At 44.8% G+C, this 70,869-nt stretch overlaps 1 protein-coding gene and 2 long non-coding RNA genes across 12 annotated transcripts; 2 read left to right on the forward strand and 1 right to left on the reverse strand.

The window, feature by feature from the left end:
- Window positions 1-2,952: 2,952 nt before the first annotated feature.
- Window positions 2,953-11,704, reverse strand: LOC121064651. Of its 5 annotated transcripts, none has more exons than XR_005816600.1 (5): window positions 11,292-11,704; window positions 9,577-9,716; window positions 7,953-8,218; window positions 7,451-7,609; window positions 2,953-7,202 (listed from the first exon to the last, which is right to left on the reverse strand). It is a non-coding gene; the product is annotated as an uncharacterized LOC121064651 (long non-coding RNA). The 5 variants fall into 5 exon arrangements; XR_005816602.1 differs by having other exon boundaries at window positions 2,953-6,587; window positions 6,975-7,609; XR_005816603.1 differs by having other exon boundaries at window positions 2,953-6,587; window positions 6,965-7,609.
- Window positions 11,705-22,390: 10,686 nt separating this feature from the next.
- Window positions 22,391-29,834, forward strand: PDP1 (pyruvate dehydrogenase phosphatase catalytic subunit 1). Of its 4 annotated transcripts, none has more exons than XM_040546471.1 (3): window positions 22,437-22,519; window positions 22,862-22,896; window positions 25,830-29,834. In XM_040546471.1, exons 2-3 carry the CDS (start codon window positions 22,866-22,868, stop codon window positions 27,479-27,481), a joined length of 1,683 nt encoding a protein of 560 aa, XP_040402405.1. In that variant the 5' UTR covers window positions 22,437-22,519; window positions 22,862-22,865; the 3' UTR covers window positions 27,482-29,834. The 4 variants fall into 4 exon arrangements, with proteins under 4 accessions (XP_040402406.1, XP_040402407.1, XP_040402405.1 ...); XM_040546470.1 differs by lacking the exon at window positions 22,437-22,519 and adding an exon at window positions 25,421-25,652 and having other exon boundaries at window positions 22,874-22,896; XM_040546472.1 differs by lacking the exon at window positions 22,862-22,896 and having other exon boundaries at window positions 22,391-22,519.
- A 10,482-nt stretch (window positions 29,835-40,316) lies between these two features.
- Window positions 40,317-52,249, forward strand: LOC121064654. 3 transcript variants are annotated; one of them, XR_005816606.1, is made up of 4 exons: window positions 40,317-41,547; window positions 45,679-45,754; window positions 45,907-46,016; window positions 49,902-52,249. It is a non-coding gene; the product is annotated as an uncharacterized LOC121064654 (long non-coding RNA). The 3 variants fall into 3 exon arrangements; XR_005816605.1 differs by having other exon boundaries at window positions 40,317-40,619; window positions 41,461-41,547; window positions 45,679-46,016; XR_005816604.1 differs by having other exon boundaries at window positions 45,679-46,016.
- Window positions 52,250-70,869: the final 18,620 nt, after the last annotated feature.

Genomic DNA, 70,869 nt, shown 5'->3' on the forward strand with positions numbered 1-70,869 from the left:
CATCGTTGGTGGACATGTGGCTCCTGCCCTGCCTTCCTGCACGCCAAGTCAGGCAGCACCACGCTGTGCCTGGGGCAGCTACCGCATATCCGTGCCTCTCCGAACAAAGGAGGAAAATGCAGTCTGGCTGGCCAGAAAACTGTGGACAGACGGCCTTTGTCAGGGAATTTTATCAGGTTGTGTGGCCGTGAATTACGTGCCCAGGTACGTCATAGGGCAGCAGCACAGGTTCTATGGTGAGAAGAATGAAAATCCAAACATGCCATCAGAAATCAGTTTAAAAGCAAGAAGTCCTGAATTCCACATGTCTAAAGGGAAGAAAGAAAGAAACCCAGACACCTCCAAGCTAGTTGTTTGAGCACTAGAAAAAAGCAGCCTGGCTTCCTGCAGCTTTGCCTACATGCCACCTCCACCCCAGCACCCCCAGCTTCCTCATGTGACCCTTGCACCACCACAGCAGACAAGAGATGATGCACGTCGTAGCTGGCTCGGGAAAACCACCGGACTCACTGGCCAGCTGCTGGTTGCTGAAGGAATGTAGGGCAGGAGCTCTGCTTGCCTTTTTCTCAGCAAAGGCATTACTAATTTAAATGAATACAGGCTCTCTCCTGTACCAGCTGCTGCTGCTTGCGCAGGAACTTCATAGCTTGGGGACTTGGCACTTTGTTCAAAGTTGGCAGCTTCCTTGGGGAATCAACTGATAAGCCCTGTTTCTGCAGGGAACCACATGGAAAATGATGCTTTCAGCAAGGAGAGTGGGGCTGTGGCTGTGGCCCTGCAGGCTGGCATCTGCACTCCGGTGCCTGTGGGGACACCTGCTTGAGGCAGCAGGTCACAGATGAAATGATGTTCCCCAGAAACCTCACAGAAGATGCATTTCCCTCTGTGAGAAGAACACTTCTGTGTTACCCCAGCAGAGCTTTGTAAAGCCCAGGTAGTACAGAGCCCTGCTAACCTGTGTTCCTCTCTGATCCAGACAGTTTGACCAACATACTGCCGCTACTCGAGACTTGTTGCCCCCTCAGTTTTCCCCAGGGACCTCCATCACTGCAAGGACAGCCGCAGGCCTGACAGCTGGGGAGAAGTGAGGGAGCCCGTGGGATTAATTAGGAAATGTGCAGTGTATTCACCTGTAAGCACCTGCAGGATCGCTCCAACACGGGTGACTCTGCAGACATCAGGAGGCAGCACTGCATCTGATGACATTGAGAATTTCCCTTTAGAGGATCAGAATTTCTTTTTGTTGTTGTTGTCCATGACAGGAGAGACCGTACCAGCCAATCTCATCACAACCTGTCGTGTTTATGCTAAGCAGAGAGAGAAAAACATACTTGTCATAGCCCAAAAGTGGTTACGCCTCGATACCGTGCAGTAATTAGGAGACAGATCTAGGTGTTTTCTCACCCTTTTAATAGGTTCCTGCTATTGTAATGGATATTGAAATTCCTCTTTACAGCTCTCTTCATCAGGGTGGCAGAAAGCCATAGAACAAGGTTGGTTGGTTGGTTTTTAATCACAGAAAATAGTGAAGGAAAAAGTGGCCAGCTCATGTGGTATGGAAGGAACTGAAATGAAAAACAAACAACCTGTAAAACCATCTTCTTTGTGACCTTCTCACCCTGCTTTACAACCATGGGGAAATAGTTCCCTTCTAATCATTCACAAAATCAGTCACCGGTTGCAGGAATGCAAGTGCTGAACTAAGATATTTGCTTTGGGCTTAGCCCGATCCCTGGGCCGAGCAGCACTGCGCCAGCTCTGTCCCCAGCAAACAGCTCCCTGTGGCCCCGGGCCTGGCCCAGCCCCGCTCCTGTCAGTACCCCTCGCTGGACGCCCCGTTCCCCAGCCTGGCTTTACCCCAGCCCCTGCTCCCCTCAGTGGTCCCTGTGGTCACTGTGTCCTGGGGACAGCCGGAGACCATTGGGATGGGTTTTGCTCTTTTCATAGAATCACAGAATCATTCAGGTTGGAAAAGACCTCTGAGATCATCTGGTCCAACCATGCCCCTACTGACAATGTCACCCACTGATCCACGTCCCCAAGCACCACGTCCAACCTTTCCTTGAACACCCCCAGGGACGGTGACTCCACCACCTCCCTGGGCAACCCGTCCGAGTGCCTGACTGCTCTTTCTGAGAAGAAATGTCTCCTCATTTGCAGCCTGAACCTCCCCTGGCACAACGTGAGGCCATTCCCTCTAGTCCTATCACCAGTTATCTGTGAGAAGAGGCCGACCCCAGCTCCCCACACCTCCTTTCAGGTAGCTGTAGAGAGCAATAAGGTCTCCCCTGAGCCTCCTCTTCTCCAGACTGAACAACCCCAGATCCCTCAGCCGCTCCTCACAGGACTTGTGCTACAGGCCCCTCACCAGGGTTTCCCCTGCAGGTGGTTTTGTGCCTTTAAATCTGATGCCTTGCATTAATTGTGAGGTTTTCTTAGCTGATCACAGTCACATCCCAATCTCCATTTACTGCAGAACAAACAACAGAGCAGTGGTGCTGTGTTACACCAGGCATTACACTGTGTAATGCCCTGCACAGCCTGGGGCAAAATGGGGGACGGGGCCAGGATCTGGCTTTGGGGTGCAGGGCCCAGGCTGGCCCCTGCCTGCACCAGCCCCGTCCCCTCCCCTCTTCATTTGTAGACTCTACGTAAGAACATCTTTGCTGAAAGTTTGGGGTTTATTGCATTATACTGTAAGCTTCCGACAGGTGATGCAGGGAGAGGGAGTTTTCAGGTGTTCGTTAATCCTAAGAGCATACAGTCAGAAATCAGTTTGTTTCACAGTGTGAGAAAAAGACTGTATTTTCTTTGGAAAGGCAAAGTCTGCGTGCATTTTCATTTTTATTTAAATTTTTTTCGGTGTGTGGATATAAATTTTTTTTGGCGTGTGGATATAAAGATCTGGGCTTCACCATTGGAAGGCCCAAAGCTGCTCACCCGTGCCTTGTATGCAGTAATTTTAACAAACACTGGAAAATGCTACGGCATGGTCAGACACACGATACGATGCGCAGAAAGTATTTCTGTGAAGAGATTGCTCTGCACAGGTGAGGTGTGGCATGAAATACCCGCGCCCAGTGCAGAACCTGCTGAAGCTCCAGGTTCCCCCAGCTGCATCCCAAACACGTAGGGCCAGGGAAGCTTCCCTCTCCTTCCCTCTCCACATTCCTCCATGTAGACGTGATTACAGAGATTACGGTTCAACTTCCTGGACACAGCTGAAACTCATTCCTGACTAACGCTGGTCCTACTGCATGTTACTTCTCCTTCGTGGCATCTTGCATGTGGATATGAGAGCACCTAGCGATACACTCTTTGGAAGGCAAAGCCCTGAATTCATTTGAAGGCTGAAGATGCTGGAGATGTGCTGCTGCTGCATCCCCGTTACCCACGTCGGTGTAGCGAGTTGACGGCTGCCATCAAGGCAGTTTTGCTTCCTCACCCCCGGTACCGTGAGGAAACCGCGATTTCCTGAGCCGCTTTTGCTGTTTCGAGCGTGCCCTGCTCCCCAGTGGCTTGTTTCTGACACCATGAGGAAATGCAGAGCGGTGCTTCGATGACATTTCTTGGAAACAGTAATATTCACTGCCCACACTTGGCAGACGCTGAGCCAGAAGAGGCCATTAGACAGTCGAGGCTCTCTTGCCGTGTGCCACGCGGTGCTCTCAGCTCTCCTGACGCCCCGCTCCTGCTGCCCTGGTTTGTCATTAAGGGCCATGCTGCGGCCTCAGAAATCATTACTGGGGGAGGGCTGGGACTCTTAAAGATGCAATTAAGAAGCAGATGAGTTTAGATGTAGCTCGACATAGGAACGGAGAGGAGTTGATCCCTTCTGGGGAATGGCTTTTATTTCCCGAGGCTTTTAGCTCTCTCAGCTTCTGCTTTCCCTGCTGGCCCACCTCGCCTGCAAGAGGCCGCTGAGGTGGAGCTGGGCAGGGAAGCGGCTTTGCAGGCCCCAAGAGCCACCAGATGGATTCCCCAATCCAGCACTACCGTGTTTCCTCAGAAAGGTGCACGCAGACCTGGGTGTTGCCGTTCCCGAGCCTTCCTGTCATGGGGGAAAGAGCGAGAGGACGCGCGGCCATGGGCCCTCCTGGTGAGCCACGAAACCAGCCGGAGGGACACGAGGAGGCCAGGTCTTCGTGACAAGCACACAGCAGCAGGGCTTAAGGAAACAGGTATTTATTGGGAGATTTATTAATCTTTGCCCCATCGAAGAACACACGCAGACCCTACTGGCCTACCCTGGCCTGTTTCTGACCATCGGCCCAAGAGCCAGCAGGGCCCCGTAATCCCCGTGGCCCCAAGGCATTGCTTAAGAGTTTGCAGGCAGGTTGTAAGCAACCATAAGAATGTCCCAAAGCTCACATCTCGGTCCAAAGTCTTGCGATGCTGCAGCTTTCTGTCTCCAAGGACTGCTTTTAGCTCAGGGAGAGGGGAGAAAGAAAAATCCTCTTGTTTGCTTTGGCCAGGGCTGCTGGTGCCTGTCAGCACTTCTGTCAAAAAACACCACAACACCAAGCCCATGCTGAAACCCCACTGGTGGCCAACTCCCATCGCTGCCTGGTAGCACAGGCTCCTACATGGTTTGCTCCCAAAATATTTACTTTATGATTAACTTGTGAGTGTGGACATCACGCATGGTCCCGATGAACTCTGCAGTGAATAAAACGTAATTTTCCTTCGGGTTTACACAGGCATGATGAAAGCTGCACTCAAAGCAAGCCTTGAACAGGAATGTTTCAAATCACTTCTCTTCAGTTTCTTCAGTCCTGGAGTGGAACTGACTTCAGAATATTGTCTGGCCACTGACCTGTAAGAAAAGTTTAAACTTCTTTCATAACTCGGAGAGAAAACAGGGCCTCTCACTTAGCCCTTTCCATCCCTTCCTGCCCCGGGCACCAGGAAAACCAGGCAGCAGCCGGTCCGTGGCACAGCACAAAGGCAGGATGGAGCCCATCTTGTGCCAACACTCAGACCCGAGCTGTCCCGTCGGAGGTGAAACCGGAGGGCTCTGGAGCAGCAGGGCGAAACGCAGCTGACAATTCCTCTTCTGTCTGCTCCTGGGCATGCAACTTTAAATGAGACGCAGCTTCACAGAGTGATTTTGGAAGTCGCTTCCCCCTGGCTGAGCCAGTGCTGGAGCCCAGCTGGGGCTGGCCCAGCTCCTGGATGAGGGGCTGTGCTTCCAAAATGTGGCAGGGAGCTGGCAGGGGTGGTTTTGTGGCAGCCAGCATCTTTAGAAGCGTGTAAAAAAGCGGCACAAAGGACCCATTTCTACAAACCATGGGCGCTGGCTGAGGAAGGGTGTTTCTGGCAGCCCTCCCCCCCCTCCAGCTGCTGCTCCAAGCACAATCCCAGCAGCACCGCCGCACCCCCTGACCCGCCTCCGAAAAGGCATTTTTGGCACTGACACGGCGCATTTGGATCAAAGATGTTGTGCAGCGGCTCTGCCGATCCAGCAGAAAACTCCCCCTGTACAGCTGCTGCTGCTGCTGCTGCTGCTGGGCGGAGGAGGGCGAAAACGCCCAGGAACACAGGAGGAGTGCCCCTGGATGAAGTTTGCTGCTGTTTTCTGAAAATACCTGGCCTGAGGGCCGAAGGCATCCGTGTGGCAGCTTAACTCACATGGTGCGACCACAGCACGGGGAGTTGGGGGTGACTGGTGAGAAAGGTGGCTATGTTATACTCCTTTTTGGCAGAAAGCCTCTGCCAAGTGCTTGCAGACCGCTGGTCGGAGCCAGTCTGTGCAGCGTGCTCTTGCTCAAAGAGCAGCAGCACCAGGACCAGCCCTGGCTCAAATTCTGCCTCCCCAGAGGCGACTCCAGCGCTGCCAGCTGGGCTCAGTGCTGAGGCTGAGCACAAGTCCCCTGCTGCCGTTTGAAGCTGATGGTGTGGAGGGCTGTGCTATCTCGTGTCAGGAGCTTTATCGCAAGAGATCAGTGCTTTGTGCTCTGCACGGCCACGTCAGCTGCAGGCTGCCTTGTTTCATGAGCCGCATCCAGCATTTTCTCAGAGGCTGAGCACAAGCTGCAACATCTTGGTCAATGTGAGCTAACAAAAACACGAGCTTCTTCAAAAAGAACAGAGCTGTGGCATCCTCTGACCGTCCCATCCAACCCCTGCACACCAGATGCTGTCACTGCTGGCTGCTGAAGGATGATTGTGAGGCAGAAGCCAAAGAGCATGGCTCCCATTTCTGCCTGTGACAATCTCTGCATTAATTCCTTAAAAGGGTTTCAAAACAAGAAGCCTGTAACAGGACCTGATACTAGAGAGAAAGGTAAAAGTGAACAATAACACAGACGTCTGTGTGGCCAGAAAACAGACAATGAAAAAGTATATTAAAAGCTGCAAAAGATCGGGTTAAAAAAAATGTGTTGCTTAAACCTCCCCCTGCCAGTAAGTGACCTTAAATATTCTCTGTTTTACTTGTTACAAATTTGCTTATGTTTATTTGGTTCAGCCCACTCCATGCTGTGTCTTTGGCGTGTCTTATTCTTGTGTCACTCTCATGTCCTTTTGTGAAGCCGGCAATGTCACCCCACTGCTTTCCTTCCCTCCCTCGGTGCCAAGGGAGGAGGCTAAAGGAACAAAGCAGCAGAGCTGATGTTTCCAGTGCAGAAAGCATGGTGATGAAGCTAATCAAAAACAATCTTTCTGGAACAATCTCAAGCTAATGTTATTCTTACAATGCTAGGCTTACAATAATCTGCGTTAAATGTGCTATATTGTATTCTTATACATATATTTTATATACATTTACTGTTAGATGGAGAAACACACAAATAACCCCCCTGCCCTCAGCTCCTTATTACTGATATCTACATCTTACCAGATTTAGTCAGAAAGTCTGAATTATGTCAAAACAGTTAGATATTACCAACCCCCCAGTTATTTTATATCAATCCTGATCAGAAATATACATCCATGAAGTGGTATGTTGGGGCCGCACGCTCACCTGCACGCACCTGCATCCCCTCTTTCTGCAGTATAATCACTTCAGTGGTTAAAGTCATTTTTTTTTCTAACCACCAGCACAGCAAAATGGAAATAGGCAACTTGTTTTGCTGCTCTGCTCCATACATCATTGCTGAGAATCAGCCAGAAAAGGGCTCAGGAATTAGTGCTTAGCTGGCAGTTCTGCTGATAACGCATGAGGCGAAGCAGCCTGCTCGTTTACAGCCGCATTGTCCCTGCTGACAGAAGTAAAAATGCGCTTTTGTCATTGTCAATAAACAAGTTGGAAGCTGCTCAGGGAGACAGGAGCCCTGCCTAGCCCCGTTGTGTCAACAGGCAGAGAAGAGCAGCCAGCTGAGGGAGATGGGAAGGAGGGAGGAGGATGATCTGCCGGCACCTCATCCTGCTTCTCACTGGTCCTGACCTGTTTCAGGGGGAATTTTTGGACCTGACGGCCGGTGAGGGCTGAGCGGGCCTCCTTGCTCACCTGTCCTCCTGACGCCGGTGATTGCAGCCCTGCCGGGCAGCGAGGTGTGTCCTGCAGCTGGAGGGAAATTTTCCATCAAAACAACAGGTTTTCATCAGGAAATGCCACTTCATCAAAAGCAGAGTGCTTCGAACCAGCTGAGCGGTTCCTAATGGACTTCTGAGAAAAGCAAAAAACAGATTTTTTTTTCAGAAACCATCTCGTTGAACTGCAGGGGAGCCACATCTATGTGTCTGGGGGATTCCTAATATTCCAGACTCCATTTTCCAGAGCTGGGGATGCTGGAAATGCCTACCAGGAAATAGGGCTTGGCTCCCTGCAGTGCCAGATGGAGTCGGGCATCCCACAGGACACCATCTCACTCCGAGGACATGTGGGTTTCCATGCCCACCCCCAAGGGAAAAAGGAGCCTGGGCATATTGAAGAGGGCATGGATAACAAAAAAGGAAGTTAATGGGGAAAAAAAGAGGTTTACAGGAACACCAAACCTGAAATAACTGACCTCAAGCCCAGGTTTTCCATTCAGGTCTCATACACGTCTAGGTGTTTATCCAAACTCCCATTTTGAAGTTGGACCAAACCCACCCACCCTTCCACCGCTGGGCAAGGAAAGCACTGGGGCTTGGTAGCTCTCCTTTTCATTCAGAGGCATTTTGCAGGATTGCAGTTACCTAGCTCCGACAGAAACACTTCCCAGCGCCCAAGGGGCAAGACGCACGCTTATAACCTCCCTGTGAAGAGCTTCCGCTGCTGTTTCTGGTTGATTACCTGCCGTTAAGAGTGCACTTAGTTATGAGCACGGAGCTGAATTCCTCATTAACATCCACATCAGATGCCCACACATTCCTCCAGAGCACTGGTTTAGCATCAGACAAGCAAAGGGTGGCAGACCCCGCGCTGAGAGCAGAGGAGGTGCCCCACAGCTCTGGCTGCGTTTGAGGAAAGGCATTAAATATATTAAATACATCTCATTTCTTTTGCCTGCAGAAAGTAAAAGGAGGGAGCAACACAGGCAATGACAAGGGAACATGAGGAAACATGAGGGATTTGGAGGGAAAAATGTTTTCCTATTGCCACCAATGAGGCTTGGTGCCTACCAAGGGGTTATGGTCTGTGGAATGTCTCATCTTTTTCCCACCCTGATGGACATGGGTTTACTGAACTTAGAGACACAACTGAGCAGTCTTTCACCTCTTTCTCTTTGACCTCTTTTTGCTTTTGCCATATTTCATAGAATCACAGAATGGTTTGGGTTGGAAGGGACCTTAAAGCCCACCCAGTCCCACCCCCCTGCCATGGGCAGGGACACCTCCCACCAGACCAGGTTGCCCAAAGCCCCATCCAGCCTGGCCTTGAGCACCTCCAGGGATGGGGCACCCACAGCTTCTCTGGGCAGCCTGTGCCAGGGCCTCACCACCCTCTGAGCAAATAATTTCTTCCTACCTGATCTAAATCTCCCCTCTTTTAGTTTAAAGCCATTCCCCCTTGCCCTATCCCTACACCCCCTGACAGAGTCCCTCCCCAGCTTTCCTGTAGCCCCCTTTAGGTATTGGACCTCTAGTTCCAGTGTTACCTCACTCTTAGCCTCATTAGATTTTCACTACAGGAAAATTATTTCCACTACTTGGGTTTTAATTAAAAAATGGTTTAAATTCCACTCATTATTTAGTGGAACTTGAAGAGCTTTGAATGAGCTAAACATGCATTTATTCTTTTATTTTATTTTTTTTATCGTACGGCTTTTCATCTTCTAATTACTCCATCAAGGCTTGAAAAATCACAGATTTCCTACGGTCCGTGTTTCAGATGAGGGCTCAGTCCAGTTCGCCATGTGGTATTAAATACAAAGCAGAGATCAAAGAGGAAATGCAGCGCTCTGTGCTCGGCACAGAATCTGCCAGTGCTGTTCCGAGGCGTGTTTCAGACGGAGCCATGAAAACTGATTTGCAAAGGAAAACTCGGCTGCAGGCTTTCTGAAAGAATTCAGTGCTAACTGAACCAATGATCTCTCTCACTCTTTTTTTTAAAAAAGGAACTTTATCAGAAAAAAAAAAAAAAAAAAAAAAAAAAAAAAACATCCTTAATATTCCTAACACAAACCAGGCTCGATTCCAGAAATATTTTACCTCTGAGTAAGCAGGGAAATGAGCTTTTGTGCCGTCCTACTCCAGTGACTCACCGCACGGCGCAGCCCAGAGCATCCTTGCACAGACCCCCGTCAGCAGCAGTGCTCAGCCAAGCATGTGCCTCCTCCACAGCTCACGGGCTGCGAGCAAACGAAAGATTTATGGCACGGTGGGTACAAAATACGTATTCCTGACGTCCACTCTGTGACATGCGTTTAAGCTCTGAGAGCTCTCATGTAAAATTAAAGCACGGTAAATGCTGGTCTTAGTGTTGTGCCAGTTTTGTATTGCATATCTTGTTCAGCCGCTTCGAGACAAAATCCTGTTCCCGTTGGGTTATGGTGGTTTGTCCCAAATGGCCAGTGGATCCCTTTTGTAAGGTAAGCTCATGCCTTATTGCCATCTGGGGAAAAGAAAATCAATAAAAATCTTCACAGGAAGGTCCTGCTTCCCCCTCACATGGTGGTCCCTGGCTGCAGTGAATGGAAAACAAGGCATATTTATTCTCGCTACTGTTTTAAGTAAGAGATGCTGATTCTTTAACAAATCCCAAAGCAGCACACATCTTTAAGCTCAAAAGGCACGGCTGGGGGACAGAGCAGAGCCAGGAGGAGAGGCAGACCCATGGCCCCAGCCCAGCAGCCCTCACACTCCTCTCCAGGCAGAAGCAAGTCGCCAAGCAAGCAACATCCAACGCAACGAGAAAAAATGGTTTCCAGCTCTCCACCACTGAGGCTTGGTGCCTACAGCAGGGGTTACGAGATGCCTTCTGATGTCACATATATCTTGTCCTGATGTGCCATCCTATTTTCCCTAGCATTCCTTGATTACCTTGATTACCAGGGCACAGACCCAGGCGCGTCAAGCCCTCGCCTGCGGGGCGGTGTGACCCGGCTCGCAAAATCTGCTTTGCAGTGACCCAGGAGCCTGAAAAAGCTCCCGAATCGGTACCGATTATTCGTGTGTCACTCCTGATGCAAACAGCAAGCAGCTCCTGGAGGTGAACGGTTCTGACAGTCGGAAGATACCGTACCATGTCTCGTCTAGAGGAGCCGTTTCCTTCTCAGTAGGTACGACGTGAAGTCCTTGACAATTCCTTCTTAGCAGCCGCCATCTTCAGTCACCCTAACCTCTTTTTTTTTTTTTTTCCAGTCAAAATAAATGCTAATACAATGCGGGTCTTCACACGCAGTATATCCTTTATAAAAGGAAGTCGTGGGTGTTCTTGTTTGCTTTATGGTTTATATTTTTGCAACAAATGAAAATACCAAACTAACTTTCGGGAAATAAGAAGAATTTATGCACCAAATTTATGCAGGCTGGGTGCAGCAAACATCACGCAGTTCACTGGTCCTGGTGAAAATGAGAATGAAAAACGTCCCCCCTCACACGTTTGCTCAAGCATTGCTAAATGAGCAAAAGCTTTCATATCGTGGTTAATTACAGAAATGGCAATGTGTCTTTCATTGTATCTGAGCGAGAGGAGCGAGATAAGAAACGAGAATTACAATATAATAAAGCCAATTTCTGAACCCAGCTGTAACCACGGCAACCTTCATTCACAGTGTTTAACTGGGAGTATAGAAAGATGGTGCACTTGGCAAGCCGGAATAAATCATCTACAACATTGGCTTGCAAATGTTGCAAAGACGTGAACTTTTACAAAAATTAAACTTTGCAAGAAGTTTACGTCTGCATAAATCACTTGACATTACCTCTGCATTCCCCTGCTCATGTTGGCTGCAGGTAAATGTCCTCACCGAACAGGCAGACGTTAGGGGAGATACATTTCAGGATGATGCACAAAGGGAAAAAAAAAAATAGATGAATTCCAAAATTAAATATTAACATAGTTGAATACGCCGTGCTGGTGCAGCTAGCGTTAAAAGCTGGCACTGTCACCAGCAGTGAGGATTTTAGATTTCCTCGATCGTACAAAGTGGAGGGGTGGCCCTGAGCCAAGTTCCCCTCTCGCTCACGTTTTTGCCTCCCACCTTCGCTGGCGTCAGCAGCCTCAGCCGCTGCGGTGTCACGGTCTCCGGCTGCTCCCCATGCGTGAGCTCGGGTACGGGAGCAGTGTGCTATTAACAGAAAACAAAACAAGAGAGAAGTCATGGATCGATACCCTGACGTTTCCTCCCCGCATCCAACCTCTCTGATGCTCTGGGCTGCCAGGAGGGCACTTCTCTCGCCGGCTGCTCCCTGGCACTTCATGCAGCCCGATCGCTTTGTTCTGCTTCATACCGTGGCTTTTTTCCTTCCCATTTATGCCAAAACTGTGTTTTTAAAGCGGAGTGCCCACGGCAGAAGTGAGGGACCCAGCTGCAGCCCAGCCTGCCCTGCTCCTCGGCTGCGGGGGCAGCTCCCAGCAAGAACCGTTTTGGAAAGGATCCCGAATCCAGCAGGTGATGGGAGCCCCCTCTCCGAGGAGAGAGGAGGGGGAAAACTGGGATCAGAAACTATTTATGCGAACCTCTGTTCAGGAAGTGTTTGCATTAGGGTGGGCTCTCCGAGGAGAGAGGTTTTGTACAGCTGCAGGCAGCTGGTGCAGAAAGTGGCTGTAGCTGACAGGATAAAGCAAAAGAAAGAAAACCAGCAAGTTTCCAAAACCAAAACCAAACCCTTCCTCTTTATATATTTGATGTAGCTGTCTGGTTTGAGGCAGCTAGTGAATGTGCTTTCACTTGCCATTTAATGGTGGTCAAAAGAAGAGGAAGAATGCCCCAGATGCTTTGACATCCACTACAGCAATGCACAGTGACAGTCTCTTAACCAGAGGTAGCCCCACAAAATTGGTTAGTGGTGCTTGGAAGTGAGAAAGAAGGAATTTCTAGGTCACAGGGACGGGCAGATTTCTGGCAGGACTCTTATCACCGAACCTCCTCCTCCACAGCATGAGAGAGCAGAGCAACAGCAGGGACGCAAAAGATGAGGTAGCAAGGCGCCTGGCACCGCTGTGATTGTTGCAGGCACGCCAAGACCCTGAAAACCTGAGGGTCTGGCACTGTGAGTGCTGTAAACGTGGCTTTAAGGAACGACCCTGCAGCGTGGATTCAGTCGTGCTGTAGTCCTTTTCCCCTTAATTGAGTTTTCCTTGTTTTATGTGCAAAATCCCTGCTCAAAACGGGCTGGCACTGCTGGCTACCAGCACGCAGGGATTTGAGACCAGGAGGTAGGTCTGTGCCCGTAGCTCATCCTTAAGTACTTAAACCCAGACTTATTTTTTATTTATTTATTTATTTTTTTTGGAGGAAGACCTGGCAGCGTTTGTAAACTTCTCTTTCCTGCCACGGCCGGAATGTCTGGGCGTGAGCCCTGCCGCAGCGAGTGCTGGAGCCCAGCGCTGGGCAGCAGGTCCCGTGCCTCTGAGCACAGGCTGGGCACGGGGAGCGCACCGTGCGTGCGCATGGGGCCCGAATATATCACAAGCTGGAAGCGCTTCAGAGCTGCCGGCGGCGCGGATTTGCTACTCAAGGCCCCACATAGGTGAAGGACACAAGGCGCTGACCTTTCCTACAGCCCTGGGAATGTGGCTGCGGCCCCAAATGACTCTCTAGAGCTGCTGCCGCTGCTCGAGGCGGAGAAGCCTCTTTGCCAGCGCTGTGTCTCTGAACAAAGCACCTTTTTCATGTGTACTTTCCAGGGAGAGGGAAGGAATTCTCTCTGATTCAACAGGGCATTCAGATCCCCCTTCCAGGCTGCTGCAGCGCCTTCATTCTGCTACGTGGGCTTCAAATTAAAAGTTAACGAAAACCAACACACTCCTCATTTCTCCCGAGGGGCGTTTGCTCTCTCATTTCACGGCTGAGCAAAGTAAGTCGGGAGAAAACACCTCCTGCTTTGACAAAGGCTGCGGGGTCTCCGAGGGCTGTCTGGCATCAGTATCGTTGCATCCATGTCATTGCTGTCACGTTGAACGAGCTGCGCTCCTTTTCCTAAGGGTGCCCTGCACCAACCTCCCACACGGCAAGCATCATTAGGTCTGCCGGGCACCCTTTGTCCTCCCCGGGGAAATGACTGAACGGCGTCCTCAGAAAGCTGACAACCGGAGAGCAGCAGAAATTACAGACTCATGTTTGGCACCGCGCGTCCCGCTCGCAGCTGCGCCGAGTGCCTGCCAGGAGCCAGCTGCCCGCAGAACATGCCGTCTTCGGGCTGCTCGACCCGAGGTAGTTCAAGAGGGTAACAGCGACGTTAGGGAAGCGAACAGGCGTTCTTTTTGCAGAGCTCTTGCTTGGTTTTATAGCTCTGCTCTGGAGGAAGGCGAGTTGGCTGCCAATTTCCAGGTGATGGCAGCTTCACGCAGTGCTTGCCAGGCTAACCCAAGGCTTTTCTTTATGGCTCTGGGAAAGACATGCCTCCATTATTAATATATAAGAAAGACAGAAACCTTTCAGTCATATATTCTACCCGCTGATACAAGCAAATACAGAACAGTAACGCTTGAATCTAGGAAAATCTGAGATTTTTTTTTTCCTGTTTGATCCCAGCAGTCACACCGAGTCACGACCCTGGTACTGGTTACGCCACAGCAGACTCGAGCACTACTCTTTATACAATTCCTTGATTTAACAAGACACGTACAAAGTTCCTGTTTTTTCTGAACACAGCAAAAAACACGCGGGCAAACAGCAAGAGCCTACCTGTGAAGCCTTTTCCAGGAAGCCCTTTGCCCTAGTGTTCTCTTTTTCTGTCATTTTCAGTGTCATGCCCCTGAACTCACTTTACTGCGCCCTTTGCATTTCTACCCTTCATTTATTATGTATTATTTATTTATTATTTATTTATTTTTACTATTTTTTTTCCTTACATGCATATTTGTGACTCTACAGATTCATGGGGTGTCCTGTTGCCTTACATTGTGATACAGGTGCAATATTTTGGGTGCTGGGTTGTACTGTTCTGTTGTTTTGTGTTTTTTTCTTTGTTTTTTTTTTTTTTTTTTTAATAATCAAGGAGCCATTTAGCTGCTTCCTCAAGCTGAACCAACACAATGTATCTTACCTCACCCCATAAATTTCTCTTGCTATTTTCAGTAAGAGTTGATGTGATCACATGTTGATTGCATTTTGCTACATGAAAATGGAATTACAGCTGCACATGTGGGATTTTGCAAATGGCCAAAATGATGTTGGGATAGTTGCATAGCCTAATGGAAAGAAAAAAGAAAAACCCAAACCAACCAGCACTCCCAGGGCATGACTCTGTGTTAGCTGCTGCTCCCTGGCCCTGCTGCATGCTCTTCCCTTCTGCCGGAGGCTGCCACCCGCCCCATTCTGCCCGCCGAGCAGGCTGTGGAGCTGCCCCCTGGACTGCTCTGTGTGAAATGATCGGAGTTGGAAAATGCTCTTTGGGCGCTTCAGAGCACTTCCACTTTAAAGCATGGCCAGCCACGGGATTAGCACTCTTGCAGGGGTGGCGATTTGGAGAGCCAGGGGAGGGGACGTGAAGGAGGAAGCAAGAAAGAGCCTTCCTTTGCATGTGGGCGCAGCCGGATGGCTTCAGGCTGCCAGACCACAGCGGGAACAGAAACACAAGGACCTGCCCTAAAGACCTCCACTGCTAATGTTCTCCTCCTTCTACCTGACCAGCAGCGCTGTGACTAAAGCAGATCACACAGGAGCACAGCGACCATTTGTCGCCGTCAGCGGGGCGTCCACTGGGCAGAACAAAGCACTCAAGTGGGCACTTCGACTGTTTTCCAGCAGTAAGGGAGATTAATTCTTGTGAGCGCTGAAAATGAATGAGCCTTAAGGCGGTGCCTATGATGGCAATGTCTGTGAATGAGTTTGTTTTCTGAAGATTGAGAGTAAATACTTAATTCGTTGTCTCACGTGTGGATGCATAATCACATCAGCAATGCATTTAAAAGAAACGGGAGCACTGTGATACTGCAGCTTGATAAGGAAATAGAAATACTGACTTGAAGGCAATCAGTGCCTGATAACCAATGCTGTAATTTAAAACGTAAATGCCTTTCTGAGCTCATCTATTCTAAGCTGGATAGAGCCCAGCATGTTTCAGTTTTTAAATAACTCATTCCCATGACCTTTGCAACTCACTAACTTACACAACCGTGCAAAAAAGAGCCTCGTACACATGACTCAGGCCGCCTTAGGGGTGCTGAAATTTAAGAAGGCAGCCTACATAGCATGAGCACAAGCAAAAGGAAAATAAAAGGCTGATTATATAACATCCAGCCAAATCGAACAAACCTCTGCGGTCATACAAAGCTGTGGGCTTCAGAGATGCAGCCACAGCTCAAAGAAGTTTTAAAGAAATCCCCTGATGTCGCTGGTGTTTAGCCCCACCGTTTCGTATCGGAGCTAGTAGGAGAGAGAAATAATCCCTCCTCTCAAAATCCTGCTTTAAAACACATAGCTTGCAATCTGGACGTGCTCCAGGACATCTGAAACACATTGAGTAAAATGACCCCGGGGAAAGAGTAAGGTGCCTGGATTGCTAACTTGCAGGCCCAAAATCATCTGCAAGAAACACATGCTGTGAGTTCTTGAAAACATGCCGGGTAGCAGTCACCTTACGCTTACTGAATGTCCTTCTGTCGCTCCTGGATCTTTCTGAAGGGTCCTCGCAGGCAGAGTCCACCTGTGGGGAAATCTGTGATTTTGCACCACCTCCCTGACCCCCGCCATCGGGGCATCATTGATCCGTGCAGCTGAATATGCAGATTATTTGGACTTGCAAGCTAAATCCAGCACCGGGCTGGAATCCAGAGCCGAGGAAGGCACCCAGGTGCCAACCTATGGCAAAACCAGAGCCGGGATTCCTAAATGACGTAAAAACTCCCGAGGACAAGAAAGGCACTCCTAAAGCAGGCCTGGTGGAAATGGTCACAGTCAAGATTTATCTTGCAGCGAAAAGCCTGGCTCAGGAGCGTAGCTTTGTACTGTTGAGATCCACAGGATCTCTCAGAGGGAGGTGTCAGTTCCTCAGTGTCAGTTCCTCCAGTTCCTCAACACCGTAACAGAGCTTGACTTGTCTCCTAAGACATGCTGTTGTTCCTTCCTCTGGTTCCTATCTCACTGTGCGAGGAGCCCAGTGGCAAAAGCTTATTCCCTGTAACTGGAAAACACTGGTCTAATTTTCACCTTGTGTCCACAGCACCTGCTTTTCCAGGAGAGCACCCTAAGTGTCCGGTCAGCTGAGGTGAGGGTAATCCCTACCCCTGCACCGACGACTGGTGCCCGACACACAGGAATCCACCACGTCTTGGCTCAGAGACAGCAGCCGGGGCCCCGTGACCTTCTGCTTAGGGCACTCAACCTGGAAGAACAAAATAATTCACTGGATCTGGCCTTAAGATTTCAGATATTTTAAAATGTTTATATTAGTTAGACCACATTCTTGGTCATTTGTCTGTGTCTAGACCGAAGCTAATCCTTTCAAAGGCCAACAGGAGAGTATTTTCCTTGTTTTGCGAAGCCCACTGTCTGAGGACAGGCAGACAAGCCAGGCTGAAGGTAGGAGGACAAAACAAATACATTTTTGGTTTGTTGTTTAAAAATATAACCTAAACATACAGTATAAAGCAAAGAGTAAATATTTATGTAGGTGGGTTCACTTGAGATATTAATTCTGTTTATTAACCAAGGAAAACAGTACCCTAACTCATCTTTCTTCTAACGAAAAAATAACAAACACTTACATTTTTGCATCACATACAAATTTTGAACCCCAAAGGATAGAGCTGGGTCTTATTTTTCCAGTGTTTAGGCAAGAATAAACTGCAGGAAAGTAAATAGGAGTGAACAGGAAGTCACTTTTGGCTGTTAGTCCTCCTTGGACTGATCTCCCTCTGGGCCCTAAGACATCTAAGAGGTTAGGTCAGAGTCCATTCCTGGTTCTAAACCTAAATTTCCAGTTTTCTTTCATTTCCATCACTACTTCCCTCTCCAAAGTACGCCCTCGTGCCAAGAAGATAGCACCCACTGGAACTGATTGCTTTTCCTCATTGCTGGGGAAATTGCTGCTCTTTAGCATTCATATTTGCCTGGCGAGATCTCAGTCAGACAGCTGTTTGCACAGACTGTCTGCCGGCTTTCCGTCTCCTTACTACGGCGATCTCAAATACAGAAGCAAGACCACGTTCAGTTACCAATCTCTGAAAAATCTTTAATTTCAGGAGTATCATGTATGGTAAAATGAAACCGGGATATCATTGTCCCAGCAGTATTAGGTAAAGGATATTTCAACTGTTTCCGTCTGGAAAAATTCAGGCAGATTCCTCTCCCCTCCCAACTTGCATCTCCACTACTTCCCCTGGAGCCTTCTGAATCTTTTACACATCAGCCACCACAACTGCAAATGCAGTTACCTTTTGAAATGCCTGTAACAAATTTAAGAAATGCACACCAAGAGCAACAGCTGGAGAAGGGATCAGCCCCTTCAGAGCCAAGATTGTTGAAGCCAACCTCCTGATAGCCCGAAATTGTTTCCACATAGAACAGGCACTGATAATGTCATAAGTGTCATTTCTGAAGCTTGCCAAAGAGTCTTTTCCACTGACATTTCGGTACAGTATCTCCTTTACTTCAGCAAGTTAGCAGAATGCTTTATTCCTGTACTGGGTCTGGCTGGGATGGAGTTAACTTTCCCTGCAGCAGAGAGTGGTTGTGGTGGAGTTCGGCTGCCTAGCAAGGTAAAACCACCACAATTCCTCAAATTGGATACCAAATCCTGAAAGATCTACCCAGATGAAGTGCGTAAGCTAGAGCACAGCTCCTATAAAGTGCAAGAAAATGTATTTAATTATCTGCTAATGAGATCTGTGGAATATGATAGGATGGTGCAAGGAAGTCCTGAAGGGCAACAGGCACAGACACAAGCTGAGCAAGAAAAAGCCTGTTTAAGGAAAAAATTCTTCACAAAGCAAGTAGTGAAGCATGGGAACTGGGGCTCAGGCAGGCTGGAGAGTCTCAGTCCTCAGAGGTGTTCAGAACCGGCCTGGCCGAGGCCCTGGACAGCCTCACTGAGCTGTGAAGGTGGCCGTGCTCTGAGCAGGGAGCTGGGCTGTGGGACCTCCAGAGGTCCTGTCCTAGATTATCCTGGTTCTGGGATGCTGGATCTCAACTGCTTCATTTTGGAAAGGAACAGGGCGTTAAGATACAAAGAGCCTCCAGGGAGACAAAATAAGTGGAACCATCCTTGGGTCCCACAGCGATGGCAAAATTCGCCCTGACAAAAGTTGCCTCTGGGATTCCCCACTGGCCTCCCCTTGCCTATTTCGGAACAGGCAGCGGGCAGAAAGGAATCATCCGAGACGAACCTCCTGTACTAGGTGGCTCAGTGCTGCTGGTTCACTTAAGAGACGTTTTTAAAAAGTCACCTTTTGTAGGGTGTACCGTAAAACTTCAGAAACATTTGCCGCATCCAGCTGCGTGGAAGGAGGACAGATGCACCGTACGCAGCAAACGCTCCCTGAGAGGGCAGCAGAATACATAAACGCGCAGCCAAAACCTTTCTTTGAAGCAGTCTGAATGAAGATCACAGGCCATCACTGTCTGCAGGTATGCTGTCTGCTTCGAGCTCTAATGACACATTTATTTTTGCCACGTAATGCTTCTGATTTCTGCTAAAAATAAATGATTGGAACAGACTTACATTGCTGTCATTGCTTCTGTGGTGCTTTCAGGAAAGGTGACAAGATTAGTTTAGTCTTGTCCTTTCCTTCTTATTTATTCAGTACATGCCATGTTTCTCCGCCTTGTTTTCCCCTTTTCTTTTGGCTTTCCAAACTTGTATGACTCTTCTATTTTTATTTATTTTTTAATGCTCCTGGCCAGCATGCCAGGTGGAAGTGTTTGATCTGTGCATACAATTTTGAGACAGGTTTTACAGGCGACTGCTCTTTTCACTAGGCACAGCAGCACAATGGCATTTCTGAAACACTGTGTGCAAAGACATTGTTAAAACGTTAAGCAGTCAAGGGCTATAAAATCAATCGAGGTATTACCCTGTAGTCCTGAACCGGCTTTCAGTACAACTGAACCGATACAATATTTATACATGAGGCACAAAAACTTGTTTAAACTAGAAGGCTATTACAAACACTCGATTTAAAACAAAACCCTATTGCAATGATCTGTAATGCAGTCTCTCTGGAAAGCTTACGGAGAAAGCCTGAGGGTAACTACTGCAGCACTTCAGCTGCAGTGATAATGCATGGCTGTCTATCGGCTGCAGCGCAGAATTACCACTGCTGGCAGCAGATACAGCAGACAGGAACGGATGTGTGCCGTCGCACTCCGCCGATAAACCCTGCATCCAGAGAAACAGGGAGACTTCACGTATTCTGAAGTATCTGCGAGCAGTTGCTTTTCCACGAGTACCCGATGCGAATGTCAAAACGCGCAGCCGCGTGTTTTTATTCACACGTTTTCTTTAAAATCAGCAAAGCGATCGGTCGACTCAAAGTGCACAGAAAGGTCTTGGCAGCACCAAGGTGAGGAAAAAGCAAACCTAACTTTCCAGTCAGACTGCAACACGCAGCTTCTGGCACGCCAGCTCGCTCGTATCAGTTGAGGACCAAAATGTCAGCCAAGTTTTAGCATTTCAGCTTTCATTTGCAGGATTTACATGCGAAGGCCGAATTTTCTCCTCTTCTCACCATGTTAAGATACAAATTCTATCTTTTGGTCAAGGAGATATGTGGGATCAACAGGATACGATCAGATGAGGAGCCACGGCCTCCAAAACCAGCTCTAAAAGTAGCTCTTCTGGCCTTAAATCAGGAAGAAAAGGGGATGAATAAGATAAGCAGGGTGACATAACTCTTAACCTTGCAGTTTCACAGCATATTATGGGGAATGGAATTAATGGTCACAAGATGTTCTGAAGACCAAAATTGCTAAATGCTAATTATTTTGTGGATTTTTTTTCTCCGTAGATAACTATAGGCAGTGACATTTTCTCCAGAAGTCAAACACAAATTCACTCTACAAAACCCGTACTTCCAGTTGGGAATAGGAGGTGATCAGTGGTGACTTCATCCCAACCCATTTCTGTGCATCTACTCATACAACGATCACTTAAATAGACCCGGGCACAGGTCTGTCTTCCCACAGGCTTTTATCTTCTGATGGAGAAAGAGGATGCCTCAATTGTGCCTTCTTACGTAGTCTTTAGGAACTTTCTAATCTCGGGCGCTTTACAGTCACTCTTGCTGCAAGTAGAAAATTATGTAAATGGTTGTTGTTACAGCACACCCTGACAATCTATTTCTATCCATGTGCTACCGTTAAAAAAGAATGTAAATTATTCATCTCCCATGCCATTTAATGAAGTATTTTATGTGCAATGGTGTCTGTCAGATACCATTAACTTGCTTTTTATTCTAAAATGGGCTTCAAAGAGAGGATGATGGTGTACTTTTTTAGATAAATAAATGTCACAAAAGTTACCCAGAACACCAATAAACAGTCATTTTAATATTTTGTGCTTTCAGCTACTGCTGTGGAAGACCTGTATATTCAAGGATGGCATCATACCTTCCCAGCTGGTTTTCATATACAGGGTCACCAGGCAGAACTCTTTTATATCCTAATTAGATATCTTGAGTCTTTTGGGCAATACACACAGAGATTTTCCTGTTTCCTCTCCTCATTTCTGTATACATCTGTAAACAACCTACCAAAGTTGGATAAAAATGAAAATATAGTCAAAATTAAGGTTTCATTACAGCTGTTAAAGGAATGCTTATTGCAACACTTCACAGGTAGCTGCACATCTGCTGCCAACACCGCACAGCACAGCAGAGCAGGCATCCTGGCCACCCTAGAATTAGAGGCATGAGGGCACACGCACCTATAAACAGAGATGCTCAGGGAAATCTAAACATTGCTGAATTTATGCTGTTCTTGCTTTTGAAAAATGTATGCAGAGAATCCAGGCTGGCTCAAAGCATCTCAAAAAAACCTCACTGTTGCTCTGGAGATGTGGAACGGGGACAGGATTGTATCTAACAGAGTGGGGGGAGGAAGGATGGGAAGGCTGCCACTCTTGCTGCCTGTTTCCTTGGTCAGCACGATGGGCGCTGCTCCTTTGGGCAAGGGCTGCTCCTGCCCCACAGCTGCTGCCTTCAGGCCGTTCCTCGCTGGCAGCAGCTGCCAAAAAACTGATATTCCCAGAGATGGGGCTGGTGTCACTGAAACACCGAGGCACAAATGTGAAGCAGAAACCCCCAATGTTGCACCATGGGCTTTGGCAGCCTCCTGCAGCATTAACAGGCTTTGTGTCTGCGAAGGCACCTCAGGAGCATTTCAAGGTAGGGACAAAAGAGCACATTTCCCTCTTTTAAAGTCACTTTGGACTCAAAAATCAGCACGCCACGCGGAAGCTTTTAACAACGCCCCAGCTTTCAGCTTTATTAACGGTTAGCAATGACAGAGCTCTGCCTCCTGACCCAGGAGGAAGCCACCACGCCTTTCCCTGCAGCTCCTCGGCTGGGCACCACAGGCCAGCAGGAGGCCGGGCACAGAGCCTCCACCACAGATGGTGAGAAGAAAAAGCTCCGGAAAGAACCGAGGTCAGGAGCAGGGGCAGCCCCCACGGGCACCGCCTCAGCAATCGCCTCAGCCATAGTCCCCCCCCCCCAGCAGCCTCCCCCTCCCTCACGGGGGGGGGGCAGTGGGCGTGGCTTCGCCGCCACCGCCTTCGCGCCCCTGCGCTCGGCGCGCGCGCGCAACGTCCCCTCCCCCCCTCCCTCCACCCGCGCGCCCAGCGGCCGCCGAGCCTCCGCGTCACGTGCTCCCCCTTGCCCTCCGCGGCAGCCAATGGGTGGGCGCGCCGCGGGCCGCGCAGCCTATATAAAGCGGCGCAAGGCGCGGCAGCCCCGGCAGTGAGGCGGTGGCGGCGGCGTGTGTGGGTGTGCGAGGGGCGGTTCCTGCGGCGGCTTCCCGGCTCCAGCCGTCCGGGAAGGAGCCAGGTGAGCCAGGTCTGCGGCGGCGCGGAGCGGGGGGAAGGAAGGGCTGGGGGGAGGCGAGGGGGGCGGCCGTGTTAACCTGGGGGGGTAGCGGTGGCCGGCGGGCCCTGCCCTGCCCCGCCCCGGGGGAGCGGGCGGCGGCGGCGGCGGCTCGGTGCGTCCGCGGAGCGGCTGCGTGTGTGCTGTGCCTCCCTCCCGGCGTCCCCCCGGGGCGCTCCGTCTTCTCTAACAACCTCTCCGCCTTTGCTTCTTCGCCCTCTTTTCTCCACCTTCCTTCCCTCCCTCTCCCCCCCCCCCGCCCCGGGCTTCTGCTTTGTGGATGTTGGCGGCTTCTTGTTGTGACAGGAGAATGTGTGTGTGCCCCGGGCCCAGGCGGATCGGTATGTATCTCGCACCGGTGGGGGGGGGTTGGGGGTCCCCAGGGCTCAGCCCGGCCGGCAGCAGGCTCCTGGCCGCGCCGAGCCTGCCTCGTTCCTTCTCCCCTCCTCTCCAGCAGCCTTCAGGTCAAGTCTCTGACAGCGTGGTTAAGGAGGTGTTTTGGAGGAGCCTGGCAGAGCAGCATGAAGTGGCCTTTGTAGGACAGTTGTAGTAAGCCCTTGTTAAAGGAAGGGAGTAATATACTTCTGTTCTATCAGTATAGTATTACAAAACCCATAAACTGACCATCTGGCTCATTATTTACTGTGTCTGTGGCCTGGGAAGTAGTATTTGTACCCAGCTCTGGGCCTGAAGAGGCTTTAAACACTGTCTTGATACCAATCACTTGACAAATCTTGGTTGGATAGTAAAATTTCTACTTCATATCTTTTCCTTTTGTCCAATCATCGTCATCAACTTGAGGTCTTTAAGTACTTCAGGGCCAGCTGCAGTGTGCTTTTGTTTTGGGCATCCATGTTGCAGGGTTAAATGGGAGAGACTTGGAATAGTTTCAGTTGATGTTGGTAGACTTGGAATTTCTCTGACTTGATCAGCTGGGTCTGAAATCAGGCACACAAAGCAGATTTGTAAAAACTGGCATGGATTCATTGTGAGAGATACAAGCAGTGGAAAATTAGAGGCTATTTTCTTCATGCATCCTCATAGGTTTCACTAAACATTTGATAAAAAACCAAGGATAGAAAAGAAGCAAAATAACTTCTAGTGGCACTGCAGGGCCAGCAGTACGTTTATAATTTTGCTTCATCATGGGTCAACAGCAGAGCTATCGGAACAGCTGTAGACCGTGTATGGGTCAGCACTGAGCTCAAATACATAGCAGCCGGGGGAGCTCGCCTCAGTAGGAGTCTAGCAGGAGACCAGCGTGAGATCCAAGGTGCTGCTGTAGACCTGACACGTATGTAGAATGCTGAGGATCCCATTCTGTAATCAAAGTTGTTGCTTTTAAATGTCATGTGAAGAAATATACATAACTGTTACCCAAAATAGCTCCTGTATAATTAGAAGGCAGTAATAGACTTTAAAATCTATATTTGGAGTTGCAGTTCACTTCTGTCATACCGTGTGCATATGAAGTCTGGGCTGGAGAAAGACATTTTCTGGGAAGCCAAAGGCTAGCATAAATTTAGCTTAAGCCTGGAAGTTTAAGCCAGTGCACTGCTACCGAGTATATGGGCAGCTGGCCGGGGTCCACAGGACTATGACCGAAGCTCTCCCTGGTAGCTGAACCACAGAAAATTGGCCTGTTCAGGCGTCGTAGCTGTCAGTAGGAGACCTGGGAGAGGTCAGTGGACAAAAAATTTTTGTTAATGCAAGTTCAGATTGACAAGCGCTTCCTCAGGGAATGAAGATACAATGTGAGAAAGCCAGTGGAATGGTAAAACACGAATTTTACTTTTCTCAGTCACAAAATATGTAAAATGCTGAAAGCAACAGGGTCTGCTCCTAAGGAGAAGAGGCAGGCTTGCAGAGAAGAGCACTGCTTGCTTCCTTCTCTTCCAACACAGAGAATGGGGTGTGTTCATGTGTTTATTCTAGATACTTCTCAGCTGATAGACTACCACAGAATTCTGATCAATGGGAAGCAGAGAGTAGGTGAGAGACTAGTGCCTAACAACAACACTTAGGGCTGCAGAAGCCTTGTATAAGAACTCTAATTCTTTTTTTAGAAGAAGCAGTTATGCTGAAACTTAATCATAAAGAAACTGGATCATAAAAGATGGAAGGAGAAAAGTGAATTGCCATTAACTGTGTCCACTTTGCATAAAAGAATGCAATTCTGCTCTTTTCCCACTGGATTTTTTTCAAGTTTCACACTGTAAAACACTACCTGAGAATGAAGCATAATGAATAAGAGGTTTAAAAAGTGCTTGTGCTAATGTTGTGATTGGGTATGGAAATGGGGACAAGGAATGTGATGTTACAATCAGTTTTTTCCAGAGGAATGAAAAATTATTAGGGAAACTTACGTATGGCAAAAGTATTAGTGTTTTTCTTGGGCACTAAATTTAGTTACTTTACTGTAGCACTGATCTAGCTTTGGGTTAGTGTGCGTGGCTCTGTTCTAGTGATGGAAGAAAACACAGGTTGTTTGTAGTCTTTCAACTGACTAGCTTTTTTTTTAAGCAATTTATAATCCTAAAACTGAGGTAGATCAGCAGTTAGTAGCAGATGTACGTTTTCTACCACTTATATTTTTATCTGACAAACTAGAAATTTATTGCCTAGACTCCTGTGGCTGCTTTGTATATATACACACACCATGATGTTATGCAAGTGTGACAGTTTTGCATGTGAAAGGGGGGAGAAGGAACAAAACTTGCTATTGGCTTCTCTTTGCCTAAAATAGGTCTGCTGTCTGCTGCTTGCTTTTTATCATCCAAAGCATCTTCATCTTAGTGCTGGTTGTCATCTGGATGCTGTTTCTTGAAACTTAGTGTTACGTGTTATCTCTTCAGTCTCACAAAGACTGCATCTTCCTGTGCCACATCCGGCTCTGTCAAGCTGGGATTTCAGGATCAGCAGGAAACCAAACCTCCATAGAAGCCTCGTGGAGCATGGCGCTGCTCTGTTGCGTTGCTGTGTGCTAATTGTTGCCTGAAGTTTTATATGGAGCTGCGTTGTCTGTCTGGATCGCTGTCACTTTCTTACTGCTATTTGAGTGGCTGTAAGAGCTACCGCATCTATGCTGAGCTTCTAGGTATGATGCAGCTTATTTTGTTATAGCCCAGCGCTGTGTGAACAAGCACTTCTTCCTCTTCTGTTTATTTCATATTATAAGCAACTTTGTTTAGGGGCTGTAAAAGTCTTAACACAGACTTCTGGGGAAAAATCTGTTAGCTGTCCCCCTAAGCACAGTTGTTTTCTTGTATTTCAGCAATTCCAGTCCGAAGCTCCAGGCTGCCATTGCTGTCTGATGCCATGCCAGCGCCAACTCATCTGTTCCCATTGATTCGTAACTGTGAGATTAGCAGAATATGCAGTACTGTTTGTTACTGCCACCATAAACATCTGTGTTGCTTTTCCTCTCATTTCGCTCACGGTCACTTCAGATATGCGCCTCAGAAGAGATTTGCAGCACTTTATAGGCCAAAGGAGAACTTTAATCATTTTATTCATGCGAGGGATTATGCTTCTACACCACAGAGATTTTACCTCACTCCTCCACAGGTCAACAGCATCCTGAAGGCAAACGAATACAGTTTTAAAGTCCCAGAGTTTGACGGCAAGAATGTGAGTTCTGTCCTTGGCTTTGATAGCAACCAGTTGCCTGCTAATGCTCCAATCGAAGACCGGAGAAGTGCTGCCACTTGCTTACAGACACGAGGGATGCTTCTGGGTGTGTTTGATGGCCACGCAGGCTGTGCTTGTGCTCAAGCTGTCAGTGAGAGACTGTTCTACTACATTGCTGTCTCTTTGTTACCTCATGAGACTTTACTTGAAATAGAAAACGCTGTGGAAAGCGGTAGAGCTCTGTTGCCTATTTTGCAGTGGCACAAGCATCCCAACGATTACTTCAGCAAAGAAGCTTCCAAGCTTTACTTCAATAGTCTGAGGACTTACTGGCAGGAGCTGATTGATCTCAATAGCGGAGAGACTACTGATGTGAAAGAAGCTTTAATTAATGCTTTTAAGAGGCTCGATAATGATATTTCTCTGGAAGCTCAAGTAGGAGATCCAAATTCTTTTCTCAACTACCTAGTCCTGCGAGTAGCGTTTTCTGGTGCAACTGCCTGTGTGGCCCACGTAGATGGTGTTGACTTGCATGTGGCAAACACAGGTGACAGCAGGGCAATGCTCGGGGTTCAGGAAGAAGATGGCTCTTGGTCTGCAGTTAATCTCTCCTACGACCACAACGCACAAAACGAACGCGAAGTGGAACGGGTGAAAACAGAGCATCCGAAGTCTGAAGAGAAGAGTCTTGTGAAACAAGACCGTCTCCTGGGCCTGCTGATGCCTTTCAGAGCTTTTGGCGATGTGAAGTTTAAGTGGAGTATTGAACTACAGAAGAGAGTGGTTGAGTCGGGCCCGGATCAGCTGAATGACAATGAATACACCAAGTTTATTCCTCCAAATTATCACACTCCCCCTTACCTCACAGCTGAGCCAGAAATCATCCATCACAAATTAAGGCCGCAGGATAAGTTCCTGGTTTTGGCTACAGATGGGCTGTGGGAGACTATGCACAGGCAAGATGTGGCTAGAATCGTAGGGGAGTACCTCACTGGGGTTCACCATCAGCAGCCCATAGCTGTCGGTGGTTATAAGGTAACTCTGGGACAGATGCATGGTCTCTTAACAGAAAGAAGAGCGAGGATCTCTTCAGTATTTGAAGATCAGAACGCAGCGACTCACCTGATCCGTCACGCAGTGGGCAATAACGAGTTTGGCACTGTGGATCACGAGCGGCTGTCCAAGATGCTTAGTCTTCCAGAAGAGCTGGCTCGAATGTATAGGGATGACATTACGATTATCGTGGTGCAGTTCAACTCGCATGTTATAGGTGCATGTCAAAATGAGGAACTGTGAATTTTCATCTAGTGAACTGGTTACCAAAGCTGTAACAATGGCCAGTACGAGCAGCAGATGGAAAAACAGACAAACTCAATAAGTGAGCAAACTCGTTGCTTGCTAGATTCAACATAATCTATTGTTCCTGCCTTCCCATGGAGCTCTAGATAGAGGGGGAGTGCTATTGACCTAACATAACTTAAGAGGAAGTCACAGTTTGGGAAAAGAGGTTTTTGTAATAACTTTGCACTATTGATTTCATGAATGCTGCTAGAACAATGTCTTGAATTTGGCAGAGTTGCATGAGGGAGGGAAGGGAGGATTAAGAATTAACTACCAAACATCTGGCTGTTCAAGAAGCAAAGCCTGTTAACATCTGTAAATATCACTGTCTTAAAAGATGAGTAACAAGGAACATTGTTGAATTCTTACAGGGCTAATTCTTGCTGAGTAGGTGTGGTTATTTGTGAATATATCGACAACCTTTTCCTCTAAGTAGGAGGATGACTTTAACCGAGTAGGTCTTCAATGTAACAAAGTTATCTCACTCTCATATAGACGACGTCATTTGCTTAAGGATATTTTGTCTGTGTTGATTTTCAATGCAGGTCTAAGCCATAATCAATACTTGAGATTCTGTTCTAGTTTAATCATATCTTTATACGCAGTGACTTCTAAATGTCTGTGCATCAATAGCTTCTTGGCTTGTGGGTTTCTGCACAACTTGTAGGGCAATAATACATTACAACATGCAGTTAAGATATCAAGTAACTTTGTGGAGGACCTCAGGATGAAGAAACTTTCAGACTCCTCAAAAAGTCTGTTGCTAGTCAAGACTGTGTTGGCTTTCCTAAAGGTCATGTCCTTCATGTACTCCACCCTGTCTGGTGTTACTTATCTAGTAAGATAAACCTTCACCTGAAAAGATCAGGCAATCATTACTAACCTCATTGTGGCTTTGTAATTTGCACTCATTTTTACTTTGGCTGTTTCAAGTGGTCACATAATCGATGTCTTGCACTTGAACACATATTTGTAAGAATGTCAGATTTAAAAACTACAAATTACAAAAAGTGAAGTGTGGCTTGTACATAGGGTTTTAGTTGGGAAACTAACTGGCATGCATGTGTATGTTTAGTGGCTTTTTTCTCACAGCTTTATTAGCAGCTCTGGTTCTCTGGACAGCTGGTGTATGCATGTTCTTACAGTCCAGAATGTTACCACATGGCAGTCTCTTAAACGGGTCTGTTTGGCTTGTAGTGGTTGAATTTGAACCTAAAAAGCATTGTCCTGGACTAAACTCGTGTGCCTCAAGTTGTTGGGCTCGTAACTGTACAAAGTAGGGACTGACAACTAAAAGGTCGTCATTGCGTCTGTTTTAGCTATGTTACATGGTACAGATTCCTCTTAAGCTGCCCTTAATTTAAAAATTGAGATGCTGGCTAAAACACCACTCCTTGGTGATGGAGAGAACACTTGTAACTTGATTCATGTGTTCTGGAGAAACTCTAGATCAATCATAGGTCAGCATATTTGATTTCACAGAGGTGTTCCAGTTAAATTAACTTCCTTAAGCCTTCATTGCCAATTGAAAAAGAAACACAAACAAAAAAAAAGCCCAGCTTAGTTTGGTTAGTTGAGTAATGTGGCACTTTCCACTGAATGCAAATATTTCCAGCTAAGCCTACAGTTACATAGGGTACACTTAGCTTGAACAACGAACCTGTGCTATAGTAAACACTGACTCCTCAAACTCGTGAGTGCTGTGTGTACTTAGTGGCCTGCAGCTTTAATATGCCTTTCTTTACCCAGCCTGAAAATACCAGGATCAACTTTGCTGTAAGGTTAATGATATCTTCAGTCTGCATCCAAGATGTGAACAGCCCTTCTTTATTTGAAGGGAAAAGGGGAACTCTAAAATGCCTAGACAAGTACTGGCTGTTGACATTGCTTCTGTATGTTGTGTTTTGGTGCCTGTCTTTAGCTAGGTCAGTAGACTTCATGTTCTTCTAGTGTTCAAATGCAGTATGTATCTAAGCTGTTACAGTATTTAACTTTCTTACTTTTTTTTACTGTTAAAGCTCTATTACTTGTGTTGATGTATTTAACCTATGATTCTTGATATGGATTTGGTACAAGTCATGGCCAGAAGAAATGAATATTGGTCCCATGTACACAACTTTTGAGGAAAAGCTGCTTTTTGTAGTAAAGATGCATATGTATGGGGTCAGACAGAATAGTATTTATGTATTGCTTGGAGACTTGCTCAGTATGTATGCAGTGAACAGAAACAGCGTAGCTGCCTGCTGAACAGGTGATCTGAACAAATGTCTTTTAATAGATTACAATAAAATGATCAATTATGCAGAAATCCCTGTGTATTGGCTTGATATAGAATGCAGTAGTGGCTCTGCCAGGGGTGGAGCTCACGGAGCTCTCTTCGTTTCAAGAGTGTGTTCTGTTGTGCAGTCACAGTTCTGGAATAGACCAGATGGCTCAACAACGCAAAGCATAAATGGAAGCAGGCTGGGAACTGGACTTCAAAGCTTCCAAATGCCACAGAGGCTTGTACCCTACATCAGGTGTGCTGGTGCTGCCGCCTGCTGGCAGTCGAGCTTAAGTTAGAGCTTAAATCCTCTGTTGGTACCTCCTGAGCATTCTCTTTCCCTCACTATTCCCTCGGGAAGGGACGTGGGGTTGCTGCAGACAAAGCAGGCTTCAGCAGTGCACAGAAACTCGAGGCAACAACATAAGTTGTGGACTGTACCCTATACAGAGCAGCGTTTCATCAGCAAATGATCTGTAATACATGCAGGTCAAAATCACAATGACTTGATGGTGAGCTAAAAAGGAGCAGCTCTTACACCACAGGCGGAGGACATGCAACGTTTGGTCATTCACCAAGCCTGTTGCACTGCAGGGAGTATTGGTATGTTACATGGAAGGAGGATGCAGCAAATGCTTTTTATACAAATACAAGTTTCACAGCTGCAAGTATATGGCTTAACCCAGAAGGATGGCTGAATTTTGACAGTCAACACAAGCCTTCAAGTTCACCTTTAAGCCAATATCTTTAAATGGTTCTAGATGAATATGTGACCAGAACCATTTTACAGTAAAAATCCAAGGTAAGGGGGAGTGGGAAATTTTCCCATGGTCTGCTTTCATTTTAAGGATCTAACTCTCTTCCCTCATGTCTAAAAAATGGTATGTGTTATAAAATTCTGCCAGAAGCAAATATGTTTCAGCTGTTACTGTGAGAGCTTCCCCATTCTCAGTTTGCCTTCTGTATGCAAAACTTGATGAGTTCAGAACTTATTTTCATTTCCTTACCGTCGGGCAGAGTTCTGCATGTAGTGCTCCTAAAATGTGACGCATGCTGTAAGAGCATAGTCTCATCATGATGTGCTGTTTATAGCTGGACTCTTAGACTTTGGTTCCTGTACTTTGAACCGTTCTGGAGCAAAAGGATGCCTGGTAACTGCTTCCAGCGAGTGTGTTACTAAAGGGTTAGGCTGCTCTGGGGGGAAGGCATATCTGTAATGAGATTACCTGGCATAGATTGGTAATACAGGTTTTCAGTCCTGTCCATCTGCAATGTCCCAGGCTCCCTGATGCAGACAGTGTCTGGTTTCACGACTTCCAGTAACTTCATGCCACCTGATTTGTACCAGTGATCTTTATCAGTGTGACTGCTGAACGGTCAGCAGTGCTGCTGCACGGCAGTCCAAGAACAGTACCTGCACAAGGCATTTGGGCGTGCCAGGGGGATAGCTCTTGTAGTTAATGTTTTTCTTCCTATGTAGGAAGCTCCTCGTTGCTGTTCAGTAACATGTAAATAGAAACAATCTGCAGAGATGGAATGTCAAATGTCAAAATGTCCTGTCTTTAATTTGGGGAAAGCTGAGAATGAAGCGGATCCTGTGGGTAGGATGAGAAGGAGCTTTCTTGCAGCCTGCCAGCTGGCACGTTGCAGGTTGATGTAGTTATCTTGCTGTATGGAACAAAGAAGTTAAACTTATTGAAATGAGTCCAAAGTGACTGTTTCCAGAGATCTGCATCTTCCTGAGAGGTGCTTCAAGTGTGACAGTAGTGCTTTGGTAGATGCCTTTTTCTGGTATGCTCAGAGGCTTAAGTATAGAAGCTGAGATACTTCATTGCTGTGTATCAGTTCCTGTGTTAATACAAAGAAGCTTTAAACGAAGCAGGCTTCAGAATGAATGCATTCATGCCTTAAAATGGTGGTTTAGCTGTTTTGTCCTTTCTTCTCTATTTTAATTTGAAAGCCTGCCTTTGCCAAGTGTTTTCACTTTCAGCATTTTGCCTTTTACTCAGCAGTGAATGCAGAAAGTCGTTCACATCTTCCAATGATATAACTCTTTACCCTTAGGTGTTCTTTGTGTAGGAAAAAGGCTTGCTGATGCCTTCTGGATTAAATTATTTGTTCAACAGCTACAGCATATTTAATTTTTCTGCAAACAAAAAAGGAGTGTTATTGACTAAATGCAAACTCATTATCAGAGTATTTCTCAGCTGTATTAACTCAATTTACCAGATCTTGATTAGGGGGTTATTTCTTTTAGATGAATCTCATAACATACCCTGTTAGTTGTTCAGAGATTAAACACAAATGTTATCAAATACCCGTGCAGTGAAGGAAACATACAAGTTCACTTTTTTCTCCTATCCCAGTGAGCTGGTATTAAACACTGATGACTGATTTTAATTGCTGTCTTATGAAAGCCAAGTTTCAAGCTAGTTCCCAAGTCGTCTGTATCACGTAAAGTATGTTCCTGGTGGAGGGGAGAAGAAATAGACAATTTTGGAAGTACAGTGTCCTCTAAACAGACAATCTAATTTGGATTCTGATCCTTTGATTTGCCTTGCCATCCCTGTGAATGCTGGAACAGCCCACATTGATTGTGCTCAGTGTGCTGCTTGAACGAAGGAAGAATCAGAAGAACTGAACTCGGTCACTTGGCAGATTTCAGTAGTAATAAATTGCCCCCCATGTTAATGTGACGATAAATCCAGGGTCATGTTTGTGATACAATAGATAAACCTGTCCTCATGGCTTATTCTGCTGGTTATGTCTTCTGTCTTGCTTCTGCCCCTGTGTATATTTTGTTTTAACAATAGATGGCAGGGTAATGGGCAGGGATAACTTTCTGACCTTCATAATTGGATCACAAATGGAACTTGAGTTGGCAGCAGCACTGCATTGTGAATACAAAAGCAATCTGAGATGAATAAATGCTCATCTGTTCTCTGTGCTGCAAGGCCTTGGTGTTAAAACCCTGTCTCGTGTGCTAATGTCAGTGTGCAAGTCTTCTGGAAAAACTGCATTTATTGCAAGTGACTCACCTAATCGCTTGTGAAACTTTCCAGAATTACATAAAATGCACCATAAGGAAGTTCAGGCACTGAACTGATAATGGCAAACTACTTCCCTGTGGCAATTAACAGGAAATTAGGGTTTGGGGATGGGAATTAATAAAAGGAGTAGACTAAAAAGTGACTCCAAAAAACTAAATCAGGCCCATTCAGCAACAACGTGGAGGATGGCTCTAGACTTCTGATTATTTTGAGATGGTTCTGCCTTTATCCTTTCATCTCACTCTGGGCAGGGGAAAAAAAGATTGAAAACCATTTGGGTGTGTATCTGTTCCTGTCTGAATCAGAGCTAACTGGCTGTACAGATTGCAGATGGTGTTGTGAACGGCTGTTTGATGTCATGGTGGGTCTTTCTTTTTGACCAGGAAAATTGTCCTTGACTACTTATTATAAATTTCTTAACCAGTAAGTTCTGTTTAATACAACTTGCCAAACTATTTATGTGGCATCATGATCAAACAGTCCATTTTTAATATCCTGTATCTGTGCTTAAGGGTAGCATTTGTTAGTGCCTCAGGTAATTGCAAAGTTAATCCAGTTAGGTCTGTCCGTGTGCGGTGTCACGTGTCTTTCAGCTAGCTTTCAGAACAGGAAAAACCCAATGAAAAACAGGGAAATGGTGACGTTAACAGGAAAACACCCCAGGAGCTGACACGACCACATGTTAAGCCCAGCTCTCTCCGAAAGCTCCGAGTTCGTGAAATGAGTCAGCTCCTGATGACTTTTGTCTGACAGAACTGCTGCAAGCCTATAACCCTTAATTCTGCGGGTGCTCCCTGTTGCCCATCCCTGGTGTTGCCTTGCCACACTGGTGGCTAACACCTGGGCCACTGTTTTCCAGGATCTTATGGATTGTGCAAGTTTTGTGGACATACCCATACCAGCTTTAGTTTAAGACCCCTAAATCTGGGTACCCACGTGTATGTACAAATATGCTGAGTGTCTTAAGCTCCTACTGCAGATGATGGAGCTGTATTGAATACAGGCCATGGAGGTTTAATGTGGAAGCTGTTCAGCCCACTCCAAAACACCCCCATTCAACTCCTCCGACTGCGCCAGCAGCCGGGTCATCCTGTTCACATGCAGGCAGCTCCGTTGGGTGCTCGCTGGAGGCGAGTCTCAGCCTTCCTTTCCAGAGTCTTCAAGGATACAGTCAGTCTGCGGATCCTGCATCTGCCCATCCTGCACAACAACTAACACATCTTGGTTTTTGAATTCAGCATTGTACCTAACGTACCTGTAAGTAGCCCTATTCTATTTTTGCCCTTTGGTCCGTTAGGTAAATGGAAGTGCCTGTCATGCCCACTGTCTTAATACTCTTACATTGACCTACACGGGTAGGGTGTAGAACATGGCTGTCTTGAGCTGTAGGTTTTTCCTTCCATGCTATTACCCTGAACTCCCTTTATTTTCCCCTGTAAACAGTTTTAAGTGAGCAACATACGGTTTCATTGTCGTAATCCCTAACAACTGTCCTTCCATTGTAGTTAATGGTACAGAAGGGAGTCTTCTAGCAGGGAGTTACACAGAAGTGTAATGTAGCAGGGGAGGGCAGACTTGCTGGTGAAACGGCAGCAAACACTAACATGAAAGTGTCTGAGGAGCTGTCTAGCTCAGTGTCAGAAAGGCAGCTAAGTATAAAATACACTGTTTCTGATGAGCTAGCTGGCAGTATTTCTTTCATGGTGTTTGGACCACGTTTATGTAACTTCGTGCCATTTCATCCGAATCTTTTCCAGGCAGGTGAAAAGAAGCCATAGGTGCTCATTTCTGACATCTGAGGAAGGCTACTGACTGCTCCTGGTACTTTGACAAGAGTAGATAAGAAGCTATTGTGAAAATCCAACAGACCATAAAGTACAAGGAGAAGAGAAAACAGTACAAGGCTAGGTCCCCAAAATAGCAAACGCCTCCCTCCATCCCCTCCAGGTAGGTAGCTGGCAAGCATTAAAGCTGATATTACTTGCATTTTTAAAGCCACCTTAGCAAACAATATTTTACGAAGGAAAATTGCCTGAGCTACGACAAGGGTTCAAACAGGTGGAATATGTCATTACTGAATTAATCAATGATGATTCAGACAGCTTTGTCTTCTGAATTTGCTAACCTGTGGTGGAATAGAAATCTGAGTGCTGTGCGCCCTATTTCCTGATGCAGCTTCTTGCAGGAGCCTTTGAAGCACGTCACAGCTGCGAGATTAAAAGCTCAGTTCCGAAGCCAGGGAATCGTGAAACTTTGATATGAGATCAAGCCTCCCAGTGTACTAACACAAAGGGTGCTTGAAAGCTCCGACTCGGTGCCTAAGTTACCTTTAAAAAATCAAATTAAAAAAGATCTGTCTAGCTAATGAAGAGACAGAAAAAGCACATCATAATCTCTAAGGCAATGAATGAAATGGCAGTAAGTAGATTGCTTCAGAAAAGCAGCAGAATGTGTGGTTTTTCAATAGTACACAAACATAGTGAGAGTGAATCCTTAAAAAAAAAAAAGTAAATCAGGCAAACCTAAGGAGGAAAATAACACTGTAATATGTCTTTGAAGCTGAAATTCTACACACAAAAGAAAATGTGTTATAGAACATATCCAGAAAGGTAGCACAAACTATAACAATGTCAGACGAGATTTTATCAGTTACAGCGGTGACATGGTCCTGCTCAAAAAAAAAGCAGCAGAATGAATGTATGATCAGAAATGGCTGAATGGCTAAGGCAAAGACTAAAAAGCTGCTGCTTCCAACCAAAAGAAAACTGAACAAAACACAGGTGCTGCTGTTTTAATTTCTAATGAGGCTTGCTTTACCTCTTTTGTATCCAGAGCTGAAAACAGACAAGTCAGCAAGATGAATTTATGAGTGCAGGAAACTTTAAAACCAAGGCCTGTGCAAATTAAGGAATAGTACCTTTTTGATTTTTATATTGCTATGACCCTTCGGTGCAGAAGAGAGAAAAAAAGCTCTGGGGAAGGAAGAAAAAAAGCAGAGACTACACAGAGAAAAGAAATCACAGCTGAGGAGCACCTGTAGAAAAGATGGAAGAAAAGTAGAAAAGCACATACAGAAAGGAGCTGGCACATGAGTTCATTTAGCTTCTTTATTGCATTGTCAAGGATAGTGCGCAGTCAATAATCCGTCATATTTTTCTTCGTGTCACTGCCTGGTGAAGGTTATTTTTCTCTGTTCCCTGTTGTTTATCATCTTGTCTCTTCATTTTGTTTTTCCATCAGCCTCCAAAGTCTTCTAATCTGAATGATTGCAGTGTATTTCAGATTTTTGTGCCTTCAGGCTGTGCTTGTAGACTGTTAAAAGCTATGCTTGGCTTGCAGTGTAGTTAAAAGCAGCTATACGCTGACATTTTTACAGTCATTAAAATGCAAAAACTGAGGTTTTTCTCTCATACATTCTCATACCAGTTGTTGCCCAAATGAATACTAATTGTTGTGGCATTCCCTTGTTCACCAAGTTTTTCTAGGTCTCTATACCTTGGGTGATGCTATGGTCCTGAAGACAAAGTACAGAAAGTTAATTTTGGCTGTCTTTAATTGTTCTAATACAATGGAAGTGCCAGCTCATGCTCACAGAATGTTGTCTGTGGGCATACTTCAAACAAAATCTTCTCAGGGCACCGAGAGACCCTGCCAGTCCCACAGAGAACATCAAACAACTGTGGCATCTACTGCCAAGAGGGTAGTAAACCATCAGGTGATGGAGTTGTTTGCAAAACTGGGATCATCACATGATTCCTGGCAGCTGCAATTTCATAGAGGAAGACCTGCGATTTATATCATAAGGTGGCTTTCCGTGACATGTTGTTTCCACACACACCCTCTGAAATATATTTAGTTCATAAAATACTCCACTGGTGAGTGTTTGGCAGAGCGATGTGTAAGTCTGCATCGAGGATGTGATAATTTGGGTAAAACCTGCAAGGAACATAACTCCAACATATTTCTGGACTTTGCAGTAGTGAATTGTTGAATTATTAAACTGACATTTCTTACTATGCAGTAAGGAAACAATGACATTTTAGAAAATCAGATTAACAGGGACAATATGCCAAGACCTGGCAGCAAGGCAGAACAGGAATGCAAAACCCAGTCAATAACAAAATTGACTCAGATCTTAGACACAATAACTTAATGGGCAATGCTATATATATATATGTCAATAAACCACACTGTTTTCTGGATGAAAGTTTGTAAAATGTGAAGAGAAATACCCAGTTCAGCTGGAAAAAGAGAAAAAACTCTCTAAACTCAGTTTTCTTACAGAAGAGGAGTGAGAAGAGAAAATGAGGACACAGAAAATGTTTGATCAAATTGACATTAGTTTTGATCTACTCCTGGTTTTAAGATACCAAATCTACCCAAGACATTGATGTTTCCAGCTGTTTTTATAGGAGGAAACTAAGAAGCAGCCAAATTGAGGATGCTTGCAACAGGCACCTTGGATTCAAAATGTGTATTCGTTTTCATATGCTTAAATCCATGTGCAAGCATTCACGTACATGAATTTTCTGAGTCATTGTGTGGAGAAGCAGTGCAGAAGAACAATAGTACTTTCAAATTCTTTTGTTGCCACTTAAAAAAAATTTCAGTCAAATTAAAATAGTATTTTGTCACTAAAGAATTTGAATAAATGACCCTAAATCTGTAAACTCCTCCCAAACACTTTATAGCAGCTCTTTACTATTAATTCCTTTATGATTTGTAATTAGTCACTTGAAAGAAGGCCAGAAGAAGGAGGAAATTCTAGTTTGAAATGTTCTTAAGTTCAAACAATAAAAAAAACTGTCTTTGCTGTTCTTTAACATGAAGAAAGGTCTGGGTGTGTTTCATCAGGCTTCATTTTCACAGAATCGCAGAACAGTTGGGGTTTGTAGGGACTGCTGGAGATCATCTAGCCCAAATCTGTTCAACCCCCCCATGTCAATTAGACAAATTGCTGTCACAGTCAAACCAAATACAGCAAAGCTTCAGGCAAGTCAGGAATAGTTTAGAGAGAGCAAGCCTCAGCCTGGGGCCTTGCGAGCTCAGTACAAAGCTTATTACCTATTTCTATTAGAAATTACGCGGTATTACTGGGCTCATGGTTACAAAATCCATGTTGATTGCACCCAGTCACCTTGTCCTTCATACACTTGGAAATGGTTTCCAGGAATATTTTCTCCATCTCACCTTCCAAGGCTGACTGGCCTGTATTTTCCTGAGTTCTCCTCCTCGCCCTTCTTGAAGATAGAAGAAACATTTTCCCTTTTCCTTTCTTTGGGAATCCTTCTTGGTCATCATGACCTTTCAGAGATAATTGAGAGTATCATAGAATTGTAGAATGATTTGATTTGGAAGGAACTTTTAAAGATCATCTAATTCTACCATCAGCCAGCTCTCTCAGCCCACATGGATGCATCCTAGCAGGTCCCTTGGACTTGTGTATGTCCCATCTTTTCCAAGTGTTTTTTAACTTCACCCTATTCAACCTCTTTTGCTTCAGTCTTTCTCCCAGGCTCCAGGAGCCTGGGATTTCTGAAAGCTGGTTTTACCAGTAAAAACCAACGTGAAGAAGGCACAGAGTACCTTAGCCTTCTGCATATCTTTTGTACTCCATTCAGCAGCAGGCCTGCGTTTTCCCTGGTCTTCCTTTTGCAGCTGATATACATGTAAAAGTCCTTGTTGCTTTCCACGTCCCTTGCCAGATTCAAATCCAGGTGGTTGTGGCTTTCTTAGCCCTGTCCCTGCATGCTTGGACAGTATCTCTATGTTCCTCTCAGGTCACCTGTCCTTGCTTCTCCCTCTTGCGCACTTTGTTGTGTTTGAGTTTTGTCAGGAGCTCCTCATTATGTACAGACTTCAGCTTTCTAGATCATTCTGGGGCTAGAGTAGACGTGAAAACCATGAAAGACATGAAAACATGAAGTTTTCAGACATGGCTACTTAATTTACAAACCTGAGGTTTCGGATTTTGATTTCAAAACCCATGCCTAGATGGCTCAGAGTGCGCATGCATCTTTTTGGCGTTGCTTGGCTCTCTGAAGGCTCACCACATCTGAAAACCACACAGGAGGAGTCACAACAAGCAGACACTTTGCATTCTTGGTCTTATGTCTTGATATGTGTCAGTGCTACAGATTTGTATAGCCATAAAATAGTAATGAGTCTATTCACAAAGGCTGTGCAAAGTTAAGCTAAGCTTTGTAGGTTATAGTGAAATAAGCAGAGTAGATTCAGAATGCAAGCCGCTGTTATACATTCACATAGTAACTTTATTTTGTGGTGTAAAACTTTATACCAACCTTTGCAGTTTTCTTTCAGCATCACCCAGCAGTCCCCAGGGATCCAATTTCTCTTAATCACACCTTCCTGTCCAGGCAAAATGTGGTTGGCATTGTAACTAATTGAGTTTAACAAAAAGCCAAAGCAAGCTACAATAGTACAGCGATTGGCCTGTTTAATTAGTTAGGTGCTTTTATTTGATTTTATAGACTCTTGTTACAGGCAGTTTGTCTTTGATGTTCCCTCTCTTTGTGTTTGTCTCCAGCCATAAAACATCTGTTCCCCATGTAATTGGGAGAAGTCAGGATAATGTAATTAAGGAAACATCCTTTAGCTGCTGAATCTTCTTCCTGATGGGACTCGAGCTGAAAGCAAACACTGTTTATTTTATCAAGCAATGATTATTCACTAATCTGTTTAATCTGGGTATGGGCTGACAGAGCTGCAGCGTGTTTTTTTAACGAATTATTTGTAAACTTGGCTCCTCCTTGTGGATGATCTTTGTAACACACCTCTGGGCAAATGGGCTCCAATCTCTGGAGAAAAAACAAAACACATTGGACCTAAATTTTCAGGTTGCCCGGATTTAGAAACAGCAAATGATTAACAATTCATATCCAAAAAGCATTTCAGCCGTGTGCCAACACCAAATTCCCTTTTTGTGGTGGATCCCTATTGCAAGGCCACAAAGTGGTTCATGGCCATGGGATCTGCAGATGGTTCTGTGAACATCGAGGCCAAGGTGGTGCAAAGGGAGATGCTTTCCTGAGGAGACCAGCAGGCCTTTTATTCACAGCTATGGTGTTAGCAGGTGACGTAATTTGCTGTGTTTCCAACCTTTAAAATATCATATCTGAATGTTACCCTGAGATGAAGGATCTTTTTGAAGTTGAAATTCTGTCTATTGAAACCTGAAAAATTCTGTATTTGACCTTAGAAGAATTTTATAGATCCTTCTTATATGAAGTTTATCTCTGATATTCTCTGTTCTGCTATTTATTCCCAGTCATAAAACATTTGTTCTCCACATAATTATGAAAAGTCAAAATAAAATTAGGCCCACCTGAAATAAAGATACAGATTTTCTTAGTGCAGTCCTGGGGATTTTTTACGTAAATTTGAGTATTTGTGAAAGGCAAACACTCTCAAAAAGGAAACTGACACATTCGTTCTAGAAATGATGAAAAAAATATATTTTCTGTGATTTAATAGACCAAATATTGCATAGTTTAGAATGCACAAATGGACAGTATGGTTGCAACAGATGTTGTTGTATAATGGCATTTGAGAAACATTACCAAAAACATGTTTTTCATGTCTTAATTGTCCTCCCTGTCTTTTACATTAACTCTGTTTGTTTGTTTGTTTTTACAGTGCTTTGAGGAAGTACTGCTTCTCTTTGTGCCTAACAAATATAATTCCCAGGCAGGAAGAGCAGTAGGATCAGAGGGTGCTGTTCCTGGTGGTGGTGTTTCTGTGGCTCCCAGCTTTGCAAATAGTGAGTGCAACATCCACAGTCACGTGGCAAAGACTAAAACGCAGTCATCCATCTTCATTTCATTTTAATACTGTTTTCTCTTCATGTATAAAATGAGGAGAAGGAGGAACAAAGCTATGTCTCGTTCCATCATCTTTATTCTCTAGCAAACCCGTAATCAGCGGATTTGTCACAAAACTTCTGGGAAAGGAAACCTTTTAATATGCAGATGACTGGATGTGGTCCAGAACAGGGAATAGCTCATGCAGCCTGTCTTTGCTTTTGTTCTCATTCAGATTTTCACCCTAGACAAACACAGCAATGACATTTCTGAGAAGCGTGCGTCGTTCCCATTGTGGCTGTGCTGAGAGACGCACCTGCTCCTGTGCGCGCTGCCAGCCACAGGACTTGTGTGGATGCTTGGCAGCACAGTCATGGTCCAGGGACTTCTCCTGTCCCTTTCCCCATCCCTTCGCTTTACCCTACCTAATGAGGGATGAAGTGCCATCTGATCCTCAGAGCAACCAGAGCAGACATCCAGACATCTTATTCTCCAGCGTGGATTTAACTGAGGATGTCCTTGAGACATAACGGTGATCACAGTGTTGTTGTGATTTTCCTAGCAGCAAATAGCTAGGTATATGGATTTTTCATTAAGGTTAGGATTGCAACAACGATAGAGAGATGACACGGAAATAATTAAAAACTCATTTTCCTAATCTGGCTAAGTGATCTGACTGATACATTACTCACTATCCGTGCTACTGGATGCAGAAAAAAAAACAACTATGCACATATGGGAAGCTTTTTCTGTACCAGTCTTTAGATAAAATAACCCAATTTGTTTGCTCTTTTTCATTAGAGAAGATGACATTCAACAGCAGTGAAAGCAAGAATTATTAAAGAAAGTTTTTCTTATAACCAGCCTGAAGAATGTATTGTTAAGAAGGTATGAATCAGTTGTTGTTTGTGAGTCACTGTCACAGAGGTAATGAGGGCATAAACAGCTCAAGTACTTGCAGCCTTTTATAAATGCATTGGGAAATCGGAAGGACTTTCATACCTTCAAGATAAAAGCTATTTTGAGCGTGCTAGGGAGAACATTGTTTTACTGCCAAGTGGTTTTCTGACCACATGGTATGGACCTCTTGTACCTTTCTCTAAAGCTCATGATGTTGGCTGTGGAGATGTTATAGAAGACAGAATCTTGGAATATGGAAAATCACAGAATCATTAAGGTTGGAAAAGACCTTCAAGATCACCTGGTCCAAGCATCCCCCTACCACCAATGTCACCCACTAAACCGTGTCCCCAAGCACCACGTCCAACCTCTCCTTGAACACCCCCAGGGACAGTGACGCCACCACCTCCCTGGGCAACCCGTCCCAGTGCCTGACTGCTCTTTCTGAGAAGAAATGTCTCCTCATTTCCAACCTGAAATGGTGTAGTAATTATGTGAATATGATGTATGGATTTATTAATTGTAATAATTTGTTAAATATATTCCTGGCTCAGTCAATAACCCAAACACACGTTTCCTACAGAAGCTAATGTCACTGTATTGTAATTAAAGCAAATTTCTTGTTCTGAAACGCTAACACAAAGACGCCTTTTAAAATTCAATGCACATACTATTCCTTGAAGGAAGAGTAAACTAGTCTGACCAGGTTGAAAAGAACTAAGAAGATAAAGAGTTGGAAAATATGTGAACTGACAGATCTGATTTAGGAGAGAGATGTTGATATATGAATGGATAAGCATGAAATTATGACCAGCTTGCCCAACTCCATGCAGAACATGAATAGGTGCTTCGTGACAAGGCATGCTTAGGCGTTTCTTTTAGTATGAGGTTTGTCTCCATGAATAATTCCATGTTTTATGAGACCTTAAACTCTTCTATAAACTCTTCTAAGTATTAATACTGACATTTATGAGTCATTAGTTCTATAGTTGTCTGAAAATAACAGAACTGCAGGTGCTAAATTCAGTCAGAGATGCTCAGATGAGCTGCACAGTCTGTAACCCAAGATCTCAGCCTAGGAAGAAATACTGCTCCCCAGCTATAGAGACTGATTTTTGAAAGGGAATTTATTGAGACAGCTACCAGTCTTTCAAATACTGATGGTTGTCCTAGTGTTTTGCGCTAAGTGGACTTCTAACTTGAGCTCTCTAAAAATTATCTTGCTAAATTTGGTCAGTAGCAGTCAGTCTTCCTCTGGGTACCTTATGAGAATCAGGTTCACCTGTAAGGAAGCCAAAGTATTTTTAATTTACTGCTAGTATAACTTGCTTCCTGGCAGAATACTGGTAGAGCATCTAGTAGGGGGCTGCTTCTCAGGTTTTATTTGGCAGCTCCCAGCCTTTCATCTAATAACAGAGCCTGCATCGGAAAGATAAGGCAGTTGTACTTGTAGCCTAGGAGATTCAACTATTTCAAGGCTGAAAAAATCTCAGATACTCTGAATTATATGCAAGTTCACAAATTTGGAAATAAGCCAGCACATCCTGAATATTTCGAAGCCTTTTTTTTTTTTTTTTCTGGTGTTTGCAGTTCTTGAAAGAAACCAGCCACGTGTCAACAATAACTGTAGGTTTAGGTTTTACTTATACATAGACTAGGTGCTAAATGCAGTGCTAGGGAGATGCTGCTGTGTAGGAAGCACTTTGCTCCCTTTTGCTGGCAGCATTGCTGCTGTATCTGTGTACTTCTTGACATAGCCTAAATTCAGCCCCTTGGCTGGAGGTGAAATGTCCATCATCGTTCTCTGAAACAAGAACCGTGTTTGTTTGCATGACACTGGTGTGCTGCCCTTCAAGACTTGGGCTCTTGGAAGGAATGGGTAGGGGCTGAGCTGTTGGAGTCGTTGGGTAGCTTTATTTAATTCTTCTTTGAATTTTCAGAAGATATTTGCAGTTTTTTGAACTTACTCCATGTGACTACTTGAGAGCAGCAACCGAATGGCATTTCTGTTTGTTATTTGTTGCGTCTGTCAGAAAGTTTGGCCCGGCTGAAATGCTGCCAGCAGGGGCTATCTGGAAAAGCCTCCCCAGCTGGCAAGCCTGAGCGTGTGTGCGCCCTGGCTGGCACGAACGGCGTGACTCATCCGTCAGGAACGTCCCTCTAGATTTGCTTCAGCTTTATAGCCCGAGCGCTCTGCCTTTGCTTTTCAGCTGACATCAAAGAATGTCGAAATAGACGGGGGTTTTGTCTCCAGGCAGCTTCCTTGGTTTAAAGTGCAATTCTCTAATGTTTCCATTTCCCAGAGCAGCAAACTCAGTATTTTGTGCTGAGGAAAGAAACGTTCCTTACGTGGCACGAGTTGGGCAGCCATGTCCGACCTCAAGGCCGTCCCTCCATTCCTTGGCCTTTCCTCTGTTTACTCAAGCAGACAAATGCTCTTCAAAAGATGGACTCCTTGTTACATTTAAAAACATATTTCTGGCGGGAATTACTGGAAACCTCATTGCTCAATATCAAGTGTAAATATTGTCATTGTGTTAGGATCAAGGCCTGAGTCTTTACAGGTGAGGCCTTCATTTTGCTCTCATCATCAGTCTCCCTCTCTGCCCCTCAGCAGCGTAGGCAGGCAGTAGGTCCCGTGGGTCTGACAGCTCCAGGTAGATCTTCAGTCCTTCTAGGCACGTAACGGGTTCAAAACAAATTCCAAATGTTAGAAGACTAAAACAAGGACTGTCCCGAAATGTTGACCTGTTTCTGTGAGTATTTGGCACCTTCTGGAGCCTTGTATTGTACTGAATTTCCTTACTTTACATTGTGCTTGGAAACACCACATTCAAACAGTTTTAAAAAGCCTGCAGCCTCACCTCTAGGCTTCTGTAAAGCCAAACTGCCTCTTCTGTAAAGCCAAACTGTCCTCTTGCTTAGCCCCATGTTAGGGGATCAGATCCATCCCTCCTGCAGAGTCTGTCACAAATGGTAAAGAGTCAGACCTGATCACATTTCCCTGCCCACTCAGACCAAATGGCCGTAGGCGACTGCCCTGCAGTTTTGGGATTTGAATCCTTTTCCCAGCATAAATAGGGATATCCAAGTGTGCACAGGGCAGTCACTGTGCCCACCTGGGTTGGTTGCACGTGAGGAGTTCGGTGCAGCAGGTGACTCGTCTGCCCCATTGGACACAGCAGGGTAAGAGTCCTGCCCAGTGACCTAGCAAAAAGCTCTTTATCCAAAACCAAACTGCTCAGTTGCCTTCTGACTATTTTGGCAGAGATTTTACCTGGGATTGTTATGTAAACAGGCTAAAACCATCAGCAGAACCATTCATTTCAAGCCCTACTGGCAGCTTTTCATAGTGAAAGGCTGGCTGCAGTACTGCGAAGGCTGCTCAGAAGTTCACGAGTACAATCATTTTGCACTCGAAAGTGCTGATTTCTCAAACTGTGTATTGGGAAAGGACAATTTCAATAAATTTTGAAAGTCTTTAAAAATGCCCTAAAGTTGTTCAGATGTCCTATTTCGACTCTTCTGAGTGAAGTTTTCAAGAGGCCTCATTTTAAAATTGAAATTCATTTTCAGTAAAATTAAAGCCAAAATATAAGAAACATTTTGATGGTAAAAATAATAAAAAAAGATCCAATCTAAAGTTACTCTTTTGCAAGCTTTCAGTGTTTAAGCATGCTTTTTTTAATATACTTTTTGTTCTAATTTTGGATGGATATTGTTGTTTAGAAAATTCAATATTTTTTTCATGGAAGAGGAAATAATTTTCAACTCAATTCTTCCTGATTGCTCTGTTTCATGGATTTAGCTAAATCATACAGAATGCCCATCTCTAAGAATGCCCATTTGTAAGATACAAAACAGGATAGTTATATATTTTCAGCTGAAGAAAGTTGATCAAATCTTGATTAATTTGTGAAGGTGATGATGCTTTGATGGTGTCAGGATTTTAGCATACCTCTAAATAAAATGTTCTACTCTTTTTAATCCATTAAGATGTCTTTATATGCCCATATAATTATGCTTAGAAGTTAGGTTCTTTCTGTTTCTCCCAGATGTTGCTTGTTTGGTCAGTGCAATGGGGAAAATAAGCTTGACAATATTCTTGTCCTCCAGCAGCAAGGTGACAACGGCACTCTGAGCTGCAAGAAGACACTTGGTACAGCCACTTGCTGGAGAAGTTGTGTCTTTCCAGGTACATTTTTTACTTTTTGGTCGCATGATTAGATGACCCTATTTCCCCTTCTATTATCAAACCCTCTGTTACCCTTCCCTGGACCCGAAATGGATGGCACATCTCCCCAGTCCTTCAAACTACTAATGCTTCTCTCAACTTCCTTTCTCCAGTCCTCAGCTTTCGTTCGTGTGGAAGCTGAAATCACAGTCTCTGGCAGAGATACCTAGACATGAAAATTCATGTGTAAAGATGAAGAAGGCTGGGAGCATCATGGCTACAGGTATCAGCAGCTGCCGAGCTGGTCACTGGCCTCTTCATGTTCATTGCAGGAAGCATTTGAATTATAGTCCATATTTATTCACTGTTAGCTAATATTGTTACTACCCACAGAGTTTTGTTAAAGAAACTCCTCAGGAACAGAATTTGGGTAATGCCTAATAAAATGGGGCTTGGACCCCTAAAAGAGCCTCTGGTAGCAACTGCAGTATAAATGCTCGACACTACTAATAGCAATAAATGCAATCAGCGTCCTACACAGCAGTCATCCTTCCTCTGTTTTTAAAAAGAAAACATCCAAAATCAGAGCAGGGAACTGCTAGAAGCCTTGAAGAAATGGCTTATAAAGATGAAGACCATACAATGTACTTAGGACATATATATACATATATATATGTCCTAAGTACATTGTATATATATATATATATATCAGTTGGGATGCTCAGGGTAGCTTTTATTGCCATATTGATGATCACAGCTCTCCCTAGAAATATTTTAGCTAAACATAGGAGCAGGGCTCATGGTGGGAAGCTTCTCTTCTGGAGTGCCTTGACGCTTCTAGCAGAGCTCAGAAATATAGAATGGGCTTTTGTAAAATACATTTTATGTAGAAAAAGTTAAATATATGTGTAAGCATTCCTGATTGTTCAGGGTCTTGTCTACATCATTTTAAAATGACTTTGATTGGAGTTTTTGGAAAAGAGACCACGTTACTTCTGGAAATTTAGCTGCCCCTGAAAGGAAACCAAGGGGATTTCCAGTGTTATTTTTTGTTGCTGGAAGGAGAGAAGCAGCAAAGGAACCGCACTGCAGCTCACCTACCTTGGGTACAGTTTCCTCCACGAGCTGGAGGTCCCAGTATCACAGGACATTACAGACTTTGGAAAGGTTGGCCTTCAAAGCAGTGCATGCAAGAAATGAATAAAGTCCTCCTGAGACACACCTGTTACCCTGACAGGAGAGGCAAAAAGTTTTATTTCCCTTTGCTAGAGCTCCTCTGGGGCCAGGAACGGAGCAGCCAGACAGGGGGCAGCATCTGCTCAGCCAGCAGCTGGGCTGCGGCTGGTGGGAGCCTGCAGGGGAAGAAAATGAGCTCTGCTCGCTTGGGTGCAGCTGTTTTGCAAGCCCAGGAAAGAAGTTGTGATGCTTTTTCGATAAGCTGCGGTGGCTTATGTGGTGGCGGCCGATCAAAGTGTAGGCCTCGTTTCTTGGTGATAGACAGGGCTGTTTCTGTAAGGACACAAAGAGCTGCAGATTGCTCTGAATATCTGAATAACAGAACGCCTGTACAGACATTTTCTGCTGCTGCTGACACTGAAAGCAATAGGTTAAGGCCTGAGTTGCAAAAAGATTTGAGCCAATTCCTAGGCCTTCTATAACAGAAATTATACAAAAGGGAACAGTGGCAGCTCCTTTTTAGACTGGGAGTACCTAAAAATTAGCATCTAACAGTCCGTATCACCAATCCTCAGTACCACTGTGGAGCTGAGCCTGTGCAAAGTGATCAGCATCTGTCAGATGCGGTGTGTTCTCCCTTTCATCTCATTGCCAAGAGAGCGGTGCGAGCAGTGAGATGTTTCTAGGGTGTCTGGTCCTTGAGAGCGTCAGCCTTTGATCACTTGCAGCCATCAGACAACCTCCATCGTTAGGCAGGGCCACCTTCCTCTGTCCTGGCTGCCGGATGCCGAGAAACCTGGCAGGTTGTTGCTTGCAGCATTAAAGCCATTGCCAGCTGCAGAAAGCTCCCCGTCCTCCTGTTGGCTTCTGCGGTCCTGGTCTATGCTGCAGAGAGCTCCAGATGCAGGAGAGGCGATTCCCTGGGAAGCCAGGATAGACCCTGCAGGCTGGGTGCTGATGTGCATGCAGCAGGGGCTGTGCAGCATGCTCTGGCAGCTTTGTGAGCAGTGTTGCCTTGTGCACGCTGGTGCCTCCTCCCCTGTGTTCGCACATTGAAGTCCATAATGTGGTGCACTGTTACAGCCCGGCTGTTTCTTCATCCAGGGTGAATTCAGAGATGAATTTAGACAGAGATAAATTTAGACAGGTTGGAGGTACGTAGTCCAGAAGCAATTTAGTGCTTACTCTTCCTAGGCATTTCCTTCGAGCTCTCACTTTGCATGCTGAGATATTCTCAGTCTAGGACAGCAGGTTCAGGGCTTCCCTCACAGCCAGGTCAGTCTGTGGGAGTAAGGCAGAGTGGTGCCATAGACACTGAGGGACCCAGTCCAGAAGGCTCAGAATATGTGCCATGGGGACACACGAAGAGCCATCAGGACTGCTGCTGCCTTCTCACTGCTGCAGGACTGCTTCTGCCACTTATTTCTGACTACTTCATATGTTACAGACATAATCTTATAAGAGAGAGCCACGGCGTTCCCTCAGCCTTGCCAAATGCCTTTACCACAACCATCATGTTTTCTTTAAGTCTTCTCACCCCCTTTCTCTCCTAAGTCCCACGTCTCTCCCATCTGGTCCTGAACTAGCATCCAGTTTTGACAGAAGGAGGGGCTGTGTCCCTCTCTCTCCTTCCCTCCCCTCCTTTAGCAGTTATTCTGTGAGCTGGCAAATGCTTTGAGCCCCGGTCTCTTGCTTCCTAGAGGAACACTGTCATCACTGGTCAAGCAGACAAAAGGTGGGGACCATGTCAAAATCTAACAGTGAACCGTGCTTTGTTCTTTGTCATGATGTAGGTACCCTTCCTCTGGCTCTGGGTCTCCCAGGCCAAGCACCTGCCCACAGCCCTGAATTGATTCCCTCAGATCCTCAGAACTTCAGCCTCCTTCCTCTGCCTCGTTTTTTATTAATTAGCTCTGAGTAGGGGGGTTGTGGATATTTCTTTGGAGCCACCTGACCCTATCCCACAAGGTGTATGTATGCCCACCTCATAGCAGGGAATCCTGCTTGCTACTCAACAAGTTCATTATTGCCTAAGATTCTTACTGTTTTGCTAGGGATTTGTGTTAGTATTTATATGCATTTTTTTTCATAGGTTCTCTCTTTTAAACTGTTTTTTTGGTTGCAGACCCAGTGTACGGCTGTACTAACCATATCACCGGGTTAAGCCAAGTGAAGCCAATGGTTTTGTACCAAGGGATGCAATGACTCGGTTTCTCCATCCATCCTCATGGTCCCTAATCTGTCTCTAGCCTTTTAGTGCCTTCCAGTTAGTCTATCCTAATGTTCAAATAAAAAGAAAAATGCTTCTTTCCAGTTCTTTTCCTTGCTTAAAACTGGAAGTGTGCATTGTAGCACTGAGAGCAGGCTGAGTGGGAACCCAAAGCAGAGATATGACTTATTCCAGGCTGTAGTTTTTATACATTAGATGCTTACCTATTCCAGTAAGGGAGGCAGCATGAAATTCTCAAATAGATTTTTTTCAGTGAATTAGCAACTACTTTAAGGATTTGTAAGATTTAAGGCTTGTACCATTCTCTACAGAGTAAATTCAATTCACATCGCTTACACTGCATGCATGATTATGATCTTAGACTTTGACTGCATGTGCTTCATTTTGTCACATACGGGCCAGGTTGAAAAAATTAATGAATACCCAATATTATCCTAGCAAATTGCAAGCATGTTTGTTTTCTCATTCAATTTTAATTAGGCCAAGACTACTATGAATCATTTGAAAGGTTCTTGGGACCCATCTTAATGACATCCTTTTGTTTGTTTTTCCATGCAAACTTTAGCTGTTGTACTCATGGAAAAGATAATTAGCAATGTACAAATATACTCTTCAGAAAGCAAAGTTGTCTTTGTTACTTAGTAAAACAAACAAACAAACAAATGGGTCTCATTTAGGCATGGCAATTTTCTAGATAATAGGTATATAATTGAACAACTGAAGTGAAATGGTTGGTATCTCTCTTTTTGATTTCTTACTTAGGTATGACATAAGGATTTAGACCAAAAAAATAAAAGACAGGAGGGACTCCTTCCCAGTTGTGAAAGTGCCTGATGAAAGACTTATTTCCCACCTGCGGCTGCTAAAAGAGAAGCCACGACCCAGCGTTAGTACCAGGGCTGTCTCCATCGCACAGTGGGTACACGCTGTCCCATGCCTGTCTGCCCAGAGGAATGTCATCAGCCATTGCCCAACACTCAATTAGTGTTTTAAACCAGAATTTCTTCTATCCGCATTCCTGAAGTGTTCATAGTCATGATATACAATGATGCTTTGCGTTAAAAAAAAAGTGTGCATGTAGGAGTAAGTGAGCTGAAACTGCTTAGAATGGCCGGCTGGCTCCGCTGTGTTCCCCACCATAGTCATCGCCCCATGCAGGGAAGTCAGCCATCAGATTGTCTTTCGCTCCAATGCTTATGGGAATGTTTTATTTCTATCCTATAGCACTCAGGTATGGCTTTTCTATGTCCTCTGTAACAGACTTTACAGAATTCACAGAACTTACACATTTTTCTAAGCCCGTGCCAGAAGGTGTTGCGTTTCCACACAACAGAGCACAGTCCTGTGTCTTTCTGCTTTAAGATGTTGCTCTTTAGTAATCAATTAATAATTTCATGCTAGCATGGTTACTGTATCTTTTCTGAGTTCATTTACAAGCTGGACTATTACCATGGTAAAAGTTAAACAGTTCACTGTAAACTGCTTCACCCGCAGATCAGTTTTATTTTTCTCAATTAATCTTGTGTGCAGGGCCATCCGGATGGCTTTCCTTCCTTGTTTGCTGCTGATACACTGTACTGTTTTACAAGCTAACTCCTCTCATTAATTCTGCCTCATTGTTTTTGCCAGCGTGACTTGCTAGAATGCAGACAGTGCCAAAGTTTGCAAAAAAATTTCCATGCGGCTGAGGGGTATTCTGCAGGGAGGAGAAGGAGGAGACGTGACAGAAGTCACCTTTTATTAGTGCTAGTGTCTTGACTCCAACGTAAGGAAACGGTGCAGTAAGTGACAGCTTCTTTAGTTTCTGTTTTTTCTGCAAGAGCAGCTCCTTTGTCAGCCAAAGTGAGTTTCAGGGAAATTTATGGAAACTTGTTAACTCTTGGGGTGCTAGAAATATCCTGTGAGGTGCATAAAAAACCTTTCTCTACTGAGGTTTTGCACTGCAGTAGATGTCCTGTGTGTTTACATATGCCACACGTCTAATACACCAGCCCTTTTCTTCAGGCATCGAATCAGCCCTTCAAGAGAGATTTCGATGGAGCATCCTCCATGGCGCAAGTTGATCATCTGTGCAGGGTGGATCCTTCAAACTTGTTCATGGTCGGATAGGAGCCTTGGTGGGTTGGGTGGGAGGCCTCCTCCTAATCCCACTGAAGTCAGAGGAAAGACTCCCATTAACAGGCTTTGGATCAGTGCCTGTGGGAAGCTCTTTTATAAATCCCAGCTTGCCTCGAGCAGCCTAATGCCTACAGCTCTAACTAGCAGGACATGCTGTAATATAAAGCCATTCTGTACTTCAGTTTTTCTAGGATTACTTGGAGGAATAAGGTGGCCCTGTTGAGCTAAAAGTTGGGGTCTTGGAGACTGGGAGAAGAAACTGATGTTTTGTCCAGTACTTATTACAACTCTCTTGCTTCTAGCACCAAAATCTTTTTGCAACATCATCTCTCAGTCTTTTAACAAATGCAGTCTTATGCCCGTCCACAATACTGCCATTGTTTGACCACGTAGCACTCTCTTGTACAGTCTGCTTACTTTCTCTTCCAATATAAATTAGTTCCTCACTCACAGCATCTACCATGACTATTTCCCTACTTAACACCTTCTATTCAGACTCTATTTGTGCTGAATATTTATACTTACAGTCTAAGCTTCTGGGGAAGAGACCATTTTGTGCTCTGTGTTTATGCATCAGTTGTCTCCTGGCCCAACATAATGACAACAACAACAACAATAATAATAAAATAAACCATGTTGCTCCCAGTGTTCTGCTCTTCTGCCCACCTCCTCCTCTACCCAGTACTGTCCCAGGTGGTTTTCCAGCTGCAAAAGAGCTAATGGGATGGCTGTTCCCAGCACCATATATCCCAAAGAAATTATTAATTTGAAGGTTTCAAAAGGGTAAGGGAAGTTGCCAACAGAAGGGGAAGGGCCTGAAATGGTGTAACTGGCCATTTCTTTCCTGGCTGAAGCCTACAACAGGTTGAGCCACCCAGTTTAGGTCTGGGGGCAGGTATTCAGGTTTCTTGAGGGGAAGGAGGCTAAGATCTGCAGAGCTGTCCCTGTGCGTGTGGGCAGCTTGTTTTGAACAGTCGAGTATTTTCCAAGAAGGATGAAGTTACTAATGAGAGTATTAAAAAAAGAAATGCTTGTCAAAGCTATTGCTGACAGGATTTCCCATCTCAAAGCTTTGTAAGTAAGGGGAAAGACTTTCTGGAAACAAATTATTTTCTTTGAAGAACTATGTGGTATCAAGAAAAGAACTCACTGTGTTTGCGCCGATCTGTCAGAAGGTGAATTTGGAGTTGTTGCTGTTGCTTGTCCTGCTGGAGCATGGGGTTGATTTGTGAATGTGCAGTGTTTACAGGGGGGAATGTGAGCTGGTCAAATGCAAAGATGAGAGTTACAGTTTGTCAGCACAGTATCTCTAAAAAGGAAGATTATGTGCAAGCATTAATAATGTAGCTTGGGTGTCAGCCTAATTCTGAAGGCCTGTGCTGTTCATTATGATGGCATATGGCATTCCTTAGTGCTGGGAGATCATTTTATCACAACATTTGAAATATAAACTGAAGTCAAAGTTGAAACCAGCTTTTTTTTTTTTTTTTTTTAATTGCTGGCGGGAAGGCCATACTGTACCCTGCCAAAGGAGAGTTCAGGGCACAGCTGAGGGCATCATTAAGCAGAGGCACCAGCCGACCTCCTGAAATGGCTGTGCAGGCAGCAGAAGTTAATTTCAGCAGGGCTGTTGCACTGATGCTTTGTGTATAATCACTGCGCTACACAGGGCTCTTGCTCCCGTCACTTCTTCTCACAGTAGGGTTATGTGATGTGGGACAGTGCCACGCTGAGACACCAGCTCTGAGTGAGCTGCCTTGGCTACCAGGAGCACTTCTAATCGTGTTGATGCAATGCCTGACTTGCATTAATTGGGCTTTCTGAGAAACTACGTGCAGTTGTCCAACAGGCTCTGCGTTGACATGCCTAGTTTGTTTATAGCCCTCACGTTACCTAGAGGGTCTTCTGCTGAGCCATATAAACATATTCCTGTACCAACTGTATACAAACCATCCTCTCTGGTCCTGGGTACTGTGAGAGGTAGTTCCTATCATCACCTTGCAGATATGAATTAAAAATCACTCACCTTCTGCTTATTTCAGAGCATTTTTGTCTTGCTGATGTTTTGGCCCATATTCTTCTGGCATACTCAAAACTCTGAACAGGGCATGTAGGGAAGAATAAGGTTACACTAAAAATACAGGCCACAAGAAAACAGCTGTGTTGTGCCTATCTATCATTAAATAAAGAATAGAGCTCTAAAAGTGTTTACAGATTGTAAAACAAAAGCAGATTGAATATGTTTTAAATTCTAGGAACTAACCTAAAATTTGCTATAAAACAAATATATGGCTTACAGCTGGAAACCTGTCAAAACACACAAATGATTGCTGTGCACTGTCTGGAAAGAGTTTCTGTGCCCAAAGACTTCAGAACAGCAACAGATGTACTATTGCATAAGAAAGACAACCCTGTTTTGAATTTCAGTTTACACTACAGAGAGGCATACAAGAAATACAGTTCTTTTCATCTTACCCAGGTCCTTCTGTTTCCTCCTTAACATCTTGCTCCATGTACTTCTCCTGTGTTACAGTGATTAGCAGAGATATAAAGATGAGAACATATATCATTATAAGAAGAGAAAAAGCCATCTGGCTCAGTGTTTGTGGCTGGCTCTTAATTCGACCATGTTGGGTTTTTTCCATGCCCCTCAAGCCCCTCCTTTTCCAGAAACAATCTATGTGATCCCACATCTCTTCTTCAGTAACTTGTTCCAGATGTCCAGCTTTATGGAGAATAAATTTGCCTTAGCTACTCAGTATTTTCCTAGTTTCTTTGTTTTTAGATTACTTCCCCTTTCTTTGAAACTCCTTTACCCAATCATCTAGCTCTCTCTGGCTTTTTTTTTCTTCCTAGTTTTTATAGTGTAATCAAAAGATATTTGTGTCACACAAACATTTTTATCAAACCCCAGTCCATGCCACACAAGGATAATGATGCTTGTTTTTAAATGAAGATGTGCAAGAGGGGTTGTGGCAGGCTGTGCAAGTAGATAGCTTTATAGAGAGCATTCAGTTATTCAGTATGAATTTAACATTTTCCTTGACTATTCTATTCAATGCATTAAATAATGTTTATAGTAACAGTCAGCCATATCACTGATCTGATAGTGCACTTTAGGATGACACCTGCACTTCAATCTACACGTCTATCTCCTTGTTTCCTGCTTGCCCATGTGGCACAAGCTAGAGTTGTCTCTGGACCTCTCTTTGGAGGACACCAGCTGGTTCCCTCTGAAACACAGTGTGCACCTGGTTTTGGAGTTACCTTCTCACTCCTGAGACCCCCAAGTTTCCAGGAATTATGATGCTCATCCTGTTTGGCTCCCTCCCCTTGCACAGCCCTCTGGCACTGTGCAGGCAGCCTTTGCACCCTCATGCAGCCTCGCTTGCTCTCCTTCTACAGCCCAGGACACACAATATCTACCCTTCATTACATGCCCTAAAAATACTTGACATGTTGCTGGGACATTTAGAACTGAAATAACAAAACCCACGAAAGAGAATTGAGTCTTCAGGCATGCCAGCGGGCCCAAGGAGCCTTGTCTGTGTCCATAAACAAAATCCTCAGGCCTTGCCCTTGCGGCCTGAGACATGGCCAAAGCCTCACAGCCAAATGGCCTTCCTGAGTGGAGCAGTGTTAGCCGTGCATGCTGTCCTGGGCATAGCTCCTGGCCAGGCTGTCCGCCAGATTTGGATTCAGATTCAGGCCACCCGCGAGGGCACCTGGTGGCCTGGGCCAAAATGGCGCCGGGCAGCTGAGGGAACAGGCGGGCGCCAGCTGCGTGCCAGCGTTCAAGCCCTGCTTGGTTTATTCGTGTCGGTGGAGCTGAGGAGGCTGTATTTACAAGAAATTTTAGAAACTGGAAATAATTAGGAAAACATCCCAAGGCCTCATGGGAGTTCAATAATTCTGGAGATGGAAAAAGATGGTCTTTTATAATGGGAGTGTTGTACCCTCAGTCCTCCCTGCGAGGAAGCAGCCTGCTTTCCTGGACAAGAAGCAAGACCAGGCTTGTTACGTTAGGGAGATTTCCCACATTTTCCATCTGTCAGTGCAAATTTTTGAGGCGACGAATGTGTGACATTTGACAAATTCAAGAGGCTTTCTCCATCTATAGTCAGGGGCTACTCCTGTTCAAGAAAAGCTCAGGATTTAATGTATAATTTTGACGAGAGAAGCAGTCTCCAGGGCAAAATAGCTGCAGACCCCGATGTACAGCCTGTCCCCAGCCTTGCCCCGGCTCGGTGGTCGACATGGGGTTCAGCCTGGACATCCACCCTTCAGCACACAGCCCATCTCTGCATCACCACTTCTCCCTGCCTTTGAATGAGGACTGAGGTGGCTCAAGCCAGGGATGGGGAGAAAAGTAGGCAGAAAAAGGCTCCCCAAACCCTTTTCCCCAAATGGAACATGATCTCTGCTGAGGCAGTGTGCTTTCCTGGGATGTCTTGCTGGCGGCTGACCATGAGAAATGCTGTCGCTGCAATCCCTCTACCTGGTCAGTCCTGAGTCCTGGGTGATGTGCTCAGTGTATCGTGTTCCTGCAGCAAGGTGGTGAATGCTTGAGGTGACTAAAGAGCAGCACTGGGGAACCACACCAGCCATAGTTTCGGGCAGCAATATGCAGCAAAATATGCATCTCAGCTCTGTAACAAAAGCTAAATTAGCCACTTTCAACTTGCTGTATTGAAAACTATATCTTTTCTGTTACACCTTCTCTCTTCCACAGAATATTTAACATCAATTAAAATTAAGAGGCTCAGTAAAATGCAGAATAACAGATTGACTTCTCTAAATACACCTTAAAACAAAGTTGTTTTTTTTTTTTTTTTTAACATGGAAAAAATATTAACCAAAACAGTGGATATCTCACAGCTCTTACTGTTTAGAAACAGGGATTTTATTTTTCCAGTCTGACTCTTAATTTTTCCATTCTCTCTCGGTTTGGAGTGCAGTGCAAATACAGTACAGCTACATTTCTGCTTTCTGTCCTACACCTTGCAGATCACATTGACAACAATTTAAGCAAAAGGATTGCTCAGAGTTACAAGGATCATCTGATTTACTGAAACTCCTAGACTGGAGACATACCAGGCTCTCCCGCAGGAGAACAGAAAAGAAAGAATGTTTGTGTGGATTATGTCGCATATTTTATTAATATCTTTGTTGTCTCTCTGAGTTCATGCTAGTTATGAAGGAGTAAAACCTTCAGAGTGAAGTCTGGCTTACCAAGGTTGTTAAGTAAGCCTTGTTCCAATTCTTCAAGCACAATGACAAGAGCAATCAATCAAACAATCCTTTTACTTTTTCTTTTCATGTTCCTGGGTGGGGACGTTTTCAGATAGCTAATTGTTAGTATTTGTGTTCAATACAGGCATTAGTAAGACTCAGAGGTGCAAATATGAAGATTATTCACAGTAATTTCATGCTGCAGGGTATTCCATGGGCAAGGATATCAAGATAAATGCATTGTATATAAATGTGTATTATGAGGGATTATCTCTGCTTTTTTTTTAGATTAGTAAGTGAGCAATAAAACATTGCAGGCATGTTCATCTGATCTGAAGTAGGACATCAACTGAACCGCATTTTCAGTTGTTTCATTTCACTTACAACAGCTTTTAAACATCTGGGCTTACCTAGCCCAAATACCCAGGAAGTGTTAATGTTAACTTCACCTGTTAAAACAAAACCCCAGCTTTCTGTTTTGTTATTAGCTTTTTCACCATATTGTTGCTGATGAGGATGTCTCCATTCTCTAATAGAGACCCTGTGGCTTTGCCCTAGGCTTCTCTCTCTCTCTCTCTCTCTGTCTTTACTGCTAAGAGTGCAACTGAGCTATGGAAATCCACGGCTCAGGAGCAGCCACTTTTCACCTAAAGCACTGCAAGTGCAGACTGCAGTTTTGTATGCTCTGGTATCTAAGCACCACTGTCATGGTGTGGTTGTTTTCCACAACCTAAGCCAAAGCTGTGTGTCTCTGCTGGTTGAATTTCCCCACCTGCCGTATGATCATTCGTACTGCCCTGGGTTGAGCCTTTTCATAGAAACATGGAACCACTCAGGTTGGAAAAGACCTCTAAGATCATCTAGTCCAACCTTTAACCCAGTACTGACAAGTCCACCACTTATCTATGCTATAAAGGATGCAAGTTCTAAGTACTACATCTTTTGCCGAATATTGCCTCCTACACAGTGAAGCACGATGGAATTCACAGCTTGTAAAATGCCCAGAGCTAAGCTGAGTCTGCTTCGTTTTTGATCTGCAATCAGTACCATGGCTTTGCTCTGAGGCATTTGTTTTGTTACATATACAGTGATTTTACAGTGTAAATACCGTGGTTTTAAAGGTTACTTTCTCCATGGTTTCAGAGGAAGAATAGATTTGTTCTTCAGCCTGGCAGTTATGCCTTAGGGACAGTTCTTGCCTGTTGGAATCCCTCCCTCTCCCTTCAGGAGGAGGAGGAGATGGAGGCAGGTAGGTAAGGCAGCTGCTGGGCCCCAGTGAGCAGGGAACTGTGTTGGTATTTCCTTTTTCACCTAGATCTGTACATTCCTCATGCAAGCTTAAGTACCTGGCTGTTGGGCTTGCAACCCTTGTAGAATTGTTGCTTTCCTCAGCATCCCTTTGGGAGGTGTTTAGGGGTAGCTGTGAGTGGGTTGTTTCCCCTGGGCAGGGCTGGCTTGGTGGGGTGGGCGCGGGACTGAGCACAGCCTGGCTCCAAGGGCTGGGGGTGATCAGGCAGCAGGGGCAGCAGAAGGCCCAGGGGAAGGCACCACGCTGCAGCCCATGGGCGCTCACAGCATGGGTCTGCTCTGGTGGGAGCCATCACGGCAGCCCGGTGGCTGCTCCCGCCTGGGAGCGCTACCAGATCCACGTGACGTTCAGTCTTCTGGCAGGGAAAACTCTGTGGAAAAAGCAAAAGTTGCACTGGATCTTGTTTTGATTATTTGTTTCTAACCTCACTACAAATGGAAAAAATTTCTTTGGTGAGTGCTTGCTTGTTATTTTCCTATTGTTTTATCATCCTCCCAGCTCACAGTAGGGCTGAACAATCCTCAAATGTCACTCCAAAGGCTGATCCCTAGGACAGGTTATGGAGCTACAGCACTGAGGATGGTTCTTTTCCTTCTCTTTTTTTTTTATTTTTTTAAATTATTTGTTTCCTTTCACTTTATTCTGGTTCTGCTCCATTCTTCTTCTCTTTTCTTTGTGTCTTTCCAGTGACTAATTGCAACCAGCAGCCCCTTCAGCAAACAAATTCTTCTTCTTCCTCACCCTTTACTTCTGCTCGGAGGCCAGAGCTGGGGCCTGGTTGTGTTAAATGTGTCCATTTCCCTAAATGGGACAAGTAGGGTGTAAGGAGCTTGTCCATACACAGGCAAGCAGTATAAAGCAGGGCTATAGGTGACTATTTTTCACGTTGGCTTTTAGGAGTATTGGCATGATTTGTAGTAAATTTGCACCCCCTAAATCAATGAGAGCCAAAAATTATGTTTGGAGTGGCTTTTCTCAAACACATACGGCCTTTTAAATTTCAGAGACTGAGCAGAAATCACAGGAAACCATAGGCCCAAGGAGAAAATTTGCTATAAAAGAACTGCAACATGGCTTCACTACCTGAAGGTCAAATTTTCACATCGAAGAAGATGGGTAATGAGAAGACAAAGGAAAAGGCAACAGGAACATGCCAGCTTTTCTGCAACTTCAGTGACTACAGTGCAATTGGATGTCTCACGTCATTGGGCAGATAGATTGAGGGTGTTTTTGAGCATGGGTGAGCTTTTTTCAAAGACAAAGATGTTATTTCAAATCCATAGGGTTTTGCATTAGGTAGCAAATTATTTTAAAATCACTCAAGCTATAACCTATAAAAAATTAACTTGACATTATCCTGAGAAGCAAATTTATTCCAGGATCATAGGATTTACGTTACAGAGAGGTATGAGATACATTAGAGTGCCGAAGTCACGCAGAGGAGGCTTATGCAATATTTAGCTATATCTAGATCTAAACTTAGGCCTTTTCTCCTTCCCAGTTTAATGTTTTCATTTCAGTGAAAATGCTTGTTACTCTACTTAAAAATACAGAAACATTCAAAACATACATTTGTTCTTTGTTTCTCGGATTAAAGCACAATTCCTCTCATTAAAACTCAGTTGGAAAAAATCTTTTATAACTTAAATACTAGGAAGAGGGCAATGCCACTTCTAATCTCAGCTGCCATTACCTGTTCTCTAACTGTCTGAAATAGAAAATAAGCATCCAACAGTGTGAGGAAATAACACTTATACCTGATTATTGCTGGTTTTCAAAGCATCACATGACATGTAACCGTTGTTACCAATAGCAGCAAAAGCTCACACCAGAAGGAGGTGGCAGAACTGGAAGAGGTTAGGAGGAAATCCTCACTCAGAGGGCGGTGAGGCAGTGGCACAGGCTGCCCAGAGAAGCTGTGGATGCCCCATCCCTGGAGGTGCTCAAGGCGAGGCTGGATGGGGCTTTGGGCAACCTGGTCTGGTGGGAGGTGTCCCTGCCCATGGCAGGGGGCTGGAAGTGGGTGGGCTTTAAGGTCCCTTCCAACCCAAACCATTCTGTGGTTCTATGATTCTATGAACTAGGATGCTATCCCAAGTCTCCCAGCTTGCCTGTCTGTTGGACCATACTCCTAACTGTTTCAGGAGCCCGGCTGTTACAGAAGTTGAAGGTTATCTGTAGTGCTTTTCCAGATCGCTCACCCGGCCCACCCCCAAGCCCTAAATGCTGTGCCATCTCTCAGTTGCCTTCTCTTCCAGCAAAGCAAGCCCGCGTTGAGGCTGCATCAGGCAGCTTTGTCAAATAGATGGAGATCTTGGCAGTCGTTCTGGATCACAAGTTCCTCCTTAAAATCCAAGTCACAGATGTCAAATAAATATCAGTTTTTGCCATCGTTACACCTGACACTCATTTTGTTTTCTTTTCTGTCAGATGTCGGGTGATACATGCTTTGTCACATGCTGTGACACTTCGTCACGCCTTGCAGTGCACTCTGCAGCTCATAAACCGTGAGCTGGGCAGAAGGGCAGAAAATTCATGCGTGTGCTTGGAGAAAGGATGGGGCAATATCCAGTGGATGTTTCAAGAACTTTATTAAACCATCAAAATCTTTTCAGCCAGATCATAAATTCTGAATTTCCCCTGTTTACGCCCACCAGACAGAGCAGGATCCATGCTTCCCCTTCCTTTTGCTCCCATGGGCAGCCTCTCGACACATCCCACTTCATGTGAAGCTGTGCTGCTCCTCTCGCTCAGCTCTCCAATGCACTCAGGGTGATGTCCTGCCATGAAGAAGTCCAGACCACAGAGGAGCCTGGACAGAAGACAGCTGAATTTCAGCTTCTGCCACTAATGCATTATTGTTACAATATTTCAAAACAGAAAATATGGTTTTTTTTTTGGTACTCGTTTACTTAATGGCATGAACAGTTCCCACAGTGGCCACTTATTTGTTTTTTTTTTATGAAGAAATCTGTTTACTCAGAACCCTAATATTCTCAGTAATTTTTGGAGATGGGACACCATTTCGAAACCACGTCATATTTGTTTACCATGGACTGCATTGCTTCTCTTTGTTCAATTTAAGGATGGGACATTTGGCCTTCAAGGTTTGAATTTAATTTCCTGGTTGCGTGAGGACTGTCGTATTCCCACCAGGTTTCTCCAGCCAGGGCCACTCAGCACAAATGCTGGGACAGAGTAGGCCACACACTGATGTTGTAGGAGGACAGAGTTGACCATGGTCATCCTCTAGTTCTGCCATGGAGACACCAACCAGTGCATACCCCATCTTATGTCCTCTCTATAGAAAGGCATTTTTAGATGAAAAGTTTGAACGTGGCCTTTCCTGCATTTGATAAGTGTCACACAAACTGATCCCTTTTCGACAAGGGATCTTAACATCACAGAAGAATGCCAAACTCTGAATGATACTAAAAATCTTTTCTCCACTGGGAACAAAATACCTCCTCCCAGCATGCCTCTAGACCCCTTGTTTTTGCTAGTTTGATTGCAGGAACTTTAATAGAACATTTTTTAAAGCAATTCCTTTCTTTAAAAAGCAAAACTCTCTTTTTTTAACTTTTGCTGTGCACTAATCTTCGTAAAATCTAGTGCTCATAAAATGACAACACTGCCTTAGGAATTTTTTGCAAGATTGAGTTATTTCTTCCTGCTGAACTTTCAAATTACAAGAAAAATATACTACCCTTTTCTAAAAATATATTCTCCCCATTACACTCAGAAATAAATCTGTCAGTAGGTGTCCTGACAGATGCAGACTTTACTATTGCTAGTTAATAAACAACGTTTGTCTTTCCAAATCTTCCTGCAGTAACTTATAAAAGGTCTGTTTATTTTATCCTTACCTGAGGTTCATTGTTCTGATGTCAGATAAGGAGTTATAATCTCTGTATGTTTTCCCTTGTAGCGTATTGATTTTTGACACCTTGCTGCCCTAGCATACGCCTTTAGAAAAAAAAAAGGCTGAAGCAGTGTAAAATATATATATAAAATACATATTGCTCATTCAATTTGCTTTTGCAAATTGCAATTATATAATTGCCACTTAAAACATTGTGCCGTTTGAGCATCACTATGCTTATATGTATGGGCAAACAGTTTTAAATTGTTGCATCTGTTAACATCTATCAGCTTCCATTCCCTTCTCTTCCCTAACACCACAGAGCTGTCAACACGGCCTGGCTTTATTCCATTTGGGGATTACCAACAAGGAAACATTCTCCTGTCCATTTAAGGTAATTTATCTCTTTTTTTACAGTAAATATTTCATGTATTTTCTTATGATAGGAAGGACAGAGTCACGCTAAGAGATGCATCTTGTCTGAGGTGAACATAAAATGGCACTAAATCACATTTTTCATCTTAAAAAACAGCCTCTTTTTTTTTATTTTTCCTTTTCTTCTCCTTTGTTTGATGATAATTGACCTGAACAACTTCACTGATTGACTTCACTTAATTTTTCTCCAGTGGTAGGACTCCATGATCTTTGTGGGTCCCTTCCAAGTCAGGATATTGGATGATTCACCTAAAGGGTTTTTACAGAGTTCATAAACTGCAAAATGTTTCACAAAGAAACAGGAGGTACCTTGAAAAATCACTAGTCAGTAAAATTGGGCAAGCATAAATATACAGTAGGAGGCTTAATGACTGGGAGGAGATGCCTCCTTGTATCCAGTGAGACTCCAGAAACACAAAGTGCAGTAAGGCAGCCTCCTGAGAGCTGAGCCACCCTTCTTCCAGCTGATTTTACAATTTGCCATTTGCTTAGATATATCAAGCGACAAACATTCAATTTCAGTGCAAGACCTCCCTTGGGGTCTGTATACATTTGATTCAGATAGTTGAATATGCCGAAGTGAAAAAAAAAAAAAAAAAGTCATTTTGTTTCAATAGCTAAGGGATTTTTCTTGTTTGTGTTGCATTTCCTGCTCTAGTCTGTCAATATAACTCAGAACTACAATTTCACTTAGAATTAGATATTACAAGGAAAAACATAGTAAATATCTGTAGACAGACTTTTTTTATACAGACCAAGTAAGGACAGAGATTCTGATTCTCAAGGTGGAAAGCTGACACTTAACCTTATCCTTTTTTCCATTTTGCCTTCACTCACTTCTAGAGCCACAGTCAAGATCAAGATTCATGGCTTCCCCCATGACTGCACAAGGAAGCATTATATTTTTCATCATCTGATAAAGCTCATTAAAATGTTGTCTACAGCACTTTTCTTAGGTTATTTGTTCTCAGTGGTATGTTACATGATTTTAAATGATTCCCAAGGGAAAGGGCCCTTTCATTTTTCAGCCGTTGGGATGAGAGAGAGAATGTCTCACATTCTAAACGAAGGGAGATTTATTAATAAGGAAACAATGAAAGAGTGGTCTGATTTTCACTGAAGTAAGGCCCCTTTCCTTTGTTCTTCTTGGGAATAATATTTGGTTAAAGACTGCAAGACTTGCTCCAGTGAACTTGAATGTACATTTTCACAGCCAGTGACATCTAATCAAATCTGTGTTTCTGAGTATATCAAAGCGTGGATATAACCAGTGAAGTGGAGAGGTAGCCCAGCGTTATGTGGCTGCTCTGATAGGGATCCAAACAGCCCATGCTTTCTGGCCCCGAACAGTTGGAGACAGCACAGTTATTAAATCAACATGCTACGGCAGGAAGTGTTGCTGCAAGAGTCCTGCACAACCATCAATATATTAGTGACAAGGGAAAAATCACACAAGCATTTCTGAGCTATCAGTCACAAAAGCACTTCACAACAGCACAGTAACTGGGTCCTGCTACTGTCTAAATGGCAATACTTGTTTCCGGATTTGAGAGGAAGAAGCATGAGAAATAAGCCAGCGTTTATCCAGGATAAGAGGTCTGTGACTGCTTCTGATTAATGATCATTTGTCCAAAAATCCAGGAAAGCTACAAAAGTGTAAGAAATGTTTTATTCTTGGTCTTTCGGCCATTTTGCCTGCTTGAGGCCAAGAGGGTCACTACAAGTGGATGCAGGGTCCCCTGCCAGCTTGAACACAAGCAGACTCCAAATGGGGTGGGTGGCAGAGCGTGAAGAGAGGGGTTTGTCTTGAAATCTTTTGTTGTTGTTGTTGTTGTTGTTGTTGTTTTCTGGTTTGTTTCTTACATAACTAAGTCAGAATTTTGTAAAGTTGCATCTGTCTGAAGTGGTGCCTTCATAAGCCAGAGAGCTTGCATCTCAAGTGGCTTCCTAAAAATGTGCAAGAACTGGGGGTGAGGCAGCGCTAGGTCTGTGGCCATGGCCTTAAAACCTCATTGCTATGAGGACTGACAAACTTTAGGCATGTCTGGAGCCCCCACCAGGCAGCTGAGGCCAGGGATGGATGGAGCTGATGCTTAGCTTAGCTCCATCAGGACGAGGGCACGTGAAATTTAGCATGTCTTCTTGCAAATATCTCTGAGAGCCCAGGGAGGAGGAAAAGGAGTGGGGCTCACCCAGATCTCTGACAAGAGGCTTGTTTGTTCGAGTTACGTTTAATAATGATGTCTACCAATGTTGTGGTTTTCATCTGCGAGTGTGTCTCAACCCTGGAATACATTTGGTATTGTCAAGTTTTAATGTCAAATTAACTCGCCTGAAGTTGAAGCCAGGCTCTTGCGGTCTCTAAGCAACTGTTCCAAAACAGCGGCTAACAAGGGGCTGGGACGAGCGAGGCTCGAGGAGACGAGCTTGGGCAGCGGCAGATTCCCCGTCTCCCTCGGGCTCTGTTTCGAGCTAGGCCACTGCTGGACGTGCACCTGAGGGGCTGCCTCACCATCTTTGGTCTGCAGGCAGCAGCCTGCTCGCTGCGGGGCTTTCTCTCCAGGCTTCCCGTAACAGCCTATTCATGACAGAGCAGATTTGAAAAATGGTGCTTTAACACACGACAAGCCACTCAGTCCAGGCTCGGAAGTAACTGTACTTTTTCACCTGTACCCTGCTCAATTCCTTTGCCTGTTTATCCAGGGGCAGTCATGATCCTACTTTCCCTTCAGTTCTCTGCTGAACCAGAAGAGCCAGAAAATACCAATAAACTGTCCCTGACCTTGAAAAGTCAGTTTTTACGTGGTGGCCTAGCGGCAGGCACAGAAGCCGACGTATGTTTTTTGTTTCAGCATCCCACTGTTCTCTTCAGGGGTGATCATATGGCCGGACTTTCAGTTCCCAAGTAAGGCCCCAGAGAGAAGAGCTATTTTAATTAAGGGGATCCAAAGCCCTTTGTGTTTTAGTCGAGAAAGAAGACACTTGCAGAGGGTAATCTGGGAGGCCTAAGTCAGGCTCTGGTGCTGAATCCCCCTCTGAAGATGCCTGTTTCTCTGCATTACTTGTGCAGGATCCCCGATGGCCAGATGGATTTCCAAGAGCTGCAGATTTCTCTTGACCTGGCTGGCACCAGCTCCCAGTCTTACCTTGCTAACCTGTGCTGCAAATGTTCTCACTCTCTAAAATGGGTGAATGGCTTTGTTTTTTCTTTTGTTCTAGACATTAAATTAGGAGTGGGACTTTGGTATGCGTACAAGGAAAGAGAAAATACTGGCTAGACCTCAGCTTGCAGCTGCAGAGGCACACATTGTTTAGTTCAAATAGGTCATCACACATTCGTGATTGCAAAATATCCTGATATTGCTGAATGCATACCGTGACACTTCATCTGGGCCCTTAAGCAGTTCAGAGCTCGGCCTAAATGGAGGGAGTAGCTGAAATCAATAAAATCTTTCAGGATCATTTAGGAAGAGAACAGGACTGAAAGCTGCAGGCTATTGTGCTTTCTGCCTAGCCCGCAATAACTCTTTCAAATAAGAATATTGAGCTGAGCTGGACTGACTTGCATCCTGTACTTTGCGCAATACACTATTTTGCTGCCTGGCATTTATATGAAAATATCACAGTTCTGCAGCATGGCATGACGACTGAACATGACCATGTGCCTTTCCTCACTGCTTATATTCAAGTCACCCACTTGGATGATGCACTGCTGCGCATTAAACCACAGACACCCCCAGCAGTAATTCCTAGGGATGTGGCTCACTGGTGACCGTCGAGGCCACAATACACGGCCTGTGAATCATACGGGCCTGCGTTCGGAGAGGCTTCGACTGTCTCTGCACTGCTGCAGGGGCCCAGCTGGCAAGCCAGTGCCAGCAGCCCTGCTGAATGGTCCCAGAAAAACAGGAGAAAACAGCAGTTTGAGATGTGTTTCTCTAGCATATACAGACCCGGCACAGGCACTGATCACAAAAGAATAAAGTAATCAAGGCATAAAGTAGTCAGCCTGAAGAATTGCTGTCCCTCAGTATATGACTAACTACTGCTTTTTCTTCTGGAAATCAGAGCTCAGATTTTGTTTTTGGTTCTGATTCATCCAAAATAGCTGACAAGGGCAGTAAATCCTGTATTTATTTATTTTTTTTTCTGATGTATTCCCAATGCTGCTGAGTAATTCCCTTTTATAGAGCTGTCTTGTTGAGATACTCATCTCGCTCTTTATTTCAACTTCTTCCTAATTCTCTGTCTGACTGTTTTCTTTTAGAAGATACAAGCAAATGGAGGAAAAAGAGGGGATGGCTAGGGACATGACACACAGGCGCAGGTTCAATGCAGAACAATCCCCTATGTGTTCTGACTGAAGACAGCAGAAAGAAGAGACATGAAGCTGGATTTTACACAGTATTTCTCAAATGTTGTTAAACTCCCACTTGTCATGGTTTATGGCTGCATTCTTTCTCCTGCTCTGAGTTGAAACAATTTTCAGTGGGAGTCCTTTACAGTGGGTACTTCAGAATTGTTGGCTCTGATTTTGTTCTCTTATATCTTACTCAGGAGAAGACACCATGTCCTCAAAAAATGACTGTCCCAACCTAGAAATCTCTAATGTTGACATGAATTAGTATCATACTCATATCTCTTTTGTATTCTTTCTGTTAGTTTGTTTCTAAGATCTTACTCTTGCCCGACCCTAATCTGTGCATGCTTGAAGTTAGGAATATGAGTAACCCCATGGAAATGCTAATGTTTGCAGACCTTGCTTTTGAAATCAAGAGATCTTCTTGTGTGTGAGTCTTGTAAGACATTCTCTTTGGTGACATTGCTTATAACATCCGGGGACGTAACGTCATTGTAGCTCATTATATCTGCAATTGTCATGGCAGAAGCCAGCCTAACAGCTCTGAAGACGTGTTACCAGCAGGACGGGGATTGCGTGGCAGCCATCAGAAGGCAAAGTTCAGCTGCCTGAGGCTGTCCTTAACATGATACTTGTGTTACCACAAGCTGATGAATCAAAACCACGAAGAGAGCAATGGGGAAATTCAAACCCCTGCAGCTGGGAGGGTCTCTGGCTCCAGCCCCTTCCCAAAAACCCAGTTCATGGGCACTATTTTTTTTTTCTCAGTGAAAATGTCCTAGGGCCATTTCACAAGTGGGTTTGTAGCTGCAAGTAGAACAGCAAGACCTTGGGGTCTGAACCCTCAAACAAGTAGCTTTAATCCCCAAGTTACTACTTTGCTTTTAGTACCAGCATCATCCTCATTTTTTTCTTCTGAGCTTGTCCATCCGGTCTCTCTCTATTTTTTTCCCTGTGTTTTGAATACCAATAATCAGATACACTGTTTAGAAACAGAATTAGTTGTCTATATCCCAGAGCACTGAAGGCAGGCTTCAGATTGTTTTTCACCCTTTCCTCAGAGGACAAAGAGTTGTGCTAAGCACCATAAATGATATCAGAACCAGAACTTCATAGATAATGCAGCACATGAAAGTATAAAGCACAAAATCTACCGAGGACTGAGACTGAGCCCATTCTGGCCAAGGTTGGTGCCTTCCAGAACTGTAAATCTGCACCCTCCCCACTCACTCTTTTCAGATGATGATATAAAAGGCCTCATAAAACGTTCTTGTTTGAGTTAATCATTCCTTCAAGCTCTCCCAGCCAAGCTGAGCTGAGCTCCACGAGGTCGGCCTGCTCCTTGTACTCACAGCCAATGCTCCCTTTTTTTATTAGTATATCGACAGTGAGGTTTACTCCAGTAATGCAACAGTGTCGGGGCCTCATTTTCCACAGCATGAAACCATTCCCACTTCACCTGCTAGCAAGCGGAGCTCTGCTTTTTTTCTGAGCAGACAGACTGTTCCTGACGCGTGTGCCTTGACTTTGTCTTGAAAGCTTCTTCAGACAACCTGCAGGCCAATCCGTGAGTTATTACCCAGTCGCCCAGAGGAGCTTAATGCCTTTCCCACGGTGAAGAAGGGTAATTTAGAAAAAAAATGTTCTCAAAGCCATCTCAGTTGTAACTGAGTTATTATCTACAATCTTTATTATTAGTTTGTTGTACGTGGAGACTGTTAAGCTAACAGCAAACCGGGAGGAATGAGTTTAAAAAAATGTAAGTATTGTCGGTGTCTAATGATTGCTAAATTACTGTGATGATTTTGAAAGTTTTGTGACCCTCTCCAGTCTGCAGAAACATGCTAATTATGGTGGCATTGCAAATTCAGGGAAGCCTTCAAACTGAGGGGGGAAACTCCCCCCTCCCTAGTTGTCAGCCATGGGAAGAATCTCTAAAAAAAAGGACTTTGAAAAGTGAAACAAAGAAATGATGCAGATTTGTTCCATCTTTGACAAAGGAAGATAAAAGAGATGAAAACAAAAACAACAGGGACTCCAAGAAGTCCTGGAAATTGTACGGGAAAGGCAAGATTTGAACCCCGTCCCTGCAAACTAAATAAAGAGCAACTGAGGAGGGGCCGTGCTGCTGAACACAGCCTGCAAATGCATTTTCTTACTCGATGCTTTCCTTTTGTAACACTGCTTGCAACTGCGTGTCTCAAATGTCAGTCCTTGCTTGTTGACGTAGAAGAATACCTTGCAAATTTCTGCTGCCACATAACCAGCATTAAAAGCAACCCCGGAGAAATCTGATATGCACTAAGGTGCCCAGGGATGATGCACCCAAAATGCCAGCTTCAGGGGCACTTGCAAATCAAGACAAATTTGAGCTCCTCAAGCTGCAGTGTGCTTCTCCCTAAAACTGTGTTTGCAAACTGAAGTAATCAGATGTCAGGGGCAAGGACAAAAGATGAGGGTTTTCCTCCCTTTTACCCTCACTAGTCTCACTCATTTCTTCTCCAGACAGGCACAACAACCAAAAACTTTGCAAATAAGCTCCTGCTGTCACACACTATTGCAAAGGAAGAAAGGGGCTGGTTTTTTTTTTTTTTTTTTTTTTTTTTTTTTTTTTTTTTTTTTTTTTTTTTTCGGGGGGTGTTGGTTGCATGCATGGCTGCTGCAGCTCTAATCTTGTGGCCCCCAGCTCCTGCACTGGGGAGAACTGGGCTGGCACCACTGCTGGCAGCTGCTGGCACAAAGCAGGGTCAGAAGCAGGAGGTCACTGCATCCTCCTGGCTCTGCAGCTGCATTTGGGAAATGCAGCAAAATACAGAGAGTGATCTGAGCTGGAGATGGTTTCAAAACCTGGGAGATTCAAATGGTGTGGAGCGTTTACAGAGCTGATGAAAAATGAAGGCTGAAGAAGATGACAAAAATAATGAATATTAAAAAATAAGATCTGTCTGGAAACCTGAAATTGAAGAGGTTTGATATCTTTAATCACAATTCCTAATCAGAAGGAACACAAGAAACTGCCTCAGAGAGACCTCTTCAGCCAAATCCCCCCAAAGGAGAAAGATTTTGTGTTTCTGCCAGATTTAAGAGCATGGAAAATACGCAGGTTCCACAGAAAGGCATGAAAATGTTACCTCGGAGCAGCCTTGCTTTTATGTCTTCCTTTGAGTTTAGTCAAGCCAATAAATATTAGGAACAGAAAGCAAAGTATCCTTATGTTTCCAGAGAACACAGAACTAACAAGAACTACACAGCAACTTTTTCCTAAACTAAACAAGCAGTGTTGAGCATTTTTCACATGCTAGATAATGAATCTTGAAATAAAGGATAATTCACGGATGAAGCTTCAGAGTAACCAGTTGGAGGATGGATGGCTGCTTATGTTGTTTTTGTTAAAATTCTTTGTATGGGTTAAATACGTCTCCCTTGGCCCAGTTTCTGCCTGGAGGGAAGCTGAGAGCAGAGCATGCTCATGCAGACTTTTCTGGGAATGTATTGTTGGCACTGGCAATGCTCTGTTTGGGGAAAGATGTTGCAAAAGGTGGCAAAATTTATCAAGATGTTAAATTTGCAGTCACCTGACTTTTTTCAACTCCCTTTTTAACTCCACATAATGCAAGATGACGCACATCAGGAATTATTCTAGCTTGGAAGGGTTTAGGCTGAAGCTCATCTTTTCATACGGAGAGAGCCTTGCTGGTAAACATGGGAGTCCCTTGGGATTTTATGGGGTGGATGTGGAGGGATCCAGCCCCATTCTGGCATGGCTGGCGCTGAGCTGGGGCCAACAAGCAGCGGGAACCCAGGCTCCTCTTAATTAAATGGAGCAGTTAGCTTAATTTACCTGTGTGGCCAGAGCTGACAAGTCTGACCCCTCACCACACAGAAAATAGTGTGAGCTAGACCAAGAGCTGTGCTTTAAAGCGATGTGAAATAAACATCCAAAGCCGTGCTTACATGACCCTTCAAGAGCAGCTCTAATCAGTGGTGTGTTGACAGTGGCAGGTCACTAGTTTCCATTGAGATTTCACAGTTGATCGGTGAATGTACAGCCTAGCCACGGGGCAATTTCTCCTCCTTATTTAATCAAATGGAAACTTCCAATCCATTTTTGCATTCACACAGCAGCCATTACAGTCTATTTAAGTGGGTTAAATATAAATCGGCACCGAAACCCACCCCGGCAGCCTAACAACGCCTTCCCTTCCCCTTGCAATATCATCTTTATTTTCCTCAGCCTTGTGACTGCTCGGAAGTGTTTCCTTTACTGCTCGCTGGTGTCTGTTTGCACAGAGCCCTCTGCTTTAAAGGCTTTGACCTAGTGCTGAGGTTTCAAGGGCAGCAGCTGCAGTTGTGCAGGGGCAAAAGTGGCATTGCCCTTTCCACATTAAAAACAGCAGTGATGGATTTTAAATGG

This window comes from Cygnus olor, chromosome 2 (assembly GCF_009769625.2).
Source record: "Cygnus olor isolate bCygOlo1 chromosome 2, bCygOlo1.pri.v2, whole genome shotgun sequence".
Taxonomy (NCBI): domain Eukaryota; kingdom Metazoa; phylum Chordata; class Aves; order Anseriformes; family Anatidae; genus Cygnus; species Cygnus olor.

What these genes read in the sequence shown, in the direction of transcription:
- PDP1 (XM_040546470.1), top strand. Translation starts at nt 25,562, where the DNA reads ATGGAGCTGCGTTGTCTGTCTGGATCGCTGTCACTTTCTTACTGCTAT. An exon ending in CATCTATGCTGAGCTTCTAG is followed by an intron (nt 25,653 to 25,829) that starts GTATGATGCAGC and finishes CTTGTATTTCAG; the next exon opens with CAATTCCAGTCCGAAGCTCC.